This window comes from Catharus ustulatus, chromosome 2 (assembly GCF_009819885.2).
Source record: "Catharus ustulatus isolate bCatUst1 chromosome 2, bCatUst1.pri.v2, whole genome shotgun sequence".
NCBI lineage: Eukaryota > Metazoa > Chordata > Aves > Passeriformes > Turdidae > Catharus > Catharus ustulatus.
In genome coordinates, this window is record NC_046222.1 from 119777972 (window position 1) to 119848746 (window position 70775).

Sequence of the window (70775 nt, forward strand, 5' to 3'; positions counted from 1 at the left end):
TTTAAAAGACCTTGTAACTAGCTAGATTCACCTCCATTTTTCTCACTTTTAGCTGGTAGCTAGCAGTGTTGCAGAACTCCCTGTACTTTAGACAACATTTAATAAACAACCAAGTCCAAATGAGAAATTAATCTCCTTTATGTTTTAATCCTGACTGAGTGAGGGCAGAAGAGAATGAAGACAAGCCACTGGTTAGGTGGTGCACTTAACCCATTACACACTAATACATTAAAGATGACCAGTCTTTTAAGTGGCTTTGCTGATTTTCTTGTATCATACAGAGATATCAGTCGGACCTGTGAGTCACTGCCCTCCCTGCTGACCACAGAGGAGCCTGGCATCACCTTCAGAGCTCAGAGCAAAGTCATCCCTCACCACACCTGCCTCTCTTGGCTGACAAGTGTGTGCTGGGCTGAGATGTAGCCAAGCCACAGTCCTCTCAGCACTGCACTGGCATCCTGCTTCCCCTGATTACGAAAAGGTTGTGGTGACATTTGGTGTTTTTATCTTTTTCTGGAGCTGCAGTTGTAGCCATCCATCTCCTGAGCTCGAGTCCTGTGCCCTTGCTCCTTAAAGAGCTCCTGTCTTGGCCCTGGGACATTTGACTTTCAGTGTAAAATTGCAGCACTGTCAGAAAACTGAGAGCTCAAGTGACTCCACCAGAGCTGGAAAGTCAGAATGAATCATTGCAGCTGCACAGCTGAGATAACAAAATCTCTACAGCCACAGATAAAGGTGCCTGTCAGACTCCTCTAAGCCCCAGAACCAGGAATGTTGGATGGGATCCTCTGCATGCCCCAATGGCTAATGGCATGCAGGGAGATGTCACACAGGAGTGACATCATGAGGAGTGAAAATGCAAACATTTTTAGTCATGCTCTGAGAAAAACGTTTTCATTTTTCCCTTTCATTGAAAGAAACATTGTACTTTCCTGGAGGCAGTTATCTGATAACCAGAAAGGAAAAGCAGGAGAAAAACAGTGGAAAGGCATGTTCATGTTTGTACATAAAACTTCAGGGCTACATTCCCTTAATTAAATAAATCATTTGGAGAAGAGCTGCAGAAACCTTTCAGGTGACCCAATGGGAAGTGGGGGGTCATCATTAATAAATCCAGCATAAATCCAGCACAAACCAGCACAAAGCAAATCTGTTGTGCTGCAAGTGCCACTTTGGGAAGGGTTCAGAGTAAAAGTTGCTCATGTCACAGTTTTGTCACCAGTGCAGCAACACAGGGCATCTTTCTTTGCCCCAGGAACAGTAAAGCAATCAGTTCATTTTCCTTTAAAAAGGAATAATTTAGACCATTTTGCAATATGCATCGCTTGAGAATTGCTGGATGAGGAGCTGGTGTGATAGAAAATGGACTCCCTCTGTAGAAAAGGTAAATAAAGAGTCAGTGTGGTATTTGCTCTCACAGAACAGATGGAGTGAACAGGAAACACAGTGGCTTTAGCTAGAGCTGGTCCCCTCTTTGCCTCTTTGGGTAGGAGTTGACTTTTTTTCAGTCCCAATTTTTCTGTTGTCTGAAAATATCCAAGTGACTAAAGAAGAAAAAAAAAGGGAATTCTTGCTGGATGTAGTTCGGTCTTAAAAATAAAGCATTGTTTACTTCAGTGCCTCTTGGAGTGGAATTTATAAGCAGATAGTTATATACATATTTATTAAACATTTGTACACTCAGTAAAGGTTAGAAGGTACTTTCCTCACCACCACCACAAGTGTTATTTCTCACTTTATAAGTTCATAAAGTTCATTCTTCTCAGTCATCAAAATAAAAACAAAATCCAGACACCAAACTCAGAAGTGTTTTTCTGTGCTTTGACAACTCAGAGTGGGCATTTCCCACCCTCTGTGTGTCTTCTGGATGAATAATTTTGGACTGTGATGAACCATAACGTGCCTTTGGCTCCTTTTTGACATGTGCAAAGGCAGAGATGACCTTTTAATCTTCCATGATAGTATTTCTCCAGTTAAATGCTGCGTTTGCTCCGTGAGTTAATGTTCTCACTGGTGGGTTGACCATCTGCCATTTGTTCTCCTCTTTCTGTTCTTCACAGAAACACATGCCCAGGGAAGGGATCTGGGAAGGAAGTTACCATCAGGGTCATTGCTTTGACATGAAGGGGAGGCTTTGCTCCAGAAAAGAGCAGCCCCTGATATTCTGTCACTTCTGAGATGAAATAAAACCAGGCTGGAAAGCTGAGGGGTGAAAGCTGAACTTGTGTAACCACTCCACATTGATACCTGGGCAGCCTGTTCCCATGCCTCATCCTCCCCCACAGAAAGAATTTCCTCCTAGTGTCCAATCTAAACCTGCTCTCTGTCACTTTGAAGTCATTGCCCCTTGTCCTGTAACTCCAGCCTCTTGTAAAGTTTCTCTCCATCTTTCTTGCAGGTCCCTTCAGGTACTGGAAGGCTGCAGTTAGGTCACCTCAAAGCCTTTTTTTTTTCCAGTAGGAAAGGAAGGAGACTGGTTCCAACTGGAGAGGTTTACCAATGTGCCTCTTGTCTGTAGATGTTACATGGCATTGACTTTCCAGATGAAAATCTTCCTCAAAGACTTAGCAGCCAGTCACAGACAAAGCCCCCAGAATAAAATCCTTGTCCTTACCCTCAGTGCTTTGCTAAAACTGTGTGAGATCCCCTTTGGAATGAGAGAGCTGCTGCCATTGGTGTTGGCATGCTGTTACACACACCTTATTAAAAATATAATGAAACAACCCCAAGGGCTTTCTGATGGAATAAAATGCTCTTACCTTCTTCACCATCTGGGCAAAGTCTCTGCTGTGTGTGTTGGGGAGCCCTGTGAGTGCCCTGGTGAGAGGTGCCAAGGAGGAGCCGTGGCCCACGATGAGGATGACACCTGGCACACCAGGAAAAGGAAAGAGCTGGTAAGGGAGCTGCAGCACTGCCACATTCCCCAGCAGCTGATGGGGATGGGGTGGCTTTGGGGCTGTTCATCTTTGCAGACCTTTTTGATAATGTGGCAGAGTGTGTTGTGATGGACAGAAAATATCTGCAGTGTTGAGCATGCCAGCTACTGAGAGAAGGAATTTGTGAAGGAATGAGAAACAAGCTTTCCAGGAAAGTGTATTATCTTTTGCTGAGCTACATCCCAATGTAGAAAGACCAATGAAAGCATATACTTGAGCAACTTAGTACTCTACTGGCTCAGTTTTATTTTACTTTTTCCATTTCTATCCCATAAATTGCATGCATGTTACTTCAGTGTAGCCCAAGACAAGCACTGACTTTACCTTAAGCTCTGTGCAGTGCCAACAGCTCATATTAAATGTGTTTCTGTTGGCAAATCTCTGCCAGCTCCTGTTACTGCAAGTGTCTGACAGAACATTCAAAGACCTGAAACCTCTACCTTTGCTGGGGCAGGCACTGATGATCTGTTTTATAACCACAGAGCTTCTGCTGACATAGTCTTCATAACTTTCTGATGGCACCAGAGAAGAGAGTGGGAAGTTACCCCTGCCAATAAAATCACAAATGTATGTTAATCTAGATGAATACACTCTTAGCAACATTGAATGACTACACCAGAGAAAAGGCACTTGGTTAAAAGGTTTATCTACTGACTTGGCTGACACACTGCTTGTCTGAAGCATTAGCTTCTCTCTGAGTAATTTCCATTAAATCTCATGCCTAAGTCTCATAGCTCATAAAGCACCAGATGCAGCAAAAAGCAGGATTCAATAAAACTTGTAGTTCACAGTGGAGATTATTTAAAGCGGGATTTATGCCTAAGAAAAGCTTTGAGCAATTCTGCCAGCAAGGACCACTGCCCAGACATGAGCTGCAGTGCTGCCTGGGTCTTCCAATCCTGAGCACAAACAAAGGAGAGACACTAATGATGCTTGCAAGATTTGCAATGCTTGCAAGATTTGGTCCATCAGCATTAATCTCCTCAATAAACCAAGTAAATAAAAATCTGCAATGAACGAGGCTTATCTGCATTGCTGGTCAAATGGGTAGTAAAGAGTTTCACTGCTAGAGTTTAAAAAAAAAAAGGGTATTTCCAGGGACCATAATCACAATGCATCACTCCAAATTATCTGAGCACCTCTGCTGAGACCAGGCATTCTTCCTTCTTTTATATACCAGGGTTTTTCAGGCACCCAAAAACCCCTAAGAGCCAGACCTTCACACTGCTGTGAGTCCTCAGAGAACACCTCTGTTCTGGTGGGGCTTGGGTGATGGACAGCATTTGCAGTGGTTGCATTTGGTAAAACCAGACCCTGCTGTCCAACCAGCTCAACAGCAGAGTGAACCTTGCCAATGGATTTTGTTTTGATGCTTAATGTTATATCTGGTTTTTACTGATACCCTTTGCTGATGGCTCTTCAAGTGGTCTCAAATGCTCATTTACAACACCTGGAACCCAAGGACTTTTTTTTAAACCCTGCAAATGATGGGAAGAAAAGGGCATTCTATGTACAAGTTTGTAATTCATCCACCCTATTTTTGCCTGGATCTGAGTGAGCTGTGAGGGGCCTAAACACTCTAATTAATATTACCTTAGAGATTCCCCTCTGAAACCTCCCACTGCTGTGCATTTGCACAGTTTCTTTTGAGGCAAGTGATTTTGTATCAAAAAACCCCTGGAGAACAGTCTGTTAGTGAAACACCAGAAAGACCTGTGCTCCAAAAAAATGAAGGATTTTGGAGACTTTATGCAGTCTCAAAAAAAGATAAATCCTTGGCTGTAAGGAATGTCTTAGGAATGAGATGTTTCCTTTCTCCCTTTCTTGAATAGGTGGGAAATCCCAGAGACAGCTGAGTAATTTCCTGGATCTGGCTGTGCACTGCAAACACCGAGCAGCCTGGTTGGTGAACGAGATGAGGAGCTAGATTGAATTGGAGGTTTATCATTTCCTGCCGGGCTGTGGTTTGCAAGTGCTCAGAAAAGGCATCGACCCTCACCTCACGAAGTTATGAGGGCTCCAAAAAGTCCTTGCATTAATCTTTGAGCAACCTAAAATGATACCAGAAACATCAATTAAAGTGAAATGCTCTTATCTTGCCTGTCCCCAAGACCTCTTGCTGCTGCCCTGCAGACCCTCAGCCAAGGGCTGACTGACCTTATATAAAGTGACATTTCTCTGTCACTGAAAATCAGGTTATTCTTCGCATTTCTGAAGTGTTTTCACATGAACCAAAGGTAAAGCAAAGCTCCTGGCACCTGAAATTAATGCCCATAAAGTCAAGGCAACACCAGAGGAGAGCTGGTCCCATGCACAAGATGTTTGTGCTAGTGCACCCATGTGCTGGTGACAGCACATCTTATTTTATATCCTATTTTGATCTGAATTTGATCAGAATCACCCCATCTTTGCAGTGTTTGCAATGACACATGAAAGAAGAAGATATCTCAGAGAAAAACCCCACAGCTTTATCAGCCAGACACAGAGCAGTACCTGTAACTTGTATCTATGTCATAAGATGCCTCCATCAGCTCTGCCACAGTCATGAAGGTGGGGATTGCTCTGCTTGCTTCCCACTTGGTCCACTCAAACAGTCCTGGTTCCACCCTGATTCTGACTCTTGGATTTAATTTAAGCCCTGCAAGAACAAGAAATTGATGTTAGGAGAAAGGTGCACTCAAATTGCCACGCTCAGGCTATAATTCTGCCTTGTTTTCTGTTGTACTTTCATTAATGAAAATTAAATCTTTATTAACAACCAATTGGTTAAAGGAAGCCACCATTATATTCTTGTTAGACTAACGTAAAGAGACTGCAAGTTATAATTATCATTATCATAATATTTGAAGCTCTCTTGTGATGCTCTGCTAGAAGGAAAAAACTCAATTTTGCAATGTTGCAATATGAATAAACTTCAGACAGGAAATGTTTTTAGCATTTTTATGTAGCATTTTGCTCAGTATTCTCAAGAGAGGTTACTGAGTGGCAGTGAATGCATTTTTATATAAACATGGTTCTGAACTGTGAACTTGCTGAAAGGGACAGGAGATGAAAAAAGAAGAGAGGGAGAGGAAAGGAATGGAAAGATGTTCTGCAACATGAAGGATTCAAATAGTTTGGCTTGCAAAAGGAAGCATGGAAGCAGTGTTTCCTGATTCACATGCAGATCCTTCACAGCTCTGGAAACATCTGATATTTGGGTCAAAACATTTTCTAGAAGAGGTGGCACTGGTGATTTGATGGACAGCTACTAATGTTGAACTCAAGCAGATAAGAAACACCTCTGTTTCATATAACATTAGGTTCCATTTTAACCATCAAGGACTAGTGTTTATGTGCTCACATCCCACAGGCTGTACACACACCAGCAGGTTTGCTGCTGCCTGCACTACCAGCAGTCAAAACCACCTCTCCTTCCCTGCCTAAAGAAAACCACAGGCAACCACAAAGTCGTGCACCTTCCTAATAGCTCGTGTCAGAGGCTGAGCAGAAGTTTGGTGAAGCTGTTTCCAGCGTGGCAGAAGCAGCTGGCAGGTTTGGTGCCTTACCCTGCAGTATGTGCTGAGCTGTCTGCACACAGCACAGGGCAGGGGACGAGTACACGTGGCTGACTGTCACCTCCTGGTCCAGCAGAGCTTCCCCTGGATGGCAACACCAAAGGATGAGATGAGAAACGACTACAAACCACCTTCTGCAAAAAAACAGCTGAGAGCTTAGCAGTTTCATCAACATGGGGTACACTGACAGTCCCTTTCTGTTGCATTTTTTTGCTGGTTTAGCTCATTAGAAAGCTCATTCTGGTGGAAACATCAATTCTAAAATGAGTGTTGGAAAGATAATTGCAGAAGATTCACCCCAAACCTGCAAACAGCAGTGAGGCATTTGGCTGTCCCCATATATCTGAGCAACCAGAGACAAGCATTTGCAGCAGACCAGCACTGTCCCAGTCGTGCACCTTGCTCAGGGAGCACAACCAGCTTCATGTGGTGAGTGAATTGAGTCAGCCTAACCCACAGCCATCCTCCTGCAGTGAGGTGACCATTCTGCTGACCGTGGAGCTGCTTCCTCTGGCCAGCCCCTTCCCTCCTCACTGTCCACTCAGGGACAGCTGCACAAGACATCCATCCCTTGCAGGCAGGGCACAGGTGATGTTCTGGCTTCTTCCTTTCCACTTTCTCTGCCAGGAACTGGCAGAGGGGGTCTCAAAGAAAAATAACCAGCTGTGTTCTCTATTTTAGTATTTAAGATCTTGCAGCAGTTGCCCACAGAGAATTGTGGCCACAGTGAGTGCTGGTAGGAAATTTTTCTGCTGCAAAGCCAGCATGAGCTTTGGCAGATGATGACAGCCTGCTTCCCAAACCCTTACATTTGCAGGGGGATAATATCCAGCTTACCTATAAGCCTTGACTGGAAAATACCACAGCAAGATAAAGGAGGATCATTTTCAAACTGCTTCGTGCTGTCTTTCCTCCTCGGCAGGGAGGAGGGGAAGTTCAGATCTGCTCTGTAGTATTTCCCTGAAACAAGGCAGGACATTTTGCTGTTGGCACAAGGGAGGCAGCAGCTCTGTTATGTTTGTTTTACAGACAGTGTCTCACTGATGAAAAACAGCCAGTGCTATTACCTTAAAGGGGTCATGTTTTAAGGTCACAACACTGCCTTGGGAAATCCTCTGTCCCAACAGAATAGCTCCCCTTCTTCAAGCTCAGAAGGAGCAAATGGGGAGGAGGAAAGAACAGGAAACCAGGAGAATTTGGCATTGTGGGACTCAAAAGAAACAAAAATCCCCTCCCTATTTATATTCTTTTACAGTTGCCAAAAGGATTGAAAAAAACACATCTCCACTGAATCAAAATGACACCAATGCATTGATTATGCAGCTATGAGGCACCACTCTCCTTATCTGGTGTGAATTCCATGCACTAAACATGGGGAATCTCCAGCATAGCAAGGCAGAATTTCAGCATAAAGCTCTCACTTGTGAACTCCCACCTCTTGTTCCCCTCCTCCCTCCTGACACACATTGCCCTGTTTTGAGTCAATTTTCTTCACCTGAAAGATTTTTTTTTTCTTTTTTTTTTCTTTTTTTTTGAGAGAAAGAGGAAATTCAGGTTTTAATTTAGGTCAGTGCTGATATTTCATTTCCACCACAGGTTCCCCAGGTGGGACTAGTGACATAGAGTGACTCTGATCAACAGCCCATGATTCTGACTCAGGCACAGAAAGGTGGAGGGGGCTGACAATCTCCACCTTCCATAATGAGAGGCGATGAGTGTGCTGCTGTGATTTGTTGATGTACCAGCGAGACACACTTCCATCAGCAGCACAAGGGCTTTGTTTACCTGCAGAATTTAGTGAGCATAAACATGAAGGACTTCAGGACATTGTGACCTGGTTATGTGCAGGTTGAAGCAGTGCCTGACTTGCACTGTTACCACTCTGTTGTGCCAGTGTTGACATTTACACACAGATTGAATCTCTCCTACTCAGTTACTGGGGTTAATTGGGTTTGGTCCTGCTTTCTGAACATCCTCCTGTTACCTTACTCACCATCTGCAGTCAGGCACTGCTGAAGCCAAGATTTTCCAAAGACCTGATCCACTCTTTCCCCGTGGTGCATCACCAGCACCCCTCTCCACAGGGCAGCGCTCTGGGAAAAGGGAGGTTCAGAAGGATGTTTGTTGGGATGGATAGGATTTGACAGGAAGGTCACACACATGTATGTATAACAGAAAGATTTTTGAATGTAGAATCTGAAGAAGGAATAGAAATAATAGCAAGTTTTGACATAAAAGAATTGAAGGCAAAGGGCAAGTGAGTTAGAAGAGGCTTTTATGACTCTGAGCAAAGGATAAATCCACCTCAAACAAATGATGTTTTTACCAAGCAAAAAAATTGTCACAGGCAAACAAGAAAACCAATTTTGCAAGTAGAGAAAAAAAAATCTCAGAATTTTCCACTGCAAGAAAACTGCAAAAAACCTTCTAGCTTAAACAGTAACATGCTAACTTTTTGTGATTGGAAAATAGTAACAGGAATATAGTAATGTTGGTAGTTGTGATAGACTGTAGGTAATAGTAAAGGCAGTGATTGGTTGTCATGTAATAAAATGCACAGCAAATAAAGAAATACAATGCTTTGTAACATGAATGGAACAGAGCTTCAGGACACAGAGCTTGCCTATAGCCAACAGCTCTAGGCTCACCCACGACCCACAACTGCTGGAACCTCATCTATGCAATAAACAGCATCTTAAGAACTGTCTGAAGTCTCCATCTCTCCATCCAGCTCGTACAGATGTTACCTATAACCTGCAGGAAAAGTCAGGATTCCTGCAGAAGAGATAGTATAATAATAGATGCTTGTCTTTAGGACAGTGATAAGCCTGACTGGTTCTCCACTGAAGGCAAATAAAAGAGAATTATAAAATCATGAATGCTGGAAAAGATCTTTGGGGTTATTGAGTCCAACCTTTGACTGATCAGCACATTTTCAACTCAGCCATAGCCCTGAGTGCCACACCCAGTTGTTTCTTGTACACTTCCAGGGTTGGTGACTTGACACCTCCCTGGAAAGGCTGTTCAATGCTTGACCATCCTTTCAGTGGAAAAATTCTTCCTGCTATCCAGCCTGAACTTCCCCTGTTGTGGTTTAAGGACACTCCCTCTTGTCCTGTCAAAGTCACACCCCTGACCCTCACAGGCTACAGGTTCTAATTCTGTGTTAGCACCAGTGAAAGACAGTGCTGGTGACAGATCTTTTCATCTCAGTGTGGGAAGGAATCATAACTTTAATTTTTATCATATGGTTGATATAAACAAAACCCAGAAAATTAGCTAAGATCTGACTGTTAATGCCCTTCTCTACACCAGGACTAACACCAGGCTTCTCCTTCTTTTCCTAGTGAAAATACCACTTCTACATTTTCATAACTGTGTGACCAAATCAACAGTGAACCCAGATCTCCTACAAGGCCACTTTTTTACTTAGACTGCATGGAATTACAAATAAATTTGAAGTAATTTGGGGTTAGTATACAATGCACATTAAATACAAATGAGAAGAAGATAAACAGGTCAAAGGTTTTACAACTTTAAAACAGTGTTACTGCTGTAGCACTGAGCTAAATGCTCTGCATCTTCAGCAACAGAGAAGACAACTCTTAAGAAGTGGTTTGAGGTTGATATTAAATTCTGTTAACTACTTGCACTTCTGCCATGAAACACCCAGCAACTGCCACAAGAGCAGAGTATAAACCCAAGGTTTTGTGCTCTTCTCCTTGAAAGGAACCCAGAGGCCAGGGAAACTCTAGACTGGAGATATGCCCATCTCCAAAACACATTTCTGACCCGGATAAGAGAAGCCAAGAGCCAGAGGAAGGATGTGTGACTTGTTCAGAAAGTTTTTACATGGTGTCCTGGAGGCCCCAGGGTGGGAGTTCCCTCGAGGTGCCCTCAGTTTCTCTGATGTGAGCACAAACCAGCTCAGGGTTATTGCCCAGCACAGCAGGAGGAGAGGCTGTGGGGCCAGCAAGCTAAAGGGTTTCTGAGGAATGTCTGTGCTAAAAATGCATTTTGCCATCTCTGACAGAGCCAAAGAGGCAATGCAGGTGCAAATGTGCTGTAGGAAAAAAAAACAGAGTCCTTATTTGTTTTGCTCTTCCTACCAGAGGACCAGTGGACATGGGAAAAATTGATTTTGAACCTGGGTGAAAAATGTGATCCTACAGTGCTGTTAACCACTCCAGCTAGCTGTTCTGTGCACTGACCTGCACTAGCTACATATCTAAACATAAAGAAGAAAATGGAACATTTAAATGTGATCTGGGGCCATGGAAGCCTCCAAGATGACATCCATGAAATCTGGACATGAAAGCAGCCATGAACAATGAGCCTAATTCAGATTTAGTCACTCTGCCTGAAGCCACATGGAAATCAGGGGAGGTTGTGCCTGTGTCTCACCTGTCTCCATACCCACTGAGGCACTTGAGCAGAGAACTCATGTGTTGTGCTATTATGGAAGACAAGTGTGATATACATCATATACATGACAAAAAAAACGTGTGAGCTATTATAAATTACAGTTTGAGTGTGTATGTATATATAAATGTGCAAGATAAATAAAACAGAGTGTACAAATGTGCAATAAAACATGAAAATATGAGGGAGGGAAAGGAAGATACTAACAAATTTACTAAATGCCATTAATTAATAGAATATCTGATAAAGCATGTAGAAAAGATAAGAAATAGTAAAAAACAATTACCTGGAGAGAAAGAACATTGGTTACACTCCTTGACACACTGACATTATGGGCTTCCCCATTCAGCTTTACATTGGGGTCCTTTTCAGTTCTGGTGAAGGATCTTGAAGCTGTGTCAAAAACATATTCCCTGTACAAAAAGCAGAAGCAACACACACACAGAAACATACAGGCACACACACAAATAGAAGAGACTTTTGAGTCATGATGTTGTTTACAGGATCAGCAAGTCAGGATTCGTGTTCTATTCAATACTTTTTGCATATTTGCAATCCCCCTCATCACTTTGCTGTTCATTTAGAATATGCCCCATAAAAATGAGGTTAAACTATTAGGAACTGATGGTGTACATTGGGTGTAACCCTGCTAAAGTGGGAGCTTCAAGAAGGTGGCCTCCTCCCTTTCTCTGAGACATCAAGAAATGCACCAAAATTTCCCATCTTAGAAAAATCAGCTCTAATCTGCAAGTAGCATCAGCTGTGCTGCAGGATGTCAGCTGCAGAGTGAGGTGCAGGAAGCCAGACAGGTGCCTTCTGATGCAGGGCACATCAACAAGATAAGGGTGGTGCCAAGGTGGTGGAGCAGCCTTTGTGTGGTTTCATTTCAAGCCAACTTTACAAGCCCTCGAAATTAGAAAAAAAAAGAAGAGAGCAGAGAGCCAGGCTGAAAGGCTGAGCCTGCCCTGGTAGAATGTGCTCTTTCAAAATTCATTAGGGTGTTCAGGTTCTTCAAGAGTGAGCAGGGGTCATCCCTGGAGCAGCTGAACTTATGAACTCTGGCTGTCTGCAGGTGTGTGTCCTGTCTCTTTTCTCTCACACATCTCAGCATCCCATCCCCTCCTGCCCACAAATCCCAGCAAGGAGGAGATTTCAGCCCTGTGAAATCCCGAGTTACCTGTGCCTGACCCAGGTGTCTGCCTCGTGGGCTCTCTCGGTGTAGTTCTCGGGGAGGAAGCCCCTGCAGCCGGTGCGGTGCGAGGTGCCGATCACCCAGCCCTCGCTCACGTCGCTCTGCTGCCCGGGGTCCACGTAGATCAGGTCCCCAGCATTGATCATGAGCTCGTCAATGTGCTGGGGTTTGTACTGGAACAGGGCCCTGAGCCTCTGTGGGGACACACAGCAGGGTCAGGATGCTCCCCGTGCTGCTCTGCTCAGGGGATGGTTGTTCTCTCTTCTGGACACAGAACCAGCTCTGCTTTCCACTCTGCAACCTCCTCTTTGGTGGCATTTTGGCAGAGGAGAAGGAAGACGCTACCACACTTACAGTGTGTGTAAAAACAGGAGCTTGGCTGTCACAAAAATACAGTAATTTCACTGCTATGAGGCGCACCCTTTTGACTAAAATTTTGATCAAAACCCAGAAGTGAGCCTTATAATCCGGTGTGCCTTATATATGGACAAAGTTGGGAAATTTGCCAACCCAAAGTGAGAGCCGCGAGAGCCGCACCTGCCGACGCTGGGGGTGGGTGGGAGTGCCGGGGCCCGCGGCACGGGGAGGGTGCTCGGGGCTGCATGTAAAGGCTCCACCAATCTGTGAAAAATGTTTGCAAATTGAGCACCTGCCAGTAAACCCCGCGATCGCACGATTCCGTTACTAATTCGTTACTTTGTTGCACGTGGATCCTCGCTGCAAAAAAAAAAGCGCGCCTTATAGTCCGGTGTGCGTTATATATGGACAAAGTTTGGAAATTTGCCAACACCTGGAAGTCCGCCTTATAGTCATGAAATTACTGTACTCTTTTCTCCCTGTATCTGGTACAGACTTTCTTGAAAGCAAGCATAGTTCTGACCTGTTTTTGTGGTTGCTTGCAGCTCTCCTGAGTGTGACTAAAATCCAATATGAGACTTGAGACAGAGTGATTTACTGATCTGACAAAAAGCTGTTGAACATTCTCAAATTTAAATTTGGAAATGAGAACGGAAAGAATATCCACTGGTTTCAACAAAGAGTCTGCTAAACAGAAAATCATCAGTGAGTACTGACCCCTGCTCACTGCTGCAGTTTTCATCATAGCTGAACAATCAAGAAAACTAATTTTGCTGAAGGGAATTTTGCTGCAAAACTGTAAACTGACAAATCCTAGAAAATATTAAAGGGTCATGATTTCCTGTCTTTTATTTTCTCACGTCATGGTAAGATTAGGCTTTTTCCCACTGGGGTTTGGAAATAGATTTTGAGACATGCAGGTCAAGCAACCTACCAAAATAAAGGTATTATGTACTGATTCAGGAGTGCAGTCTTTGAACCCAAAATGACACTGGAAACAGCCATGCTCTTTGAAGCCCTGTGCTGAGCAGGCAGAGATTTTCTTAAGGATGGAAAAAGTAAGATGACTGTAGCAAAGAAAATTAAAGGCTCAGAAAATGAAATAAATCTGGTTCCAGTACCTGGTAATGCACAAAACGCATGTCCCGAGAATAGAGAGCAGCCACCCACACGCAGGGCTCCCCCGGGTTAATGCATTTGGCCAGTTGCTCCAAAGTCTTCTGATGGTGAGGATAAAACCTGTGAGCCAAGGTGAGGTGGAACTGCTTCAAGGAGGGCTTCACGTGGCAGTCTAGGGATGAAAAATCACAGCACAACATAGAAACAAAGGTTGTTTAAAGCTCCTCTTGTTTTATCCTACACAATTTGCATGGTGCAGGAAATATAAATAGTGGCAGAGTAGATCTACTGAATAATGGTTTTTGAAGGGTGTAATGGTTTTAACCAGGCTAAAATCATTCACAAATGTGGGCTGGATTTGCTTTCTGGCTTCATCTGTGAGAAAAATAAATTATCATGGTTTGATTTCCTCTCCCAGCCTGAGATGTATTGAACTCATTTCTCCCAGACAAGGCTGTGGTGGGGCTGTGCCCCTTCAGTCTCCACTGGTGATGAAATTTCCTTTGGAAAAGGTATTAGGCTCTATTCCTAGGGATGCAGCCAGGGCATCCAGCTGGGCCACAGCACCATGAGGGTGGAGATCTGGGGAGTGTCATATCCCTGCCCATCCTGGATATCCTCAGCAATCACCTGCCAAATTATACACAGCATCATTTCAGCTTCTAGGCAAAAGTGCTGTGTCTTCAAAGATTAAAATATGCTCCCTTGGCGAGTCTGCTTGCAAATCTGTAGGTGAAGAGGGTGTTTGCTGGCAGGAAAACTCCATCTAAGCTTCCCTGGAGACAAAGGGAATGTCTGTGGCTACACATTTGTGCTACAACCCACCCATTTCCCTCTGGGGCTGGTCCTACCTGCCAGGGCTGAAGCCTCTGATGAGAATGCCACAGCAAACTCTTTGAGGATGTTTGCCTGGCTGTCATCAATGAAGAAGCCAAGGTAGCTGGGAGATGCATGTAGTGTTAGGGAAATGGATGGTGGAAAGCTCTGGGAAAAGCTGTCACCGACTCGCTTTAAGATGTCATACAACAACTCCACTTTCTGGTCTTCACACTGAAAGAAAACAGAGGAGGAGGCTTTAGCCACTAGCTCACAGCCAGTGCTGCAGCCTGTGTCACACAGCACTGCCAGAAAACTGTGGGGCTATAAACTTCCTGAGAAACACAAAACACCTAGGAATTTGCCTGAAATCCATAAAACCCAGCAGTATTTGCAATTGGATCAGCACAGTGTCCAGGGTCTGTAGCAGGAGATGGAGCCTTCAACTCAAGGTGTATCTAGCCTGGGTAGGAAAAAGCCAAAATATTTTACCATCTGTCAGGTGTGCAGTAACCAGTCTGAAATGAGACAGGGATCATGATTTCTCTCTTCAATTCTAAGCAGGAATTTGTGTTAATGTTATCCTACATCCTTTACTGAGATGTGCAAGGTGAGGGTTGCAATGCCTCTTCCAGACACGCCTTTAAAGTTGATGTCTCCCAAGAGCATGGCATTCATTATTAATTAATGATTTTTGTTCTGGATAATTTTATTTAATGGTCACAGAGCACCACTCAGTATTTTTCAACAAAATAATCTTATTTTTGCTGCCTCTTTTTGGCATGGTTGCAATGGCCCACCCTTAGGGGGAAGCAAGCACTCAATGGTTTAACATAAAAGAACGATGAACAAAGTAATTTTTGTCCAGCTTCCCTTGGCCAAGCCTGTTTTAGCACATCCCAGATACAGGTGATGTTCATGTGTTGCACCATCAACGTGCTAGAACTGGATTCCAGGAAGTCCAGAGTTTCCAGTCCAGTGCTTCACAAAAGATTTCACAAAATCTTCATCTTCAATAAAAAGAGTAAAATCTGGGACATGCCCCCATAGCTGCTGATGTGGCTCTCTAGAGCAGGCAGAGCTTTTCCTGAGATTCCCACAGGCTTGTACCAAAGCTGTCTGCACCCTGTGATAACCCTGTCCCTGCTCCACTGCTGCCCTGCCTGGGAAGGTTCATCATCCTAAATCCAGGCAGCAATGGACACGTGGAGCCTGACAGCAGCTGCACTGCACAGGGCTGCTCTAGATGGATCAGCCACCCCAAAAAACCCACTCAGGCATTGACTGCCACTCAAACATTAAGCATAATCAGACATTAATCATCACTCAGACATTAATCATCACTTAGTCTCATAATCTGAAGGTTGTGAGTTCGATCCTCACACAGGGCACCACTATATATCACTTTTATCTCTTTTTTTCTTCTCTGCCAGAGTTGGGATTAAAAGCTCAAGAGATGGAATTTCGTGTTTGGACTCAGATGTTTATTAATTCTTATCTATGTTACAGTGAGTGCTACAGAACTTCCAGCTAACAAACTAAAAATGGTGAAATGGTGATGCATCTCCCTCTCTACAAGGTCTTTTAAACCTAAACTAACAAAAATTAAGAACTAACACCTAAATTATTTTTACTTTTGACCCAATAACCAACCACCTGTGACCTGCAGTGTGGCATTTTCTATGCAATTAAACAAGATCCCACCTAGACCCATGAAGAGGAAGGTGAAGAAGGAAACAAAACCACCCCAAAACCTCCATCTTGCCTTCCACATATTACTATATTCTAAAACATCAAATTCCAAATTTTCCACCATGTGATACTACACACTTCTATTCAAACTGCACACCAGTGATTCTAGTTCTATCACTCAATTTTGGAAGTCTTCTCCAAGACCTCAGGTCAAAAACAGTGTTTTCCTGAGGGTCAGTGCCTGACAGCACAGAAAGTTCAAAAATCTCCATTTCCAGGGTTCCAACACTCATTCAGACATTAATCATCACTCAGACACTGAGCATTGCTCAGATATTGAGTGCCACTCAGACTTTGAGCTTCACTCAGGCATTAAGCATCACTCAGGCACTGAGCAGCACTCAGACATTAATCATCACTCAGATATTAAACATCACTCAAACATTGAGCATTACTCAGATATTGAGGATCTCTCAAACATTAATCATCACTCAGACTTTGAGCAGCACTCAGATATCAATCATCACTCAGACATTAAGTATCACTCAAACATGAACCATCACTGAGACACTGAGCATCACTCAGGCACTGAGCATCACTTAAACATTAATCATCACTCAGATATCAATCATCACTCAGACATTAAGCATAACTCAATCGTGAACCATTGCTGAAACACTGAGCATCACTCAGGCATTAAGAATCACTCAGGCACTGAGCATCACTCAAACATTAATCATCACTCAGATATTAATCATCACTCAGATATTAATCATCACTCAGACAATTGAGGATCATTTAGACACTGAGCATCACTCAAACATGAACCATCACTCAGGCACTGAGCATCACTCAGACACTGAGCATCACTCAAACATTAATCATCACTCAGACTTTGAGCATCACTCAGACATTGAGCATCACTCAAATATTAATCATCACTCAAACATTAATCACCACTCAGACATTGAGCATCATTCAGACTTTGAGCATCACTCAGGCACTGAGCATCACTCAAACATTAATCATCACTCAGACATTGAGCATCATGCATAGACTTTGAGCATCACTCAGGCATTGAGCATCACTCAGACATTGAGCATCACTCAACACTGAGCACCATGCCTGGACCTGGGTCATGTCATTCGATCACCAACAAGTTCAGGTGTCAGACAACAGCAGGTGGCCCAGTTTCCCCAAATATCACCCAGCTGAAACCCGACCCTTGCACTCTCCTTGCCTCACCGGGAAGAAGTCACAGAGGGTGACGTGGGGGAAAACCTCGTGGGCTCTGTTCTTCCCGCACTGGCGCTTGCTCTCCTTCCAGAACTCCTGCAGGCGGCTGTGCAGGCGGCCCGTGGGGCACAGATAAAGGGCATATTCCTGAGGGATTGGGTCATCCAGGGAGGGGTCATTGCAGTGGGAATGCAGCCTGAAATCGAGAGCACAGAACCGACAGTGAGTGTGTGCACCCCTGGCTCTTGTTTCTTGAAAGCCTCCATAGCAGAGATCACAAAAGGCAATGCAATTTTATTGTTTTCTCTCAAATGAAAAGCTGAACTAAAAGCTCATTTTTTCTCTCTGCAGCACAAAATAATGGAGAAATTTTTTTTCTGCTTATTTTTGAGTACTTTACATTTATCATGTACCTTTACTTCCATCAGTATCTGAAAATTAATGAAAACAAAAAGTACCTTTCTAGGGGTTTTCCCCCCCCTTTTTCATAACTGTAAATAAAGAACTAGAGGAGGAAAAAGGCAATGGGTGGAACATGTTGAAGAATGACAAAAAGATTAAAAAGCCACTCAAAACCAGCCTTTTTATTCAGCCCTAAGAAAAGCAAGCAAGACAAATGAGAAATGCACAAGGAAAGTTCAGAAACTCATATGCCATGTGATGATATTGTTCACCACATCTTTCACAGGCTGTATGTTTGTCTTTGCAGCTGTTGGATTGGGAATGGTTGTTGGGAAGTGTGGCAGCATCTTTGAAAAAAAATTATTTGGAAAGAACATGACATTCTCAAATGCTTCCTCTGGCTTTGCACAAAAGAAAAGAAAATAGACGAAAAAAATAAATAAGCAACTGAACCAAGGAAATTTTAAAAAGAAAGAAAAAGTAAAACAAAACCCAAAAGAAAGTGCAAGGAAAGACTCTATTTAATATGAAGGTGAATTAAAACAACAACAAAAAAATCAATTGTCAGCACATGAATGACATATTGTGAGAGTCTTGGTAGAGAGGAGAAAACTTTGTGGTGTTCACAATTGAGAAATGATTTTAATTGTAATAATTCCTCCCTCTGACCATCAGCCTTTCACCTTACTTTGTGCTGGGCCTGTCTGTTCCCCTTCAGCTGTCATGGGTTTACAAATTTTTTCCCTGTTTCCTTGTCCCTTTGTCTCAGGAGGCTTAAAGCTGAGGAGGATTTTCTGACCAGACCAGCTGGTCCTGTGAACTGACTCACTGGTAAAAGTAGAAGTATCTGCTTGTTTTTAATTTACCTAGACCTTCTGCAAGTTACCTTGTGTCCCAGAATAAGTACAAATACAAATATTTCTCTCTCTGTGAAATATTTACAAATATTTCAAAATCTGTTATAAATACAATTATTTTCATTTGGACACAAATTTTAAAAAAAAATCGAATTCAGTTTTGGGGTTTTTGTTGTTGTTGTTGTGGTGGTGGTATTATTTTTTTTAATGGCAGCTAACTTCAAATTCAGTGACAGGATGAGCACATCAATAAGGATTTTTAGGCAGGTTAAATGTGAAGGCACACCTTAGAAATCACAGGTACTTACCATTTTGCTGCATCTTCTGTTGTCTTTTGTCCAGTAGCAACCAAGGCTTTTTGCCTAGAAAAAGCACAAAATTAGTTCCTCAGAATACCAGAAAGAAAAGTTTTATAAAGTAAAGGCATTTAGTGACTGTAGTCATCAAGTCTATTTTCCAACATAGGCAGGACTTTTAGCAAGGCTTTTCCTAGCAAATGTTATTGCTCTTGAAGCCTTCCAGATAGCTTTTTTTTCTCACTGCAAGTCTTTAATTCCTTGAAGATTGGTAACCTGTCCTCCCCACAAATGCCTTTGTGTTCTGGAGGTGTTTCCTTGGCAGCCTTTCTGACTGCATGGATTTCCTTGGGGTTAGATAAACCATCCATCCAAGCACTGTAAGAGCTGGGTTTTCTTGGTTCATAGCAAAACTGTTCTGATTCAAGTTGCCAGGGCCAAGCCCATTAAAACTGGGCAAAATATGCTTATATTGGGGTGTGAAATATGGGTTGAGGATCCCTCAGAGCCAGCAGAGAGCCAGGGACAAAACCTCTCCTTTGATTCACATCTCCTTTTCTCACTAGCTCTTTCCAAAAGCCAGCTTTGTGTTTCACATGAGCAAATCTTTGTGCCTAAATACTGGGTGATGGGGGAAGGATTCCAGTGTTCAAGCAGCAGCTGCACTCATGAACCCCATTTCCACCCCTGAACTGCACCTACAAACTCCTCAGGAGAAACAGGAAGGGGAAGTAGAGACAGAGGGCACTGGGAAAAAAACTACTGAATTTCTTGGCATCTGCTGATGTCTTTCCTTCTCTTTTGAGGCCACCCTTTCTGGCCACTGGCTCTTGAGGACATTGAGCTGTGTTGCCTCCTCCCATTTTTGTTCTTCATCCATCCCTGTGACACCTGAACACACATCAGCATTGAGCTGCAGGACTCAGGCTCACCCTTAGGCTCCCTCCCAGTGTAAAAACGACAGGGGGAGTTTTCTTCAGTGTAAAAACTACACTGGGGCTTGTTAATAACATTTATATTTAAACATTGCTGGATCTTTAATGGGGCTCAGCAGGGATGAGGACAAATGTGAGCCTTTACACTCTAACTTCTTCTCTTCTCTCTTCTCTTCTCTTCTCTTCTCTTCTCTTCTCTTCTCTTCTCTTCTCTTCTCTTCTCTTCTCTTCTCTTCTCTTCTCTTCTCTTCTCTTCTCTTCTCTTCTCTTCTCTTCTCTTCTCTTCTCTTCTCTTCTCTTCTCTTCTCTTCTCTTCTCTTCTCTTCTCTTCTCTTCTCTTCTCTTCTCTTCTCTTCTCTTCTCTTCTCTTCTCTTCTCTTCTCTTCTCTTCTCTTCTCTTCTCTTCTCCTGTGCCTGGTGGAAGTGTGAGTGGCAGTGATGCCAGGGTTCATCACCACTCATTGCACAACCAAGGGAGTGTTTCACCACTTCTTGCCACTCTGCTCCTCCCACCTGGGAGCAAGCTCTGTGCAAGCAGCTCTGAAGCTAAAACAGAGCTTGGCTTCAACTTTTCTCCACATTGAGCCTTCAAAATTGAGAGCTGAGGCCATCAGCTGCCATCCTGCTCAGTCCCATCTCCTTCTCCTCTTGTGCTCCTCTCCAGACCTGTCCCCATTTTTGTCTCATCATGAGTTGGCTGTAGGATGATTTCCAGCAAGGTTTAGAGAGCCCTTAGCACTAGGGGTGATGAGGCTGTGACTAATCCTGCACTTCCACGATGAGAAGTGAAAATTGAAAAATAATGCAAACAGTAAGTTCTGCATGTACCAATTTCTCTCAGACAGAGAGAAGAATAAACCATTGAGAATCTGTAATGAAAGTAGACTAAAAATAAATCTACAGTCATAATAGGATGGCTCTTCCCTAAAACAGGAACTGCTGGCATGATTTCTTGTGGAAATTTTCTGATCTTAGTCTAGACATGACCCTCACATATTTGAGTTTCATTCATTGGGGAAATGCTGCTTTGGCCTGTTGGTTCTACGTGATGAAAGATTTTGTAATACTTACACCCCACCTCATATTTCTCAGGCAAGGACATGTCAAAAGAAACCTTTCAGTACTTTCATTCATGGTTTAATGGAGGGACAACAGAGACAGATAAAAGGATTTTTTAAAACGCAATCAAAATTTTGAAGGTCTTAAGGTCAGTAATAGGATTTTTTTTTTTAATTGCTCTTAGATATTTTGTTATCTTACATCAATTTGGGCAGTATTTCTGCTGCTGCTTCCTAATTTTGAACTGGGAAGCACAAAGTCATCTCAGAAGTAGCAGAAACTGTTTTGAAGGGAATTGGAAGAGCATTGCATAAAGCAGAAAAAATTCAGAAAGTCACCATCACTTTGGGCTGAGTTGGAGTATTAATAGAGAAATGATGAGCCATGTTTTCAGCCCACAGCTAAAATCCCACTGGGATCACTGGGAGAAAGGGACTCAGTTCCCTTGTGAGCTGTGCCCATCGTGTCTGACACTGATTGCTACCACAGCCATTCCCAAAAAACAACACAGCACTTACAAATGGATCCTCTTCCACTCGCCTAATTTCCAGTCAAAAGGCAGAGAGATGTTGCTCTTCTTTCTAAAATATTTTTATGAAGGGTTCTTTGATATTTAAATAATAATTTTATTTTTTTTTGAGCAGTTTGAACAAAATGTTCCCTACTTGCCATCCAGAAATTGGAAAATCCTCCCCAAAACTTGCCTGTCCAACAGGAGTGATGTTTGGGGGAGGAGTGACTGGTGCTTTTCTTTTGCATTAACTTGTTTTTCTGCCACCAGTTACTCTCTCATCCATTGGAGCTGCCAAGAACAGTGCCTCATTCTTTACTATGACATTTTCTAGACACGACATGATTTTTGGAACAAGACCCTGATTCAAGACAGGAAGAAAAATTGACAGACTTAGAGGGCATCTTAAGGAAAAAAACCCGTTTCCAGTGACACCATCCAGCAGGAGATTTTTGCCAGGCCTAAAGAAACTTTTGGCTAGGAATTACATCCATGTTTAATTCCTTTGTAATAAGAGTAATAAGCAGAAAAAAAATTAAAGACTATGTATCCCAAGAGCAAACTATGGTCAACTTCTCAACTCATTGAGAAGCCTCTTGAAACTCAGGATGTGGGAGGGTGAGCATCTTTAGATTTACGCAGTATTTTAAAATATTGGATATTGAGCAGGTTGGTTTTGCTATGTGGGCAATACACATGGAACTCAGAGCAAGACAGGTCTGATCCCTGAACGGGACCATCACCCCCAGGAGTAGCACAATCTTCTGATCCAAAATACCCTGCCTGTATGGGGATTTATGGCAAACACCCGAAATCTGAAATAAACCCGCCAGTGCAAAGGCGGCTGAGCGCTACTCACGCGATATGAGCCGGGAATCCTTTGGCCAGGAGAGGCTCGAGCAGGGCAGAGGTGCTCCTGCCCCGGTGCTTGTTGGACACCTTTGCATACACCTGTGCCTCTGCCATCCCCTCTGTCCTCCCTCCGCGTGTGCTCCGCGCTGCAGGAACCGGGGGAGGGCGCGAAGGAGGGAGGGACGGAGTCAGAAAATGAAACAGAGAGAGAGGCGGATAAAATAAAATTTAAAAAAACAAAAAACAAAACCAAAACCTCACACCCCCTGTGATCTTTTCTGACAAAAGCTGACATCCTGTTTTCACAGAATCTGCGCCTCTGAATTTTTGTGGCAGGGCGGCTGAAAAAGCAAAACTTTTCTCCCTGGCAGAGCAGGATGAGGAGCCCAAAGGTAACACCAGAGTCAGGGTGGGCTTGCTGAAGGGGCTCAGGTGGAATCTTTCAGCTTTTCACTTTAAAGTGTCTCCTGAAAACCAAGAAATCCACCTGAGCTGTGTTGGATCACAGAACCCTGGGGTCTTTGAGCTTTCTGACACTGACCCCTTGGAGAACACTGCTTGTGTCCTGAGGCCTTGGAGAAGGCTCCAAATTTGAGTGATGGAGTTAAAATCACAGGTGTGTAGTTAAATAGAAGTGTGTGATTTCATATGGTGAAGGGTTTGGAATTTGAGGTTTTTATAGTTTAGTAATAGGTATGGGACAAGATGGAAGTTCTTGGGCATTGCCTCTTTCTTCTTCCTTCTTCTTCATGGTTTCAGGCAGTAGTTTTTGGTTGGACAGTTAGTGCTGCACTGAGGGTCACAGGAGTTTGATTATTGGGTCAAAACTATAAATAATATAGGTGTTAATTCTCTATTGGACTGTTTAGCTTTAAAAGACCTTGTAGCAGCTGGATTCTCCTCCATTTTCCTTACTTTCAGCTGGTAGCTGGAAGTGTTGCTGAACTTTCTGCACTTTAGATAAGATTTAATAAACAACCAAGCCTGAACATGAGAAAAATCCATTTCCTTCATGTATTTTAATTCTGGCTCTGAGTGAAGGCACAAGAAACTCCAGACAAGCCGCTAATTGAGTGGTGCAAACATCACTGTTACAGAGCTGCAACTGCACCAGGGGGGAACAAGTGGGGCTGCCCTGCAGCATGTAGGAAATTTAGTCTGCAGGCCAAAACTTTCCTTTTGGGCTCAGTTTTCAAGTCCTCCTGCCCATGTCATATGTGGCTCCTGCTTTGGTCTTCTCAGTAAAGGCAATGAGCAACCAAACTGTAGAAGATTAAACCCAATGTCCCATCTAGCCCTGAGGCTGAGCTTGGAGCAGCCAAGGAAGCTGGAAGGAGAACTTGTCCTTTCAGTGGTGCCAGTCCCACTGTGGGAGCCTCTGCAGAGCTGCCCTGGCTGGTGCCCAGCCTTCCCAGCACAGCCAGAGTGGGTGAGCTGGTTGGAGACAGATTTTTCTGTGCTCATTGCAGGTATCAGTGTTCCCTCACCCATGGACTGAAAGGGTCACCTGAAATGAGCCCTTGTGTTTTCCCCACGTTGGCTGAAGTTCCCCCTGGGACACCTGGCCAGCCTGAGCTGTTCTCCTGCCATTTGGAGAGCCATCAGAACTATCTGCAGCCTGGTGGGGAGAGTGTGCCCATTTCCAGGGAAGGCTGCTGGAGGAGTGACACAGGAGATGATGAAGGATTCCTGATGTCATGGCTTAAGTTAACAGGATCACAATGTGGTGTTCTCTCCTTTGAAGTGCCAGTCTCCATCGTGCACAGAAATGGGACTGAAGAGCTTCTCTCATCTCAGCCATATTCCAGGGACTTGGGTTTTATCATGGAAAACTTCCATTTCATCCCTGGCCTCTCAGGAGCCTTGTTTCACTTGCACCCCTGTGGCTTTTTGCATCATCCTTCCTTCTCCTTCTTCTCTCCACTCCTCTCTCCATCAGGAATCTCTCTTCTAAGTGAAAACAACCCAGCCAAATTATTACTACTCTTGAGCATTCCTTGCAGCTGAACATACATTTCTATTTTCTAAATCAGACTACAACTGAGTTGGTCCTTCAGCAACATGAGATGCTCTTTTTCAAAAACCCCTGTGCAGGCACATGGCAAAGGCTAAACCAAGCCAAGGAGGAGCAAGGGGAGTCCCTGAGCTTTGTGTGCTGGAGAGATGAAACCCTGGGGCTGCTGCTCTCTGCCACCCACAGCTCTAGGGGTTCAGGGTTTTGCCAGAGGATGAGCAAGCCTGTGGGAAGGAGGTTGAAAGGATAAAGAGGGCAATCTCCCCCAATGGATTACAGCTGTGATGATTACTGAGCAGTGGAAACAGCCTTGCCTGCCCAATGAGGATGGGGGTTAGAAGAGTAAGTTCAAGAGTAAGTTGTGCTTGTAGTTGGAGACTGAGACCCAGAATTTGCTGCAGTTTGGGATGGGGTGTGCTGGCTGTGCTGTGAGCAGGAAGGGACATGTGGTTGTGCAAGGGACAGGCAAGGTAAGAAGATGCTGTGTGAGGGACAGACAGGTGGGCAGGAAAGGGACAGGCTGGGGTTTAGCCAGTTATGTAAATGGAAGAAGGAAACTTGTAGAGAGGAGAGAAGGAATCAGTGCCGTGTGGAGCTGCCTGTAAGAAAAGGAGTCAGAGTTGCCTCAGAGAAGGCATGAAGAGTTTTTAATAAAGGACTGGTAGTGATGCTAGTCCAGTCCATCTCGACATAATTACTACACGAGCACTCTTGTGATGTTCCTGGGGCTCCTTTGCTAGGGGATTACAGGGAGGTTTGCAATCCCACCACGTTGCCTGGTGTTCTTAGGCTAATTAAACAGCGTGCTGAATTTTTCTCTCCCCTTTCTGTCGCCATGCCATCCGGGGCCACCCGATACCCTCTCCAGGTTGGGTTACACGGGCTGTGCCCGCGATGCCGCGGCCGCCTGGAAACCCTCCCCGAGCAGAGCGGCTCAGCAAACTCCGAGCTTCCTCTGGGCTGCTTTCGATGATGAAGAAGGAAAACAGCTTTGCTTTTAACTATGACTTCTCAGGAAGAGGTGAGTGAAGCTTTGGGAGCATGTGATAGCTTCTGAACAAGCGAAATGCCAGCATCTGGCTTGCATGTAATCTAATTCACAATGCTGTTTTGTTTCCTGATGGGCAAATTATGCACCAGCTAGAAGGCTTTTTGGTTTGAATATTTAACAATCATGCTGGCAGATTGTCTATGAAGTTTAATTTATGTTCATTGAAATGTAGGTGAAATTTTACCAAATAGAATAGCATAAGCTTTATTGCTGAAAGGTGAAAAAGTACTCCAGGTTATATTCCATTATAGATATGATGTCACAGATAAAACGTGTATTCTTTGCCTAAAATGTGTCACTGTAAGCATTTTCTGGGACTGACTCTGCAAACATGCTGCTTTTACAGCTTACCAGCTCCACTGTCTTTAACAAACCTGAACCTATTTCACACCACTGAGTTAAAAAAATCTGAGTCCTTTTGCCACTGTGCAGAACCAGAGTCAGAAAATAGCATTTCAAATCTATTTGCCCCAAATTCTAATGTAGCTAACTTCAGTTTTTTTCCCTAGTAAGTCATCAAAAGCTTACCTGGAGTAAAATTCCCCTGGGTGAGGATCCTGTCAGGTGCTGTGCTGCTGTCCTATGCATTTTAGTCTTTCTCTTGTTTCCTATTGCAGTGTAGAGCAGGGGATGGATTCACACCTCCAGTGTGAGTTATTAAAAGTAGCTCCAGTGCTTAGACAAATCTAAACAAAAACTAACCTCAGTAGCTGCTGGTAAATTAATTATAGGTGCTTCTCTCATGAAAATTAAGTATGTAACAATGTATTGTGTCCAGCTCTGAGGCTCCCAGCACAGGAAGGACGTGGACCTTGCTGGAGTGAGTCCAGGAAGGTGCTCAGAGGGATGGAGCGCCTCTGCTATGAGGAAAGGCTGAGAGAGTTGGTGTTTTTCATCCTGGAGAAAAGACCTCTTCTCTCTCCAGAGAGACCCTGTTGTGGCCTTCTGGTGCCCAAGGGTAAACAAGGAAGAAAGTCTTCCCTGTGAGGGTGGGCAGGGCTGGCACAGGGTGCCCAGAGCAGCTGTGGCTGCCCCTGGATCCCTGGAATGTTCAGTTCCAGGTTGGACACTGGGGCTGGAGCAGCCTGGGACAGTGGGAGGTGTCCCTGCCATGGCAGGGGTGGCACTGGATGATCTTTAAGGTCCCTTCCAACCCAAACCATTCTGTGACTCTATGACAACATTATAATGATCATTTTCTTTTTTTCTTCTTTTTTCTTCTCCTGTTGAGTCAGGTTCAAGAGACAAATCCCACTACTGGAAGTCTTGAAATCATCTCTGTTACAGAAGATGAACCGCCAGTACCACAAATCCAGTTTACCTTCAAAAGGTTTTTCTTCATCCCACAAGCAAGAGTGGACCCAAGTGCAGATGGATCTGGTAGGGACAATCCACAGCCCTTTGCAATCCCCATGGCCACTGTGTGCCAAAGCAGTCACACTGGGGAGGGAGAAACTCGACCTTCCTCCCCCAGGTGTGAGGTTTGTCAGCTCAGTGATGTGATGACATCTTGTGTTGACTTGCACACCCAAGCATTTCTCACAGCCAGATTATTCACACAGAAGCAAAACGTTTCCCCACGCTTTTCAGACACGTTTTTGAATGGTTTGTTTGAAATTCTGCCAACCTGGAGATTGGTCCATTAAGAAACCTGAATATACAGTGCAGCAGACTTGGAGGGTTAGCATGTCTGTTTGCTGCTTCCCATCGGTTTCAAAATAGCCATGGGCTCCAACAGAGGCAGGCTGTTCTTCCAGAATGAAAATAGAGCAATTTAATTTTCCAGTCCATTAGCTGCTACAGCTGTCTAAGGTTTTTGGCATGCCAGACTCCAACTCCATTGCCAAAACCAGTTACTCAGCTGCTGCTGCTGAGAGTCTGAGGAAGCTGGGTTTTACCAGAGTCTGTAAACCCTTGGAGAGACACTCCTTATCCTTGCCTGATTGTATCTGCCAATCTCAATTATAAAGCCTGAGGAACAGGGAAGTGGAGAGCTGGAGGAACTAAAATTAAAGACAAGGTTCTGCCAGTTCCTGAGTGCACTCATGACCTGGCTGTGTTTGCCATTTCCCCACAGTTTGCCCTTTGTAGATCAGAATACGTTTGAGACAAGTGAGCTGCTCGTTATTTTCAGCAGAATCTCTTGTTTTCTTCCAGACTGGCAATACCACTAAGTAGAGGTCAGCTCTGGAAGTCAGTGGTTGGTAAACAGGTCCAGCTCATGAAATGTATTCTGCAATAATTGCTAATGTATATTTTAACTTCAGATGCATCTTTTTATACTTGAAAACTCAAGACTGAACCTCGAGCCATCACTCAGTTCTCTTCTTGTCTTTATAGCAAAACTTTGAACAGATCACTTTTTCACAGTTTTTGAGACTAGTTAGAGGATTCTGCTTTATTTTTTTTGCAAATTTAGCTTTCAATAATTTTCAGTTAATCTTGCTTCCAAGTCCAAAGAGACCAGTGACTTTCCTTCTTGTCTTGGACTTCTATTTGTGAGCTGCACATAAGTTGGATACACAGACAGAACAGGTCTGGATTTCATTTTTTACCCCAGGACTCAATTTTTCAGCAGAGGTGCTCATAAGCTTGAAAAGCTCCCAGTGTGATGCAGCTCATGAAAATGGAAATTTGGAGCTCACATTGTTGATTGCACTGAGGACAGGCCAGGTGCTCAATTCAGACCCTCCCAAGGGTTTTGGGGCTGAGAGCAGCAGCAGCCCCAAAGCACTTGGAGCCTTCTCATTCCCTGAGAAAGCAAATCCAAATCCCCTCAGGTGAAGTCAGCTCAAAAAATACATCCAGGGGTTAATTGATGACATCTAGTTTAATGTTGGATCAATCTCTTTGCCAGCTCAGCTGGTTTAACCTCACAGAAGCTTTCTCTGTTTGTTTTCCAGGAGATATTGAACCACCTTCAATGTGCCATGCTCTTGTCTCTCTAAAATACTTCCCATATATCTGTGGTTTATTCCTTGCAGTAATCCTAGCAGTTGCCATTGGCCTGGGTGGTGAGTACCATTAGTTATTTATGAAGTTCTCACTTAACCATTGAAATGCTTAATTTTTCATGAGCCTTTTACTGAGAATGGAATTAAACTGCTACTGTGGCTTGTTTGTGGAAGTAAAAAATCTTGTTGCTGTGATGGCTTTAAATTTTATTTAAACCTAGGGATAAGATAGGTCTGGCACTCCTGAGAGGATTGATATAATATTTACAACACTGGGGAACCTGCAGCTCCAGGACACCTTTCTCTAGCAAAGTTTTGTCAGCTCCTCTTAAGCAATGAGCTGAGTTTAGAAACAGGGGGTAAAAAAAAATCCCTGTGGGTAACCCACATTGTATTTTTGTCTTGTAATTCACTTCTCTGACTTTACTTTCAAAGAATTAAAGAACCTTCCCCTATCAAAAACAGCTTCTACAAAAGAAAATAAAATGCAGAATGAGTTTAGTTGTGGCTGGGAAGTGTGACCTGCCCAGGTAAATACGTTGATGTGTCCCCACAGCTGGAACAGGGGGATCAGCTTGTGAGAAGCTGGGACATCCCTCGGGAAGAGAGAGCACTGGGTGTGCTTCCTAAAGGGTCTCCCTAATTTTCTGCTCAGGCAGGAACTCACCCTTGAGTGAAACTCAAACTGTGCAGAGGGAGTCAGCACACACAGCAAGGCTGGCTCCTCCTACGAGCCATTACTAATAAATGAGTTTTAGCAGCACAGTGCAGAAACCTCCAGGTTGTATTTCAAAAGTTCCTGGAATACACGATCTGGCTTTTCTTTAGCAAGGCTGAAATCTGGGCAGATGATGTTAAATTAAAATCCAAGTGTGTTTTCATTGCCCTGTTTTCTTCCACTCCTTTCAGTCCAGTACAACTGCATTGGGAAGTTTCGCTGTCGATCGTCCTTCAAGTGTATCCAGAAATCAGCCAGGTGCAATGGTGTCTTCAACTGTAAAGAAGGGGAGGATGAGTACAGATGTGGTAATTTAATTTTGATTTTAAATCCCTCCTGCTGTAGAATTGGCAAGTTATCAAGGAATGCTTGTTGTAAAGAGTTTGGGTGAGACAAGAAAGACAGAGAACAATGGAATGTTTAAATCACCACGTCAGAGGAACAATCTCTGAGGTACTGATTTACAGTTTATGAAAAATCAAACTGATTTTAGAGAAATGTGATGATTGCTGAATATTGTTACTGCCATTTTTGATAATTTTCTCCATTAGAAGCCCAGATGCTTTTTGACTGCTCACATTTCCTCTGCCTGCAAGGTGTAACCCCACTGCCTTATGGTGTGAATACAGAGCTCTGAATTCACTGGCACAGCCTTGTGCTGTGTCAGTTTTGAAGATTGTAAAAGCCTGGTGTTATCTTAAAGGATGTGGGAATGGGAGAAATCAGCCTTTAGTGCATTCAGTGCTGCTTCATGTGTGAAATGTGTAACTTCTTTCTGAATCTCTCTCTGTGGTGCTTTTTGGGATGTTTAAAACAGGGATGTTTTAAATGGTGCTTCCCTGTGCTGTGGAAAGTGAATGTGGTGCTCACAGCCAGTGGAGGGGAAGGACCCTAATATTAATAAAGAGAATAACTGGGTTTTAGCTCAGTGCACTTGTAATCCTGGCTCCTGCACCTCCAGGTGAAGAGGCAGCACAGCTTTCCATCTGTGCAAAGGAGCAATGACAAGAACCACGAGCCTTGGGCCCCAGCTAACCTTGCACAATGTGTTCAGCACTTGGAGAGTTTTCCTCAGGGAAAACCTGTATTAGAGTTGACATTCCCATGAACAAAGATATTTTTTTTTCCCTGGCTCAGAGTACCTTAGTTCTCTTCTTTAATGGAAGAGGGATGCAAAATATATAAATAAATCATTAAAAGCACAGAAAAATTCTGTCAAAGACTCCAAATGGTAAAAAAGGCAATTACCAAAACTCAGAACCAGAAAACACAGACATCACAGTGGTCAGTGGTGCCTTGGCACTTCTGTGTGCCTGATGTTCATCCTCACAGCTCACTGAGGTTTCTCTTGTCCTGAATCTCAAAGTCAGGCTGAGTGGGAGGAGGGCAGTGCTGCAAGTGTTCACCTTTGGGTCCTGGAGAACCGTCTGCTCCGACGACTGGAGGGCAGAGTACGGGAACACCACCTGCAAACACCTGGGCTTCTCCAGGTATGGACACCAGCTTCCCTTGGCATTTTGAACAAATGCTCAAGTTTTCCATCTTTCTAATGAAGCCTAGTTTGTGCCTTAAAAATTACTCAATCCACTTCTGTGAGATGATGGGGAAACTAGTTCTGAGTATTTGTATGTGGCAGATATCCTTTTATTACTGCTATAAATCCTGCATGATGGCTAAATATAAAGGCTTGGCTAAATCTTCCCTGTGTGATGTGGGTGCCCAAATTTGTCACTCTAGTAGCCTGTCAGAGAGGCTAAAAACATATGAGCATTTTCCACTTTTTACTTCCCCTGTAGGTAAATTGTGTACACAATTCATGTCATGATATCTGACAGGATCTAGGGTCTGCCCCATAATTAGAGAAGAACATGGCAAGGCAGTTCTTGCTGGATTGACCCCATTCCTGAAGAGGCACTGTTTCTTTCACAAACTTTCACAAAATTGAGAAAGATTTGAAGCTGTGATTTGGCACGATGCTCTGTTATTTCTTACCATGGCATCATTCTGATGTTGTAGTCAGCAGTATAAAGCTTCTTTAAATAAATTCTTGTTGCCTTTAGGATAAAATACATCTCAATTTTTCAACAAAGAAGAGAAGAAAAAAATTAAAAATTATTCATCCTCCCTGCTGCAAAACCTAAATCTAGAAAAAGGAGACAATAAGCTTCTTAGTGCCTCAGGAAATGCGCCAACCACTTACAATGAAAAGCTTCATTGTAATACTACAATTAAAATTTACTTTCTCTGCCAGTTAAATGCATTTCAGCGTGTGTGGCTTCCACACATGATTATGTCAAAAATACATGCACGTGGTAAGGAGCATGGGGGGAGGACAGAATTGCTTTTATCCAATGCCAGAATCTGATTATTGTGGTTTTTCATTAGCAGAACTGGTGAATTATTTAAGCAGATTGCTGCAGTGCTGTCTGGGGAAGCTGTGTTTATGGTTTATTTGCAGTTACGTGAGTTCAGGTGACCTGCCCGTGGCTGCAGTTGAAAAACAGTTCCAAAAACATTTCGTGTCCCTCGGCCACTGGTTCTCAGCTGACCAAGTGACATCCCTGCACAATGCCACCAACCTCAGGTATGCTCAACTGTTCAGGAAGAGCAATCACTAGAAGGGGAATTATTGATATTGATTATTGATGCTTTTTTCCAGGCATGTAGTACTTTGTAGGTGTTTGGACCGAAGCTCAGCACCAGTTTTGCTGGAATATGAGCTGAGTCTGATCCAAGACCCATTAAAACCATCAAAGGCTTTCAAATGAGCAGTTTGAAATGGCTGTTTGTCCCATGATGCCATTTTTGCAAATGGATAGGCACCAGGCACTGCTGTTTTTCCATTATGGAGCAGTTTGTTCCAGTTTGCAGATCCTTACACATTTCCCAGTGGGTTTATGAGCCCTTTGTGGTCCATTTATTCCTCCTGACGAATTTCTTAGTTATCTTCTAGTGAGAAGGGAGCAATGGATCCAAGGAGATTCAGACCTGCTGATGAGCCTTCCCTCATGGAAGAGTGAACCCCTCTTGAGCAGGGCAAGATATGGTCTGCAGCCTCCTGATGGCCAAGCTCCCAAATTCAGGATTTCAGTTAAAGACTCTGATTAGATTGGATGAGTTTGTGCATTTGTATATCTTTCAATATAAGAGTTACAGTAATTTCACGATTATAAGCCGCACCATTTTGACTAAAATTTTGGTCCGAACCCAAAGTGCGGCTTATAATCAGGTGCGGATTATATATGGACAAAGAATGAAAAGTTGCTGTTTTAGTTTGGAGGACAGGTGTCTGCTGAGAAAGGCAGGAGCTCCTCTTTGAAATGGAGAATGTAAACCACCTCCCTCCAAATTATTATAATTTTGAAATCAAGGGGCTCTCAGGCAAAGATATGGGAATTAGGAATAACAGTTCTTTACTAGGGAAATTAAAATAGAAATACAGCACTACAAAGAAACAAACCCCAAACCCTGACACAGTCAGAGTACAACCTGACACCCGTCAGGCAGGGTGTTGGCAGCAGTCCCATCCCATGGTGGCTGCATCCTCCTGCAGTGACAGATGTGGCTCAGTTGGAGCAGTGCTCCTGTACAAGGTGCAGTTTCCCTCCGGAGCTCCAGTGGGGATGTGGAGAAATCCGGTTTTCCTCTGGAGTGCAGTGGAGAAAGGGGCTCCCTTAGTGTCCCAAAACCTCTGTTTTTATCTTGGTAAGAAATGTTGGGCTCTTCCCCCTGGCTGGAGCAACTCCCAATGGGATGCAGTAATTTTATCAGTGCCACAGTGGGACTCAATGGCCATGAGCAGAAAATGACTGGCTGGAGGAAGGATGGGCTGTGAAAAGATAAAGAACAATGCCCTGCCTGGTTTCAATGGATGGCCCATTAGCAGAATATCTCCCAGGGAGATCAGGATCACTGCCCCCACCCTCAACAGATGGTGATAGAACAGATACCTTTTATCACACCCTGTATTGTAACCCAAGACAATTGCCGGCACCCGGACGTGCAGCTTATAATCAGGTGCGGCTTATAACCATGAAATTACTGTACTTGTATCTATGTGCACAGGAAAATGTTATAATATTGGAAAAACCCAAGGTATTTGTGAATTGGAGCTAATGCTGCTCTCTTCTCATCTCAGGGAGGAATGCACTTCTGGCAATGTGATCATCTTAAAGTGCTTGGGTAAGAATCAGAAAAAGTGAAATTTTCATTCTTTATGCACTGTGTGGCAAGAGTGGGGAGCAACTGTGTACTCAGGGCATGTTATACTATCAGTTTATCACACCAGAGGAAAACTGTGGTTTTTATGTAAAATTTGAAAGAATGGTAGAAAGTGAAAAGAGGCTGGGAGGGCAGATTGGGAGCATCAGATAGCAGGAGCATTTCAGTGAGAATCCCAGTAGGAAGTGTGTATTTGAGGGCTGTGTGCTGAGTCCATGGACTCACACTCTAATTCCAAGTCTTTGGCATCTTGGCGTGAAAAGGGAAATTCTGCCCTAATTGAATTTTCATCCCATGCCTTTCCATGCCACCTAGTTTTCAGACTGGAATAAAAAAAATCAAAATACAACACCACGAGGGAAGTGCTTGAGCCAGGCTGTGTGGGACCCTGAGGATGCAGGAGGGCAGAGCAGGGGGGATTTCCAGGGAAGGGAGAGACATGGACCCCACAGCCCCCAGACCACGAGTGACTGCAGGGATGAGGGGATGGGGCCATGGGGATGGGGCCATGGGGATGCTCCAGCTGCAGAGACATCCCACCTCAGCAGGGCTGGGAGAAGAGGGGAGGGAAATGACCCAAAGCAGGGCTGTGTTTCCTCTCTGGACCATAACTTTTGCTTCCTGGCAGTGTGTGGGACTCGGGCCAGCTACGGGCCGCGGATCGTGGGGGGCAACGCGTCGTCCCCCCGGCAGTGGCCCTGGCAGGTGAGCCTGCAGTTCCAGGGCCACCACCTGTGTGGGGGCTCGGTCATCACCCCCCTCTGGATCCTCACAGCTGCCCACTGCGTCTACGAGTGAGTGCCCAAACCCTCCTGCTCAGGGGATGCTCTGCTGGCTCTTGAAAACAACCTGCAGGCTGCACTGCCTCATCCATGAGTGATGCCTGGGGGTTTAGCTTTGGTTTTTAATGTGTCTGTAATCCTGAAGTTCTTTAGTCTATAACTCTAAACTCCATACAGAGTGTTGGCTGCTGCTTTCCCATCTTGGTCAGACAACACAATTTCCTCTCCAGGCTGGGAATCAAGGACACCTCACTGTCTTGAGCCCCAAGAAATCTAAACAAAAGTGAGTTTGGGGGGCAGAAAAATTGGGGTAAATGACTTCATTATCTAAGGCTATAATTGGAAGATTAACCCCCAATATGCAAATGGACCAAACTTATAAAAGTGTGAAAACCTGTGACCCATCACTCATTTTGGGTGTAACCCTGGGGGGCTTCATCTGCCCTAAATGTACCTGAAGGCCTTTCAGTAAATAGAACTGCTTTTTATTCCCTTAATGTTGTCTGGCCTCTGTTCTTAGGTAGTCCTCAAAAGGCATCATAACATTTAAGCTACTCCTCTCTCTCTTTGCATGGGTTTAATTGAAAAAAGCTTCCCCAAGAAGTGGTCCAAACCCAGGGCCCCAGTTTCCAGATGTTCTGGCCACTCCCACCACCTTGGGAAAACATCTTTAAACATTTTAAGTGCTAGATTTTAGGCATCCCAACCTGCAGTTTCTGTAAATTCCACGTACAGAATTTGTACTTGGCTTCTCTGATCCACTGGAGTTCCAAAATGAATGACAGGATTCTTTTCAAGTTGCCAGGATCAATCAGTGATCATTAGTCTCTTGTACTGTGCTTTGTGCCCTTTGCCACTCACTGCTCCTTTTTGCGCTGTTGAAGAGGTCTTTGAGCTGTAAATAGATGCTAAATAGTTATTTAAACTCTTCTTTCTGTAATTGCAAACATAATTATAATAAGCTGTCTGGTTTGGCAGTCTTGTTTGATGCTGATAATGCAGGAGCACTTCTTGCTCTTACAAACTCCAGGCCACTTTCACCAAAGACATTTAGACAGCTAAAATGGGAATTTTCTGACCACTTTTATGCACCTACAACATGGATTCTTCTTCTGAGTAAGTTCTTGTAGGATGTTTTTATACCCAGTAGAGAGATGGGACAGACAAACCCCACTCCTAATTCCTATTTTAGAGCCCTATGTTGCCATATAAATAACTGCTCAGGAATTCAGCATTTTAGAACCTTTGTCCTTGACTTTTTTCCCACCAACCCAGGTGGTTGTGGTGTGTTTAAAGGGGATGGCAACACAGCCCACATCCCTGGAGCCTTTTTCCAGGGGTGTGAGGCCAAAAGGAGAGGAGCTGCTCATTGCTGGAGGCTGAAGGATGTGCCAGCTCTTGAACTGGGGCAGAAACACCTTCCAGGAGGGAAGCTTCTCCTTGAAAATGCCACGAGTGCTGCTGAGCTCTGGCTGATGCAGGTGTGCCAGCTCTGGGGTCTCACAGGAGCACAGACAGCTGGGCTGGTGAAAAACTCTCCTCTTTGTACCAAGATAATTGCACTGATAATGTACCAGTGACCCAGTGTCTTACTAAGATTAGTCACTTCTATATTATTAAAAATTAGATGCAAAACACAGCCATTATAAATAGAGAGGGAAGCAGGCTGTACTGGAGTTAGAGCTTTGTAGTCCATGAACTCAGGGAACAATTAGAAAAACCTGAGGGTTTTCCTGGAGGTTTGACATCTCTCCCTCTTTTGTTCCAGCCTGTACTTGCCGAGCTCCTGGAGTGTTCAGGTCGGTTTTGTGACCCAGCAGGACACCCAGGTTCACCCACATTCCGTGGAAAAAATCATTTACCATCGGAATTACAAACCCAAGACGATGGGGAATGACATAGCACTGATGAAACTGGCAGCACCTCTTGCTCTCAATGGTAATTTATCTCTGTGAGCTCTCACTTGATTTTCTCACCTTCCCAGCTAAAACACAACGCCAGCAGAAACCCTCCAGCCTCAGTGGGAGCACCTCCTGTGTACTCCATATCCAGGCATGGACAGCAACAACGTGCTGCAAAATGTTCCCAGTCCACTCTGGTATTGATTTACTGCAGCCATTTATTAATAGGCAAACATTAACTTTATTCTTTCTAAATGTTCTTCCTATCTAAAATAAACACTCTGCCTCATTCTGCTTGGAGGTCACAAAGATTTCTATCATATCCTTTCTGTGAGTACTGGGGGATCCAGAGGTGTGCAAAGCTGAAAATCAAGCTTGAATTTCAAAGAGAAGAGAAGGCAATTTGGATATAATGATGTTTTAAATTAAAACTACTTTTATTTTCTTGATAGGATGGTACCTGCAGTTGACACAATGAGTTGAAATTATATGTATTAATATTTTATGAATTGAAATGCTCACCTGCCAATAACTCCTAATCACTGTGAGCTGACTGCAAAAGGGAGCTGCTGCTTTTTGGCACATCTGGAGAGTTTTCTAAATAAATTCTCTTGTAATGGTTTAAAACTTCACTTTTAATGAAAGTTAGGCTTGATTTTGTTCTATTTGTTCTCTCAGCTGCTGCTGATTTCTTCTGCTCATGAATGGCTTTGTGGAGCTGGGAGGAGCAGTAGTGGCTGAGCACAACCCCCTGTGTTCCAGCCTGGAGCTGGGATCGCTGCACTGTGGAGAACAGAACCACTGGGCACTTCCCAGCTGTATTTTGTATTTTCCCTTCCTTTTCTCAGCACCCATTTGTCCCTGCAAGCATCAAGCACTGATTTTATCACATGCAGTTCCATATCCCAGGGCACAGAGACACAGAAACTCTGTGAGCTGATGGGTGGGAAGCAGAGACCCCTCCCAGAACCTTTTTGCCTTTTCAGGGATGTGCACAGCCAGCTCCTTGTCTCACCCCAGCAGCCCCCAGGTCTCTGATCTGCCCTGAATGAGCTGCATTTCTTGTTTGCTCCTTCTTCAGTTTATTGACCTGCTGAGACCTCCTTGTGTTGCTTCATACCCAGAACTAAATGGGGCTGCTGTGGGTTTTGTCTCAAACACTCAGTGTTGGCTACAAGACAAAAAACCTGCAGAAAACTTCCAGGCTATTTATGTGGGGAGTGGGTGGTGTTCATCACAAGTTCACTGCAAGCCAAATCTTCAAGTTTTTCCGAGACATATAATTTTTTTTTTTGCTAAATTTTGATTCTCTTCTCTCTCCCTTCTTCTTCTTTTATTTATTTAATTTTTTTTTAATAGGTCACATTGAACCAATCTGTCTGCCCAATTTTGGTGAACATTTCCCAGCAGGAAAAATGTGTTGGGTATCAGGATGGGGAGCAACTGTGGAAGGAGGTATTTTAAATTGTCTGCTGGTGATTTCACTTCATGTACACATCTTATATACAGTAAATACAAGATTTGGTTGGGGCTCTGTTTAACATTAAATCTTCTGGAATATGATGGTTTTTTTACAGAAAGCAAATGCGTGTTTTAAGGCAGGTTGGGTGCTTTAGAAATTGGATAAAACAACATCAAAAAAGAAAAGGGATTTTTTAATTTTTTTTTACCATGACTCATGGGTCATGTTAATCAATAATATAAACTGAACCACCTTCATGTGAAAACGGGTGAATTGCCAGGTAATTGTTTTTTATCACTCTTCATTCGTGTCACTGAACGTGTTCATGTTGTTCAGAGAGCAAGAACAGAACGTTACCTGACCCACAGATAACAGCCAAAGGAGGGGAGAAAATGAAAGCAAGGTTTGCCACATAAAAAAAAATAAAAAAACCCCTAAACTGATAATAGGCAGTGTGCAAATACTTCCATTTGTAGAAAGGATCCATTCAGGCTCTGAATGAAATAAAATAAATATTTATAAAGTAAATCAGGTGTTTGCAGATGATCTGTTGACTAACAGAACAGGTGATAAATTCAGAATGTGTTTTTGGCACTAGTATTGAACACAGTGCTCAGAAAGTTTTTAATTCATTGGTGTCATTAATTGTCTAGTTTGAAGTGGAAACACACAATGTCCAGATTTTATTGTTATTTTATACAGTGTGATAATCCACATCTCTACAGGAAGGATAATTGCTGTGTTCTGTAAGTGAGGAGACATAAAATTGTCTTCTTCATGTTTCTTTCATCCTTCCTTGCCAATTCTTTGTATATAAAACATTCTGTTTATAAATGTTGATTATTTCCAAGGACAGGAAGGTTTTTTTCTATTTTTTTTTCTGTTTTTTTGACAGGTGACACATCAGACACCATGAATTATGCAGGTGTTCCTCTGATTTCCAATGCAATTTGCAATCACAGGGATGTCTATGGTGGGATCATAACTTCTTCAATGCTTTGTGCTGGTTTCCTAAAGGGAGGAGTGGACACCTGCCAGGTATGGAAGTTTCCAAACTGCAACTGTGCTCATTGGAAATGGAAAAACATGAGTGATAAGTTATCAGAAGGCACTCCCAGGCTTTTCTTGGGCAAACATTTGGGTTTGTGCCATTTATTCTGCTTACCACGATTATCAATCACTGACCATGTGCATTCACATGCTACAATTTCCTTTTTATACTTCTTCTCTGGACCTTATCTGATACTTCTGAAGCCAAATTTGCTTAAGACACATTTTGCTGTGTGTGCTGCAGCACAGTGCCATCCTTTCTCTGCCTTGGCTACAAGCTCTGCACTGCACTGAGTTGCACTTCCCTGCACTGTGAGCAGCTCCAGAGACCTGCAAGGAGCAGAAAGCCCGTGGTGAAAAGCTGCCAGAGAGGGCTGGGGAGGAATTCCTGGTGGGAGATGTCCCTGTTCCAAGCAGGGAGCTTGGATCTACACAGACTTCAACGTCCTTTCCAACCCAAACCTCTCTGATTCTGTGAACTTCAAGATTTGCTCCATCCCAATCACACCTGGAGCAAAAAAAAAGCAAAGACAGTGGATGCCTAGATCTGCATTTCATCCCTTTTTTGCACATAACCCCCCCCACAAAAAGCACTGGGAAACCTGCCCAAGCACACAGCTCCACGTCACAGGAGGAGCCCTGCTCACCAGTGGGACAGCCTTGTTCCAAATTCTCTTTTTTCCAGTTGTTGTGCTGGCTCTGGTTCTCATAGGGCTGGAAACTGCCCCAGCAAAATGAAATGGGGAGTTCTCAGTACTTAATGTGAGTCCACTGAGTTGAATCTGCATAGCAAAGTGTTTGGGAACGGCTGGAAAAGCAGGCAGGGAAGGAGGTGAGATGTGTTTGGTGTTGCCATCTCAAAAGCCAAGAGCCAGGGAAAGAAAAATAGGGTCTCAAAAATGTCTCAAAAGTCTCCAAGTCCTGCTGTAATGTGCTTTTTCCAGGACCCAGAACACAGCAGAAACAAGAGATTTTGAATTGTTGGACTGCATCTCTCCTCCTACCTCCCCAAACAGACATTTCCCTCTTTTTCTGGGACACTGACATTTGTTTTAATTGTTTTTCCCTCAGGGAGATAGTGGGGGGCCTTTAGCCTGTGAAGATATGAGTATCTGGAAGCTGGTGGGGACCACGAGCTTTGGAGTGGGCTGTGCAGAGAAGAACAAGCCAGGAGTGTACAGCAGAACCACCTCCTTCCTGGACTGGATCCACGAGCAGATGGAGGTCTGGCTTTGCCCTGTTCCTCCACCCTGGTTGGCACTGGGTCCTCCTGTGCCACAGGGGGTTTGTCAGAGCTGAAATTCCAGGGGGTGTTTGGGGATTGGGTGCAGGGTTTAGTGTGGAAAGGTTGGAGGGCACATCCATAGGGGTAGAGAGGAGAGGACAGCACATCCACAGGGGTGGGAATCACAGGGGAGGGGACTGGAGGGAGCAGGGAGGTGTGGAAGGGCTGAGTCAGGAGATGGGATCAGGGAAAGGGATCCTAGGGGACTGTGTGTGCAGTTCTGGTGCCCCCAGTGCAGGAAGGACATGGAGCTGCTGGGAGAGGTCACACAGTTCCTGGAGGACTGGCTGGGAAAGTTGTGGCTGTTCTGGAGAAGAGGTTGTGTGGGGAGCTCAGAGCACTTCCAGAGCCTGAGGGGGCTGCAGGGAAGCTGGAGAAGGATTCTGTCAGGAACTGTAGGGACAGGACAAGGAGTGATGGGCACAAACTGAAAGAGGGGAAATTTAGGTTACATGGGCAGAAATTCTTTACTATGAGGGTGGTGCCCTGGCACAGGTTGTCCAGGGAGGTTGTGGATGCCCCAGGGATGGACCAGCAAGGTTGGATAAGGCCTGGAGCAGCCTGGGATAGTGGGAGCTGTGCCTGGCCATGGCAGGAGAGGTTGGGATGAGCTGATCTGAGAGGTGCCTTCCAACCCTTGGCACTCTATGATTGTGTGCCTTGATTTGAGGCTGCTGCAGAGAAACCTGGGGAGTGGAAGCTGAATGGACCAAAGAAATTGCAGAGGGAACACAGTGTTGGCTGGAAAGAGAGGAGAACAGAGACAGGGAAGTGAGGGGACACTGCAGCCACCCTCACTGAGCCAAGGGTGGCCCAGTCACAGGAGAGCAGCTCTGCTGCTGTCAGCACCTCTCCAGGGCTGGGCTCAGCCAGCTGAGCACAGACAAGCACTGTGCTCCAGCTGGGACTCCCAGCAGGGCTCCATTGCCTCACCAGGGTCATCCAGAGTCATTTCAGAGCTCTCAGGCTGTCCTGCCTGGCTCACAGGTGTTCCTGCAGAAGGTGAAGGGATGGCTCAGATACCCTACAGAGGCTCTAAGACACCTCAGGTGGCACTAGACAGGAGAAGTGCAAGGCAGGTGAACCCTCTTTCAATGCCCTGGAGAGATTCTGGACAGGTGGAGAGCTGTGCACAGGCTTTAAGTGAGATTTTGTTGTCTTTGTGGCAAAGGCACCCCAAGCCCCAGCCTTGCCCTCGCAGACACAGCTGCTGTTCCAACACCCAGCTTGCTGCAATGGGAGAGTGCAGGGACAGAGTGATGCCATTCCAGCAGTCCAGGAGACTTCTTCCTCAAACCAAACTGCAAATATCAAACGTTCACAGACAAGCAAATGCCCAAAATAAGGTGATGTGTGCAATTTCAGCTCAGCCCACGTCGGAATACTGTATTACACACACTGTTTTCACAACTTATATTGCACATGAAGATTTATGCTATCACAAGCCTAGCTGTCACTCAAAGAAAACAGGAAAACAGGATATTTCTGAATCTTCAAGACCTGCGATGTTACTTTATTTTCTTCCCCCTGAATATATCATTGTGATTTATTTGCATATATAAACATTTCAGATGAAGAACTCGTATCACCATGAAATCACAGATCTCCATTATAAAGTGATCAAGGGAGAACAAAAGTACAGCAAAATCTTTGTTGAGCCAAATGCTAAAATATTGGAATTTTTCAGAGGGACATCCTTAGATGTAAAGATTAATTCCTCAGTTCATCCCCTTAGAAATGATTTTCAGGTGCAGCATGGAAACATGAACACTTTTTCATGGACTCTGAAGCAAACCAAGAGAAAATAGAACAAGTGTGCCTTTGGAAGTGGGGCCCAGGGAATGGCTGGTACCTGGCAGGGCTGTACTGAGGCACAGCCCAGGTCAAACTGGAGCAGAGAAGCTTTGGGGTGACCTAACTGCAGCCTCCCAGTGCCTGAGGGAGCCTGCAGGAAGATGGAGAGAGACTATTAACAAGAGCCTGGGGTGACAGTGACAGGACAAGGGGAATGGCTTCAAACCAACCAAGAGTAGGTTTAAATTAGATGTTAGGAAGAAATTGTTTTGTGGGATGGTGGGCAGGGCTGGCACAGGGTGCCCAGAGCAGCTGTGGCTGCCCCTGGATCCCTGGAATGTTCAGTTCCAGGTTGGACATTGGGGCTGGAGCAGCCTGGGACAGTGGGAGCTGTCCCTGCCATGGCAGTGGTGGCACTGGATGATCTTTAAGGTCCCTTCCACCCCAAACCATTCCATGCTTCTGTGATCCTGCTGTGTCCAGCAGCCCCTCAGTTCCCTTGGTGTGCAGTGGGAAAACCCTTTCAGAGCTCAAGGGGTGCCACACCAGCATTTACAACAGATGCATGAATTTTTTTTCTCCTCCAGAGAGAAGAACTGCAGACCTGAGGAGAGTGGCTGTGCTCCGGGCTCCTGAAAACCCACATCACCCTCCAGCCCTGCAGAAGGACCCGGCCTGTTCCTCACCTGCTCTGGGCTCTGGACCTTCCCAGAGCACCTTTCACCAATTCTTTCTGTTACTGGCAGCTGCACTTGATGGAGGCTGTTGCACATTCAGTCTGTTTTGGGTGGAAGAAGCAGATGGGTGATGGATCATCAGCATGTTTACTCTTAGCTAAAAAATTTTTCATGGAGAAAAGAAAGCTAAGACTGATAACCCTGAATGCTGTCACGATAAAGTTTTGCAGAGAAAGACTAGACAGGTTGCTCACTGTTACTTTAGTACTTACCAAGAACCAGACTACAAATATACCATTTTTCCTGAAAATATTCATATAGGTCCACAGGAGGTCCATGCTCTGTTGCACAGGCAGCAGCAGCTTCCTTTGAATGCAAAAGCAAGCAGGAAGCAGAAGATTGGCACTTTTGACAAGTATGTGCAAGTCTTAGAACAAATAATCTCTGAATTCAAATGTATTATCGTGTCACTGGGAACAAAGTTCCTAAAAAACCGAATTCTTAGGTGTTTTCCTGCAGTAAATAGCTCTGAAATGAGCAACAGGTTGTAACTTGACTGGAAAATTCAGAGATTAATGAAGTTCAGTGGAAGAGGAGCTTCTTTATGCCCTGCTTTTCCTCCTTTCCTCTCAGATCCCACACTCTTTGTGCCTCCTAGTGACATCAGTGTGTGGATGGACAAAAGGACAAAATATCAGAAATGTTGCTGTGGTTTCCCAATTTCCATTTTAATACAACACTCTCAGCTATTTTTTTGGGCTGGAAAATGCCTGATTGTTTGACACTTGCCCTTTGTAAAATTCCCAGGGTGAAAGTTGTCAATTTTAGAATTGATCGCTGGGGATGGTGTGGGCTGAATAATGGATAATATTGTCAGAGCTTTCCAATATCAGCCAAAATTGATCTTATCATCTGACCAGGTGCTGGTGATCTGCTTGAGATGTGGGTTTGGATGCAGTCTGTGTGCTTCTAAATCAGTATTTGCATCACCACTGCTGCAAGAAAGCGCTGGCAGAACCAGAACTTAATTTTTGCTGCAATGTATCAGGTGAAAGCTGAGAGAAAACAGCAAACCCACAGGAACTGTCCACCTCCACTTTGTTCTGTGGATACAGACCTTGATATCACAGGACACTGCCCCAAAATTTTCACCCTGCCTGAAGAAACTGCAGCTCAATGGAAACAGCAATTCCCAAGCCTGCATGTTGTTAAAAAGAAGAGGGAATCATTATTGCAAAGCTGACACCAAAACTGGAATTAATTTCAACTGACAAGCATGACAGAACTACAGCAAAGTATGTCGAACCCTTGTGTAGATGAGACATTTTCAGAAGAGTTTTCATGTTCATTGCTAGTTCTGATGACATTTTCACAGCCCAGCATGGCTGATATTTTAATATCAGCAGCAGAATGGAGGTGAGGGTGCTGCTCTTGGAAATGACAGTGTTGTTATTTCATATTTCTCAAAGGATCCCTGAAAATTCCTTTTGAACTCTTCTGTTTCTATAAAAGACTGTATGATAAGTATCCATTGTGGTTTGCTTTTGTATTAAAGAGAAATCCAGTGTAAAATGTGGAAAGCTACTGAAATCTTCCCAACCAGAAGCCACATTGACCCCCCAGACCAATGACAGGCACATCTGGGTAAACCCAGCCCAATGAGCCTGCAACTCTTCCTTCAGTCCTCATTCTGATTTCTGTCAGACCCCTTGCTGTGCTGTCTTACAGGCAGGATACAGAATCACAGAATCATGGAATGGTTTGGTTTGCAAGGCACCTTCTGTCATCCAGCTCCAACACCCTTGCCACAGGAAAGAGTCACTCCTAACAGCTGGATTTTCCTCCCTCTCCATATGCCACTAACATTCATGCCAGAGAATTTAAAATACAGTAATTATAAGTAATTATAAGCCGCACCATTTTGACTAAAATTTTGGTCCAAACCCAAAGTGCGGCTTATAATCAGGTGCGGCTTATATATGGACAAAGAACAAAAAGTGGTTGTTTTAGTTTGGAAGACAGGTGTCTGCTGAGAAAGGCAGGAGCTTCTCTTTGAAATGGAGAATGTAAACCCCCTCCCTCCAAATTATTATAATTTTGAAATCAAGGGGCTCTCAGGCAAAGATATGGGAATTAGGAATAACAGTTCTTTACTAGGGAAATTAAAATAGAAATACAGTACTACAAAGAAACAAACCCCAAACCCTGACACAGTCAGAGTACAACCTGACACCCGTCAGGCAGGGTGTTGGCAGCAGTCCCATTCCATGGTGGCTGCATCCTCCTGCAGTGACAGATGTGGCTCAGTTGGAGCAGTGCTCCTGTACAAGGTGCAGTTTCCCTCCGGAGCTCCAGTGGGGATGTGGAGAAATCCGGTTTTCCTCTGGAGTCCAGTGGAGAAAGGGGCTCCCTTAGTGTCCCAAAACCTCTGTTTTTATCTTGGTAAGAAATGTTGGGCTCTTCCCCCTGGCTGGAGCAACTCCCAATGGGATGCAGTAATTTTATCAGTGCCACAGTGGGACTCAATGGCCATGAGCAGAAAATGACTGGCTGGAGGAAGGATGGGTTGTGAAAAGATAAAGAACAATGCCCTGCCTGGTTTCAATGGATGGCCCATTAGCAGAATATCTCCCAGGGAGATCAGGATCACTGCCCCCACCCTCAACAGATGGTGATAGAACAGATACCTTTTATCACACTCTGTATTGTAACATGCGGCTTAAAATTGTGAAATTACTATAATTTTTTTAAGACAGGTTACCAAACCTTTCCTTTTCCTTGGGATTTCTACTCTTAATTCAACAAAAATAACTTTCAACACCACATGTGCAGGTACAGAGGGCTGCCAAGGCAGGTGGGGCTGAAGGCAGCTCTGGTTTAACTAATCCTGATTAGGGGTTTATGGCAAACACCTTGGGAGTGTTTAAGACCTTTATATTAGGGGAGTGTATATTTGCAACATTATTAAAGAGGCTGATGAAACGGCCTTTGGTTTGTGAACTCACATCATTGGTGTGACAGAGGGTTAAATTACAACCTCAGTATCCCTTAGAAACACCTGAGCTTGTAGGCACAGCCTTGCAGCAACCTGTCACAGGCTGTCAGGAAATTAATGCAATGTTCTTCACAAGCTGGACTTTACAGGAAACGTCCAGCACGTGAAGAAAAATTCCTTTGCCATTCATCATCTGTTCCTGTCACCATGACAGCTCAGTCAGGAACCTGAGACAAAGCTGGGAAGTTTGGATGATCCACAAGTGACTTTTATTCAATGTGCAGTTTTTCCCAGACATTCTGAGAAATATCACATGGGTGAATATCACTCTCATTTGGCCAATCCAATTTTTTTTTTTCACTTGTGATGTACAAATAAGCAGGAAGAGGCAGAGATAAGCATAAAAATGAGAGCCTAAGATTGGTGTCTGAGGAAGCCAAAGTGCCTTCTAGGAGGTGACATGCATTCAACTTGCTTTTGACATGCTTTTAACACATCCTGCACCAGATACATCCCAGCACGGAGGTGGGGATCTGCCCAGCTCTGCTCTTAGGGCAAGTAAGTCTGTAAATGCAAATTTAAGAGCAGTACATTAGGCTTAAAAAAAATTAAATCTGGCTCTTCACTCTTTAGAGTGTCTCCAATATCAAAACAAAGCAGGTTGAAAAGTTTCATTCTAAGTGCTGCACTGTGCATCCTGCTGGTTCTGGCTCCAGCCTAATTGGACCCCTGGAAGGTCCACACCCTCCAGCATCTCTGCGACTGTAGCACTGGTTTAAGATCTGCAGAGCTATTGTGTTTTATCTTCTTTTTCTGCCAGAGTAGGGATTAAAAGCTCAACACCGTATTTCTTGTTCAGACTCAGATATCTGTTTATTAATTCTTATCTATAATACAGTGAGTTCTACAGCACTTCCAGCTAACAAGCTAAAAATGGAGATGTATCTCACTGTCTACAAGGTGTTTTAAGGATAAACTGTCCAATTAAGAATGGACACCTAAATTATTTTTACTTTTAACCCAATAACCAACCCCCCGTGGCCTGCAATGTGGAATTTTCTACCCAATTACAAATACCACCCAAACCCATGAAGAAGAAGGACAAAACCTCTGCCCTAAAACCTCCATCTTGCTTTATACCTATTACTATGCTCTAAAACCCTAAATTCTAAATTTTCCACCATGTGACAGCACACTTCTATTCAAACCACACACCCATAATCCCAGTTCTATCATTCAATTTTTGAAGTCTTCTCCTCAGGTCAAAAGCAGTGTTGTCCTGGGGGTCAGTGACTGACTGCACAGAAAGGACAAAATTCTCAGTTTCCAGGGTAGTTTCCAACATAGGCAAATTTTATTTCTTCCAACAAAAAGCCCTGTGAGAAGCAGTATCAGAGCTGTGGGCACCCAGAGCCCCAGATTACACAGAGCACAGTAAGAAAGGAGCTTACCTGGTGTGTTTGACTTTAGGGAAGGTACAAGGAAGTGTTTCTTATCTGGACTGAAAGAGCACACTCGATCATTGCCTCTAATCTCTCTTTTGATGTGTTTAACACCAGCAGAGGCTTCCAGGTTTGTTTTGTTGCTTGTGTCACACGTTTTCTTGCTGGCGGAGCTCCAGCCCCAGCAGAGGACAGCAAGTTGTGGCCCCAGCATTGACATCAGGTTTATGAGTAAGTTTTTGAGTAGTTTGCATCATTTTTGGCAAGGGAGAGGTAAAAAAATGCACCAATCTTATGGGTTGTCAAAACACCACCAGACCAGTTTTTCCTGACCAAAAGAAAACTGACTCCATCACCAATTCATTTCCCTGAAGAGAGCTTTGATAGCTGCCAGTGTGAAATTGTAAAATGCAATGAGCAAGAGGAAAAAAGATTATTGATTTCCACATCTCCTAATGCTGGAGCCTGTTTTATTGACTCAAGGGAAAGGCAGGCACAGGGCTGGAGCCTGGCCCTGCCTCAGGCACCCACGTCAGAGCTCTGCTCTGCTCTGCTCTGCAGACAGAAATTGCTCCTCCTGGGGCTTCCAGGTGAGAGGGGAAGGCAGGGAGGGAGGGAAAAATGAGAAGGGAAAAGAGCAAGAATGCCTTGAAGCATCACAGCATGAAGCACTTAGAGGAAATAATTTGCTCTTAAAATCACCAGTAAATCATAATTCTTTCCTGCAGGTTTCCCACTGTTTCAAGGATATTTTGCATAGAGGGTCAAGAGGAAGGGAGGTTTAGATCCTTTAGACCCTTTCCATACAACTCCACATGCCATTTATTTGCCCATCTTTACTCTAAGCAGAAACAAATTTTACTGTTTACTCTGTCAGAAACAAATTTGAAATGCTCATACTCAAATGAAGCCTACAGCAGATGGCAGCATACAGCAAAATTTTGCCTCCATCCTCTGTTTCAAAAAAAAATAAATAAACACAGAACAATTCTCTCTGAGGCCAGAGAGATCTGTTGAGCAGTTTATTATCCACATCTCCAAATACCTGTCTATTCCCATTGGAGGCTGAATTTATAATTGGATATTAACAATGAAAAAGAACTTTCTCCTTAGAAACTACTTTGTCACTCACCAATGACAGAAAAAAAAAAGTTTATTTAGAGATTTAGCAACCTTCCTTATTATTAGCACTTTTACTAGGACTAGGATGGGATCACATCTTACAAGCCTCAGGGCAAAAATAAGACCATCATATAAAAATATTTCTCCAGAGATACCCAGTGCTAGACACTGACAGATAACTGGATTTTAATAAACCCTTAAAGCTGGTAGGGAACTTCTCCAGAAACAAAATACTTCATTGCCCCATGGCTGTAATGAAGAGGGAAGAGAAAGGTGACACCTATTTGAGATTTCGTTCACCTCCTCCTTTCCTTCTCCCTGCAGAAGGAGGAGAAGATGTCCCTGGCAGCTGAGAGCTCTGTGTCCCTGCCCCTCCCTGGCTCTGCAGCCCCACATCCACCCACCCCACGGTAATCCCTGAATTTATGGCTCCTCCTCTGCAATACCCCAATTCTCTCTGCCTCTCCTTGCCTCACAATCCCTTTGCTTTCTCCACAAATTTTGTGTCCCCAAATGCCCATGGCATTGGCCACCAGACCACCAGCCCAGCAGCTGCTGCCAAGCCAACCTGCACATCCCTGCTTTTCCCTCAGTGGGAACAGCCACAAATCTGCACAAAACCTGTCAGATGTTGCTATCGCTGTTCCAGGAGTTTCTCCTGCAGTTTCTCTCTCAAATTCTGCCCAGCAGGTTCAGGAGTGTTGAGGTTTAGCTCCAGTCCCACGCAGCTGCCTCATTCCCCTCCCTGCCACAGCGGGGAGGAGAATCAGAAAGAAAAGGTGAAACCTGTGGGTTGAGACAAGAACAGTTTAATAACTGAAAAGAAAAATATTAATAAAAACCACAACAACAATGAAAGGGAGAGAGGGGGAGAAATTAAACCCAAGTGATGCCCAGTGCTCACCACCCACTGATTAAAGCCCAGCCCAGCCCAGCCCCTCACAGACAGCTTTCCCCAGTTTCATGGAGTATGAGGTTCCACAGCATGGGATATCCCTTTGGCTGCTTCACATCACCTGTGTGCTGTCCCTGGTGGCTCCTTGTGCAGCTCCTCACTGGCACAGGGGGATCAGAAGTCCTTGGTTTAAGGTGATCACCACTTAGCAACAACCAAAACATCCAGCCAAAACATGTGTGTTACCAACATTATTCTCCTGCTAAACCCAAAACACAGCACTGTACCAGCTACTAGAGGAAAATTAACTCTATCCCAGCCAAAACCAGGGCATGGAGGGACTGAGGATTGGGAAAGGGAGGAGGGCAGATGTGCTCCCTGCTTGCACAAAACAGGCAGAACCCAAGGTGTAAGACAACTTGAAGCCTTCATTCCCTTCCAAAGGCAGCACCTTCTCCTCCTCCTCAGCTCCTCACCCCTCTGGGGTGGAGCCTCTTGTCCCACCCTGTGTCCCTGTCACAGTCCCAGTCTGTCCTTGGCATCCTTGCCCTGTCCCTGCACTGGGACAGGTTTTGGCAGCAGATCCTGGTGCCCTGCTGCAGTGATGTCTGGCACCAGGCACTGCTCCTTCCCAGGGAACCACAGCCCCACTGCCACCTCATCCCTCATTCTGGTGGGACTGAGCCTCCTGCTGTGTGCAGAAAAAGGAGGAAAGCAGAGAAAGGAATGAAGATTCCAACTCAGATAGGCTTGAAAATAAACAAAAGCCAGCAAAGCAAAAATGGAAAAAATGCTTTGGAGAAGTTAAAGAATTTTATATGTGTGGTTTCCATCCAGGACCCTCTGCTCCCCCCTTTCACAGTCCAGGAGCACCCAAAAAGTGTTTTTGGTGGAGATTGGGCTCCACAGAGAAACTCAAGCCCTGTTTCCCCACCAGACCCTCTCTGCAGTGGCTGCAGAGGCAGAGCACACCTCTCTGCCTCAGGGGCTGTGAGGACTCAGAGCTGCTGCCCTCCCTGCCAGCAGCAGATGGAGCAAACTGGGAGCATCCCAGTCCATGTGCTGACAAATGCCAGGTCTTTCCCTCTGGCAGCCCTGCCTGTGCAGTGCCAGATGTGCTGCACCTGTGCTGCTCTGGGATCAGCCCTTCCCAGCTTTCTCAGTCCACAGTCATTTTAAACAAAGCCAGGACCATCCTGGACCATGCAGCCAAACGATTTTTTGTTTTCAAGTAGAGATGCTCCTTTATTATGTGACTTCCCTTTTCTGTTCACCCATGTATATGCATGGACACGTGTTCATATTTATAAAGGTTTTTTTTGTTTGGCAGCTGCTGTGCTGGCCAGCAACAGCTCTGGTCACTGGCAGATTGAGGCTGAAAATTCAGAAATGCTGCTTCAGGTGATTAATTAATTCCCTTCCCATTGCAAATACTGACTCTGGGACCCAAAATTCCTGGTCCCTGCCTGAGATATGGATTTGCTAGGGAGGAGGGTGATGACTGCTGTTCCTGACAGTCCTCTGAGTGCTGCCAGCATCCCTTTGTGGGACACCAGGGATGCCACTGTGAGACCTGTCCTGACACAGGGGACTTGCCACTCATGAGAATCACACAAATATCACACACAGCTCAAGTGTGAGGACTGCAGCAGGGCAGGGACAGAGCCTGAGCCATCCTAGAGACAGGGGAGCTGCTGGGGAGAGCTCCCAGCCCACAGGGCATCCTTCCCCCCAGGGAGGGCTCCTGCAGTCCTGCAAGGGCTGCCTTTCCCAAGGACTGCCTTTTCCCAAAGCTGTCCTTCCCCAAAAGCTGTCCTTTCCCAAAAGCTGTCCTTTCCCAAAAGCTGCCTTTTCCCAAAGGCTGTCCTATCCTAAAAGCTCCTTTCCCCAAAAGCTGTCCTTTCCTCAAAAGCTGTCCTATCCCAAAAGCTGTCCTATCCCAAAAGCTGTCCTATCCCAAAAGCTGTCCTATCCCAAAAGCTGTCCTATCCCAAAAGCTCCTTTCCCAAAGTTGCCCTTTCCCAAAAGCTGCCCTTTCCCAGAGCTGTCCTTTCCCCAAAGCTGCCTTTCCCCAAAGCTGCCCTTTCCCAAAAGCTCCTTTCCCAAAGCTGCCTTTTCCCCAAAGCTGTCCTTTCCCCAAAAGCTGCCCTTTCCCAAAAGCTGTCCTATCCCAAAGCTGCCTTTTCCCAAAGCTGCCCTTTCCCAAAGCTGTCCTTTCCCCAAAGCTGCCCTTTCCCAAAAGCTGTCCTTTTCCAAAGCTGTCCTATCCCAAAAACTCCTTTTCCCAAAGCTGTCCTTTCCCAAAAGCTGTCCTATCCCAAAGCTGCCTTTCCAAAAGCTGTCCTTTCCCAAGGGCTGCCTGCTCCCAGCTGGTGCCTGCCTGGGGTAACCCCTCCACCCCAAACTTGGCAGGCAGCAGTGTCACCTTTTGTACCCCACTGACGTCACCAGCCCTGCAATGTTGACTGAGCCCTAATCATTCCCTATGGATAGCAATTACTGCAATGAGTGTAACATTTAATGACCTCTCTTTAGGCTCTGTGGAAGTTCTCTGGAAGCAGCAGAAACCACAGGCACACACAGGATGGGGCTGCTGCCAGGTTTTTTTACCAAGGATGGTTTTGCAGCAGGAAGAGCTGCAGCTCCACCAGATCCATAATCTCAATTTCCACAGTGCTACAGCCTCTGCACATTATCCAGCAAGGCAGGGAGAGCCTGGAATGGAAGGACTGCACCACTGCTCTGCCTTTACCTGAAAGCACAGGTACCAAATCTACCAAACACTGGTAAAAGAAAGGAGGAATATTAACAAGCCCCTCTGCAAATCCTGTCTCATTCGGGTCTGCACATACTTGCTCCACTAAAGAAAAAAAACAATTTCTTACTTTTTCCCCCATCACTTGCAGCCCCCGTTCAATTTGTCTCTTGGACTCTTGGCTCCCCATCACTTGCATAATTTAAGAAGCAAATAGAAAATATTGCTGCACACACATAAAAAAAGCATTGATCTGGTGATTCACTGTATTGAAGATATCTTATTCAGCAGCTGGCAGAACACACACTCAGTGATAAATGAGAGCCAGGCTGGTGAGAATGTCCAGCTTGATGGCTGAGCTTCCCTTTGCCCAGGATCAGCCACTGGCCTGCTTTAAATGTGCTAAAAACACGTTAATCTGAAGTTACTTTAAAAATTCAAACAGTAAAAAAAGCTCCACAATTAAAATCTGTGTGTTTGAGTAAACACAACCAATGTAAAATAAAAGCCTCGAAAGGGATTCTTTTCCTTTGGATACATGTCCTACCTAGAGCCTGCAGATTATCCTGAGTCCACCTCCCTGGCCGTGTGGCAGCAGTGACCCAGAGACAAAACTCAGGAGTTTCTCTATCAGCATCCAGGAGCTGTAAAATCCAGATCTGAAATTATCCTGGGCTGCTACATAGCACTTCATAGGGAGCTTGCTTCACCATCAAGAAATACTAAACATAACATGAATACTATGCCTATAGCTGTACAGTTGTGTGCAGAGGTAAAACATGGCTCAGTACAGGATCATGATGGACACAGCAAATCTGAGCATTGTTCCTCAGAAAAGGAGGAAGGGTAAGGGTTGGGATAACAATGATTTGTGTTTCTCTGAGCTGTGGTAGCACAGATCTGCTCTCCCAGCTGTGCTGCTTTCTGAGCAGATCAAAAATAACATTTTTCTGAATCAGATCAGGAATTATTGCAGCTTCTTTCTTTCTTGAGTTGGTGAAAAGCTGGTTTCATTTTGGACTGAAAACATTCAGCAGCTCAAAGGGAGCAGCCCCATTGTACCAGCAGAGAGTAAAGCTGTGTTGCTGCTTTCAAATTCTGTATTTCTCTCACTCTGTTGTATATGCGACACCAGGAAAAATAAAGTGGTGTTGAGAAAATACCTCAAGGACTGTGCTACAAAAGACAGAATCAATTTTCATTCTCCAATATAAACTAACTCAAAAATAAGTCAATATTCAGAAGGGGAAAGAGAATTTCTAATGTCTAGTTAGTCTGCTAATAGTGTAAGATTTATTTAAATAAGTTTTTATGGCATAAAACTTATTTAAATAAGTTTTTTATTATAGTCCATGCTGTACACAGCTCAGAAAGATTTTTAACTGCTCCTGGAAAAGGAGGAGTAGGAGAAGAAGAGTTTGGGCATACTCTGTGACATGGGATGAAAGGATTTGTGCTGGAGCTGTTTGTGCACAGCTTTGGGATGGAGGGAAAAGCCCTGGTGAGCCACCCTGCTGAGCCAACCCACCATCCCTGTCCCTCTGCAGCTGAGGGTGCAACCCCCACAGAGGGATGCAGAGCTCAGCTGGCTCTTCAGATGCTGTTTATTGTATCCAGAGGGTGCAGCAATTCAGGGGTCATGAGTGACAAGAGCCCAGACCACAGCTCTCAGCCTCAGCTGTTGGCTCCTCTGAAGCCACTCTAGATCTGGTTAAAAAGCATTATGTACAGTAATTTCATGATTATAAGCCGCACCATTTTGACTCAGTTTTGGTCCAAACCCAAAGTGCAGCTTATAATCAGGTGTGGCTTATATATAGACAAAGAATGAAAAGTTGCTGTTTTAGTTTGTAGAACAGGTGTCTGCTGAGAAAGGCAGGAACTTCTCTTTGAAATGGAGAATGTAAACCCCCTCCCTCCAAATTATTATAATTTTGAAATCAAGGGGCTTTCAGGCAAAGATATGGGAATTAGGAATAACAGTTCTTTATTAGGGAAATTAAAATAGAAATACAGTACTACAAAGAAACAAACCCCAAACCCTGACACAGTCAGAGTACAACCTGACACCCGTCAGGCAGGGTGTTGGCAGCAGTCCCATTCCATGGTGGCTGCATCCTCCTGCAGTGACAGATGTGGCTCAGCTGGAGCAGTGCTCCTGTACAAGGTGCAGTTTCCCTCCGGAGCTCCAGTGGGGATGTGGAGAAATCCGGTTTTCCTCTGGAGTCCAGTGGAGAAAGGGGCTCCCTTAGTGTCCCAAAACCTCTGTTTTTATCTTGGTAAGAAATGTTGGGCTCTTCCCCCTGGCTGGAGCAACTCCCAATGGGATGCAGTAATTTTATCAGTGCCACAGTGGGACTCAATGGCCATGAGCAGAAAATGACTGGCTGGAGGAAGGATGGGCTGTGAAAAGATAAAGAACAATGCCCTGCCTGGTTTCAATGGATGGCCCATTAGAAGAATATCTCCCACGGAGATAAGGACCTCAACAGATGGTGATAGAACAGATACCTTTTATCACACTCTGTATTGTAACATGTGGCTTATAATCAGGTGTGGCTTATGTATGGACAAAGAATGAAAAGTTGCTGACACCCGGAAATGCGGCTTATAATTGTGAAATTACTTACTTTGCTGAACATCTTAATACATAACAACCAATCAATACTTTTACTATTACCTATAGCCTATCATAACTACTATCATTACCATATTCATGTTACTATTTTCCAATTACAAAAAGTTAGTATGTTACTGTTTAAGCTAGAAGTTGTATTTCAGTTTTCTTGCAGTGGAAAATTCTGACATCTTTTTTCTACTTGGGCCATCAGCAGTCTTGTTTGCCTGTGGAATCTTTTTGGTAAAAACATCTTCTGTTTGAGGTGGGTTTATCCTTTGCTGCGAGCCATAAAATCCCCTTCCAACTCACTTTTTGCCCTCTTAGTTATCCAGTAAGACTGGCTCAGCAATTCTTTTATATCAAAACTTGCTTTCATTTCTATTCCTTCTTCAGATTCTACATTCATACAGATCTTCTTGTTATACATACATATCTGTGAGACTTTCTTGTCCCAATATGAGGGGTTTTCCTTGAGCCTTTTGCTTGTCATGTGGACCATCCTTTGTCACACTGAGTGTCCTTTGTCACACTGACCATCCCTCGTCACACTGACTGTCCTTTGTCACGCTGACCATCCCTGGCACTGCTCACAGTCTCCTGGCATCACTCACACCACACCAAGGCCATTTCCTGTGTTAACACCTTGGAATAGCTGGTGTTCCCAGCTTCCAGCACTGCCTGTTTCCGCAGGGAAAGGCAGTGTCACCCCCTCAGAGGCCACACCAGCCTGCACAACGACGTTTTAGCTGCAGATATAAATGGAGAAAAAAATCCACATTAAATTGTAAAGACTAACATATTTTGCTTCTGACAGCAGGCCAGGACCATAACCTACCTCACTAAGCAGCCCCTTGCCCAGAGGATTGACCTGTGCTGGGTTTATTTATAGTGGAAGGCAGTGCAGCCCTGAGCTGTGGCTAGCTCAGGTTCAGGGCTGGCTACCCAGCAGTGGCAGCAAGGGAGCTGTGGCCCTGACATGAATAGAGGGGCCAAGGAGAGGCTGACACCAGGACCCTGTGACAGGGCAGGGGGTTGGAACCAGGTGGTCTTTAAGGTCCTTTCCCACCCAAACCAGTCTGTGAGTCTGTGGTGCCCATTCTTCCAGGGTTGTGCCATGGGAAGAGGCATCTGGGAATACTGGGGAGGCAAATGCCACTGTGTGCTGACACAGAGATCTCCTGAGCATGACTGTGGGGGACAAGAACAAGGGCTAGGAGCAGCTCAGGGTAATCCTGGTGCTGGCCCAAGCCAAAGGGAAACAACTCTATCTCAAGGGCATTGGGTACACAAATTAACCAGAAAAAAATCGATTCCTTTCTCCTGCAGCAAGCTCAGGCTGGTGCTCAGATGCTGGTGGAGGGAGGGAGGGGAGGGGGAAACACAACCCCTCAGAACCCCTGGATTATGGGAATCTTTTAAACAAGCAGCATTGGCACAGGAATGTCACAGAGAGGTTCAGGGATGGATTGGGATGCTCCCACCGGGGTGTTGGGTGCCCCAAAGCAAATTGGCCAGGTCCTGTGTGGTGCTGCCCAGCTCCCAGGAGTGCTGCAGATGCCATGGGCTGGCACTAAGGGTGCAGAAAAACAAACTGAGCCCTAAAGGAGAGCACTCAGGGACTTGGGCATACTCAAACATGCTCGATTTGTAAAGGAAAAATAAAGACCTCTATCTCCAGTAATTAGTCCCTTCAGATTTCCTGTGCCAATATTGCTGTAGAAGAGGAAAGCTGGATGGAAACATGGAGTTTGCAATTTTTAGCCCTTGCCATGCAGCCCTCAGGGCTGGCTCCAGAGGTGCAGCTCCTTCAGGTCAGGGATGGCCCCAGATCCAGGACAGGGTCCAGCCATGGCTGGGGCAGCTTCTGCCCTCCCTGTGCCCAATTAAAGCTGAACTCCTGCTGCTCTATCCCTGGACTCGTGGTTTCAGGGAAACTGGAGCAAAAAGTGCTGGGCAGTGACTTCCTCCCTCCCCACCTCCTGCAGGGATCTCACATTGCAGATGGGATTTACTCCCATGACTTCAACTCTGAATAATTAACCACACCCCACAGCATGTGCAAGACAATTTTTTGGACTCCATGATCTCAGAGCTCTTTTCCAACCTAGTCAATTCGTGATTTCAAAGCCAGTTTTGCTAACTTTTAGGTCCAGGATGCTTGTTCTGGAGGACTGGAGGGGAAAGACAACATCTAGTTTAGCTGGATAGTGCTGAAATCTGCTTTCATCCCGCTGCTTTCCTGAGGAGAGGGATTGCCAACTCTCTCCTGTGAGGAAAATGAGGCAGGCAAGAGCTTGGAGCAAAAGCTGGCTCCCCAAACCAGGGAAAGAGGCAGATGCAGCAATTCCAGCCTTGTTCCTCAGGAGCAAACACTGACCCAGCAGGAATGGAGGGGCTCAGGACAGCCCTGCTGCCTCCTGGGGTGTGAAAAAGGGAATGCCCACTTCATTGCATTTTCCTGGAATCAGATTGAAATCCAGCAGCCCAAGCAGCAGCATTAGGATGTTTTTGCTGGGCTGTTTTCCCTGGTGACCATGAACAGTCACATCAAAGCCATCAGGGGCCCACACTGAGCTTCAGGTGACCTGTGCTCAGAGGGGAAACCTTCAGGGCAGGCAGGAACCTGGAGCTGTTAAAGCAAGAATTCACTATGGCATGAGTATTTTTAAAAAATTTTAAAATGTCTAAAAAGGTAAAAGGATGCTAAGAGAAAATTATCTCCTTCTCCTAAATCTCACCCTGCTTTGAGCTCTGTCATGAGGGAGGGATGAGTTTGAGACAGGAATGGCCCAGACTTTGGTGCAGCACAGGATTTAAGGCACACCTGCTTTGTAGAGGTCTCTAGGCACAAAATCTGTTTGATTTACCCAACTAAAAAGAGGAAGAAAGAGAGGAAGAGAGATTATTTAAGTGTTCATTTTCTCTCCATCAGTCCCACAGATAGATGACTCACATTTTTATATGCTAGAGGAACATAAATTAAACAGATAGAGCCCACAAAGCCATTTGTCCTCACCCTGTCCCCATTCACACATTTTGCTGTGACCATGGCACAGGAATTGGTCTTTCCAAGGATACAAGTGAACTTGGTTTTCTTTCTTTCTATTCCAAGGTGCAGTGAATGAGGTCAGGACAGTCCCAGAAAGTCCTGTTGGCACTAGGATGACCCACCTAATGTGAATAGGAACCAAATGTTCACACCAGGCTGGAGCCCTGACCCTGGTGACATCTAAAACAAATGAATTTCACCTTCCCATGTCCAGACAGGCTCCTTCAAAAAGGAGAAAGCCTCATTGCCAAGGTTGGCCTTCAGAGAACTTCCCAGCTGTCCTCTCACCCAAAATCTGTTTGGGAGCCATTTCCCAGGAGCATTTCAGCTGAGGGAATCTCCTCATTTCCCACCCTCTGCAGGTCTGTGCTCCCCAAAGGCCAGGAACAGGGATCACTTGCTTTGAACATTGCAAATCTGGGAGAGCAACGTGACACCAAAGCATTCACCAAATTTGGCCTTGCAGTAGCAATCATTTCATTACATCATGCAGTTACAATGGCCAAGTTTAGTTCCAGCATGGGGAGAAAACCTCTGCCTGAGAATTCCTGACGAGTGTGTTCACTCCCAAAACTGGTAGGGAACGTTCTAATCAAAGTTTATATAAAACTGCTCTTAGGAATAAGCAAACAAAGCATTTACTAAATAAGTTACTCTGAATAGATCCCAGCACAAACAGCAGGGCTTGTAGAGGTAGCAACAAATAATTTAAATTATTGGTAGGACTTTTTTTCTTACTGCTAATGCAATTTCATTAAAAATCTTAAAGGGGCAAAGGGCAAAATTTACTTTAAGATTTAATTCCGTGGCTAGAGGAGAGAATGAGGGGAAAAGCCTCAATCCTGAAACCTTCAGGTGAGAGCAGCTGGCTGAGGCTCCCAGCTTCCAAGGCTTCCTTCTGACTCACATAATTCCCCTCTCAGCTTCTCCCCTTGCAGGTGGCCCTTCTTAGTGCAAACAATTAAATGGGCATTAGGTGAAAGTGGCTGCTCCTGTAAATGAGGAGGACATGGGGCAGGCAGGGAGGGGTGCCTGGTTCTTCAAAAATCAGCCCCCTTTTTTTACAGGGGCCTCATGTTCTCCACATTTCCAAACCTCTCCTTTGTTATCGAGGAGATGAATAAAGAGGTTTTAAACCACTCCAAAGTCCAACCAGGCTGGGGCTAAAACCCAGAACAGAGGAACAGCGGGTTCCAGCTACCAGAAACTCATAGTTCAGTTTATAAGCAATTAAAGCCCTGGAAGGGACCACAGTGGCTCATCTGCTCCCACCTCCCTGCCCAAGCAGGGGCACCCCAGAGCCCAGGATTGTGTCCAGATGGTTCTGGAATATCCCCAGTGAGAGACCCTTGGCTGCAAAGTGCTGTGTGCCTGTGCTCTGCTCTGCTGGCCAGCTCAGAATTTAGCACAGTGGCTTTCTAAAGGTGCAGGAGGGGGCATTTTCCACCAATTCAGCATTTTCAGTGGGGCAGGGCTGGCTTTCCTTTATTTACCTGCCTGGCATGAACATGCTGGGCAAGAGCCTGTTCCAGCTTTGGGCAAACTGGTTTTACTTTGGGAGAAAAGCAGAGTTTGTTCTGTGGCTGGTGAAGTGAGAAATGCTGTGAACTCCCCTGAATCCATCAGGTTTGCATGAGGTCCATCAATGGCAAAGCCAGCTCTCAGCACGTTTTTCCTCACAGATGCTGGTGTTGCTGCCCTTCCAGAAGCCTCTGGCTTTTTCCACAGTCCCTGGGTCTCAGCAGCAGGTTTTTAGGGCTGACACCAGCCTGTCCCCAGCCCTGTCCCTTCCCCAGCCTCCCTGCACACCACCACAGTGCCCAGTTCTTTTTCTCCCCCAGTTCCTTTTCCTCTCCATCCTTCCTTGCAGTCCCTTCATCATTAGCTCCCCCAGGACCATCAGCAGCATATCTGTCTGACACAGGCAGCTCCACTGCTATAAATTCTCCACAGCCCATTGAATAAAGACCTTTTAATTAGGTTTTGAGAATTTTCCCATTAGCTGAGAGGCATTGAGAATTCAGGTCTCATTTATGAAAAGCAAAATATATTAGAGAGGGAAGCTGCTTGGTTTACTGCAGTATTAGCATTTCCCCTCTGTATTTATGGGCATGGATTAATTGCTGTTTTGCTACTGTGGACAGAAATATGTTTGACAATTTACTTTATTGTGCTACAAATGACAGATTTAAAGCAGTGATCCAACGTGAGAGCCCTCCTGGGCTCCTGCATTGTCTGTGTGACATAGAGAGAAAATGTGAACAAAATCATGCATCATCAAAATTTGATTGCTCTGCTGTTTGCACCAAACCAGCTTCATGTTCTCCCTATCAAAGGGGTTTTCTGGCTTCAGCTCTTCATATGAGAGTGGGAAGATTGAGCCAGTGCCACATCCTTGGAAGGACAGAGCTGTGCTGCCTTGGACCCTGGACACACTTGCCCACAATGAGAGGTCCAGTGTCCCCTTCACGTGTCCTCCCAGCCTCTGGGCATTCCAGCTCAGGGAATTCATCAACCAAGTGTGGTATTTTTGGTGTTTTTAAAAGCCCAGATGGATTTTTCCCTGCCAGGAACTGTTTGTTGAGGTGACCAGGACCCCAAAACACCAGGTTGGGAAGAGCTGGCACAGCCCTGCTTTGCCAATGCAATCCTTGCAGGCATCAAGTTTCTGCTTCAATCTTCTCATCCTGACAAAACTTTGTGCTGGAGAGATCCCAGCCAGCTCTAACAGCTGTATTTTGATCCTGCTGGGTGCATTTGATCCAGTTCTTGCTCCTCAGCTACAGATCAGGGTCGTATCACTTTTTGTGGGGTTATTCCAGGTAAGCAGGGCACAGCAAGGGCAGCCTCAGGTGCCCTCTCCTCTGTCCTGGCATCCTTCATCCCAGCTGGAAACCTCCAAGTGCTCCTCTGGGCTGAGCTCTGGCTTCTGCAATGCTCTCACCTGCAGTAACTTTTTATTTAAAAAAACCAAAGGAAAATAAGAACATTCCTGTTAAGATTTTCCTTTTCTCCTTTTCTGATTCTTGCCAGAACTTTACAGTTCACTTTGTCTGCCCAGTCTCTTTAAAATCTTTAAAGTGAAGATTTCAAAGGAATTTCATGGCTAGCCATTTTTTTCCTTTTTCTGTTGAAATTTCTACTTCTTTTCTTTCTTTCTACTTTTTTCTATCATTATTTTGTTAAATCCCTTGAAGAACTGAACTGAATAGAGACACAGTTTTCCCCTGAAGTAGCTCTCCCACCAATCATCAGATATCAACCCTTGCTAACATTGGAGCTTAATATTTCTCCCTCTATTTTTAACCACATTTAATTGGTGCAGAAGGAAAACTTCCCGGCCAATATTTCCTCCCTTCACAGTCATCAATGAAAAGAGCAATAAGTGAAACTTGCTAAAAACAGCAATAATCTTGATTCCACTCTGCCAACTCTGTAGGTAATTTTTGCTATCAGCTCAGCTGAGGCAGCTCAGGTCACTTGCTAACCTCAATTCTTTTACAGACCTGTCACTCTGTACATCCCTCTCAGCCTTTCCACTCCTCACCATCAGCTGGAAACAGCAATTTAGGCAATGTCTTCACTGCCCACTTTTGAAACCACTGGGGCAAAACTTCTCTGAAATGACCTTTTCCTCCCACACAAGGTCTTAGGCTCACTTATTATTTCCTGGGTCTCCTGCTTCTCCTATTTCAGGCATTTCTCATTTGTATTTATCTCTTTAGCTATTTGTGTCAGAAATAACCTTGCAGCCCTTTGCCTGCATTGCTTGGTTTCCAAAGTTTTGATCACTGTTCCCATAGTAGCAAATGAGAGCCAGGGATCCTTTTTTTTTTATAACATCTCATGTGCCCCAAATAATATTCAGTCCTTGACATGTGAGGTGAAACCCAGAGCTCTCAGTCTGCTCTAAGAAACTGCCAGAAAACTAAAGGGGTAACATTTCCTTTTAGCTTGCAGGGTGAATGGCTGCTGACCCCTGCCTGCTCCAGGTTACACTGCTAATTGCTCTGACATTAATGAATTAATTTGTTAAAATTATGCAATATGGACAATACAGATCAGCTGTTCCATCAGTGTTTGGGGATGCTGGGTGATCTCAGTGACCCCCTGTGCCTGGGTGCAGGTGAGAGGTGTTGGCTCTCTTGCAGGTGATGCTCTTTCATTGCAGTTATGTTGGAACCCTGAAGCCTGGGAATTTTGAATTTTCTGTGCTTTCTGGCAGTGACCCCCAGGAGAACACTGCTTTGGACTTGAGACCTTGGAGAAGCTTCCAGATTTGAGTGATGGAGTTGGAATCATTGGTGTGTAGTTTAGGTAGAAGTGTGTAATATCACATGGTGAAGGGTTTAGAATTTGGGGTTTTGGAATACAGTAATAGGTATGGGACAAGCTGGAGGTTCTTGGGCATTGGCTCTTCTTCCTTCTCGTTCCTTCTTCAAGATTTCAGGTAATAGTTTTTGGTTGGATAGAAGGTATTGCAATGCAGGTCACAGGTGTTTGGTAATTGGGTCAAAAGTATAAATAACATAGATGTTACCTTTTAATTGGATAGATAGGCCTTAAAAGACCTTGTAACGAGTAGGATGCAGCTTCATTTTGTCATTTTTAACTTGACAGCTAGAAGTGCTGTGGAACTCACTGTACTTTAGATAAGAATTAATAAACAACCGAGTCCAAACATGAAAATCTGTCTCTTGTGCTTCAAGCCTGACTCTGACTGAAGGCAGAGGAAAAAAGAAGATAAACACTAATATGTGGTGCCATCAATATGTGAGAATCCCTCCTTCCCACCAGTCACTGTGGAAGGGAACAGACCCAAAAAACCTTCTCCAGAGTGGTGCCAGATTTGGGTCTTCCTTCTGGGAATCACAACCAATCCACAGGTGTGGATTTGCTTCTGGTTTTGGTGAGTTTTGGAATGACCTGCAAAGCTCCACCCATCACAGCATTTTCCATTCTCCAAACCAGGACATTTTTACCAGATTCAGTATTAAAGCCAAACTAAGTTATCTTGGTTTTGAGCTTGAAACTTTCACTAGATGGCTTGAAAAGATGTCCCTGAGAAATTATGAAAATCAAAAAATGCAATGGTAAAATCATGGGATGGGCCAGACTGAACTAATCCCTCCCTCAGTTCTCTGAGCCAGTTACAGGTGCTCACAGGAAAACTTAACAAGGAGCAAAAATAATCCAGTCATACACCACATTATTCTCATTTCCACTCCTGCTCCATCATTTTAGTGAATGCTTTCTGGTTGTTTTATTCTGAGAAATTATGAGTAACATTTGCTCAAGTCCAGCCAGCCACAGGCAGTGATGCTTTCACAAAAATACCCTTCCAACCTCCAAGGATTTGCAGCTTAGACATTTCCTGAGATACATGCGCAGTTTGGAGATTTAGCAGCCCCAAACAGTTTTTTCTTCAAATGAATTCATCCAGTTTCTTCTCAGACTTGTGGAAAGCTGTAGCATCCACAGCTGAATTGCATCACATCCCTGTGCTGGGTGATGAACCATCTTCCTTATGTGCTTCTAACTTACCACTGAGACTTTTATGTTAGATGAGACCATGAGCTGTGCCTCCTGTGACCTGTATGGATTTGGAGAGACCTGGTGTACATAAATACATACATATTCCTGATGTGGATGCTGCCCCACACTGCCATCCCCACCATGGGACCCTTTACAGGCTGCAGATTGAGAACACAGCATGAAAGAGTAAACTTTGTAAATCTGTGATTCTCTATTCCTTGCCTAAGAATTGTTAGTCTGTCATTTGCTTTTCTCACGGTTGCTAAGCACTGAGCTGGTGTTTTCACAAAACTGTCTGTTATCCTCCATCTGCTCCTGTCATCCTCACACTGAGCTCACAGTAACATCACAATCAGCTCAGGGTCCTTTATTGTAACTGGAAAGGTGGGATTGTTCCTTTCCCAGCTGTGCATCACTCCCTATTTCCAGACATGATGCCTCACATGCCATCCAACCCTGCTCTCATTCCATTTCTGCACAATCAATCCACTGGAGCAACTGCCTCATATTTTTACTGCCACGGAAATTCTGTGTCACCGACAGATTTTACCCTCTCACCTGCTCTTTCAGCTGCTTTGTGAGCCTGTTCAGCTGCAAAGGTCCCAGCAGAACTCTCTGCAGGAACCCTCTTGTGACCTCTCCCCACAGTGAAAACCATCCTGCCCTCTTCTTGTTGCCCTGCTTTAATCCAGAAGAAATTTCCCCCATCTGTCCTGTGACAACTGTGACAACTACAGTAATTTCACAATTATAAGCCGCACCATTTTGACTAAAATTTTGGTCCAAACCTGAAGTGCGGCTTATAATCAGGTGCGTCTTACATATGGACAAAGAACGAAAAGTTGCTGTTTTAGTTTGGAGGACAGGTGTCTGCTGAAAAAGGCAGGAGCTTCTCTTTAAAATGGAGAATGTAAATCCTCTCCCTCCAAATTATTATAATTTTGAAATCAAGGGGCTCTCAGGCAAAGATATGGGAATTAGGAATAACAGTTCTTTGCTAGGGAAATTAAAATAGAAATACAGCACTACAAAGAACAAACCCCAAACCCTGACACAGTCAGAGTACAGCCTGACACCCGTCAGGCAGGGTGTTGGCAGCAGTCCCATCCCATGGTGGCTGCATCCTCCTGCAGTGACTGATGTGGCTCAGTTGGAGCAGTGCTCCTGTACAAGGTGCAGTTTCCCTGCGGAGCTCCAGTGGGGATGTGGAGAAATCCGGTTTTCCTCTGGAGTCCAGTGGAGAAAGGGGCTCCCTTAGTGTCCCAAACCCTCTGTTTTTATCTTGGTAAGAAATGTTGGGCTCTTCCCCCTGGCTGGAGCAGCTCCCAATGGGATGCAGTAATTTTATCAGTGCCACAGTGGGACTCAGTGGCCATGAGCAGAAAATGACTGGCTGGAGGAAGGATGGGCTGTGAAAAGATAAAGAACAATGCCCTGCCTGGCTTCAATGGATGGCCCATTAGCAGAATATCTCCCGTGGAGATCAGGATCACTGCCCCCACCCTCAACAGATGGTGATAGAACAGATACCTTTTATCACACTCTGTATTGTAACGTGCAGCTTATAATCAGGTGCGGTTTATGTATGGACAAAGAACAAAAAGTTGCTGGCACCCGGAAGTGCGGCTTATACTCAGTGCGGCTTATAATCGTGAAATTACTGTAAGTTTCTAAGACCCCTACACTGTTCAAAACATTTTTCCATAGCTCATTGCTCTCATGAGCCAGAGGGTTTTTTTTCTCAGCATCTTCCCTAATTACACTGTCTCCTTTTTAACTCAGGGCAGCCAGAACGTCACAAAGGGACTGGGCCATCCCAGAATTATGTTTTCTCCTTTGTACTCCTTTCCTAATAACTGCTGAAAGCAATTTTCCTTTTCTTCACTTTGAAAATTCAGCTGGCACATCCACAGTGATGGGGAGCTGTGAGTGACAGTAGATAATTTGCAGCCCATCTTGGTGATTATATACTTAGGTTACTTTTCCTCTGTGCATTTCACTTTTTATTTCATTTACCATTTATCACCCAGTCAATCTTGTAAGATATTTCCACAACTGTTCAGCTAGCTGCATTTTTTTAAAAATATGAAAAATAATTCTGAATCATCAGCATATTCATCACTTTATTATTCACCAAGCTTTCCTGATCATTTATGAGTATATTGAGCAAAAATCCTCTCCTCTCCCTTATGATTGCTGACCTTTGTCTCCTATCTGAAAAGAAGTTATTTGTTTACCTCTTTATGAATTTACTTTCCTGCAGTATTGTTTTCCCAATTTTCTTTATTTTTCTTGGAAAAGAAAAAAGGTATTTTTTTCTTCTAGCAGCTTCCTTTACTCTCTCATTTAATTTTTCTGGGTCTATATGTGTGCCTGAGGACATCCTTTTCATATTTTTGTTCGGTGGTAAATATTTACTGAGTTTTTCATATCGTGCCTTTCAATAGAACCCTGCTGTTTGTCAACATTTCACACATTTTACTCTTCCTTTAAGCTCGATTTCATAAGTCTTCTTGATTTGTTTTTCCCTTTTTAGACAGTAATAGGTCAGGAAGAAAACGAAATGCATATTTCCCTGCTTTGCTGGCTCCAGCCAGTGTGTCCTCTTCTCCACAGGCTGGTCCCCACCTCATTTCAGGATGACAAGGATTTTCTGGGGTTATTTTGGTGCTCACTAAAAATGATGGCAGTGCTGAGATCATGGACTGCTTGGAGATCCCAGCAGCATTAGGGAAAATTACTGGCTCAGATCTGTATTTCTAACTGAGCTTTGCAGTCACAATCAAACCATTTTGTAGTGTATTGGATGCTGAAATTCAGGCTTTTAGATCTGACTCAGCTCTGAGTTACACATTTGATTAACTCCAGTAATTAAATCTTTCTTTTCACCTTGGGCAAGGATATTTGCCACAGAAATGTGACAGAAGTCCTCTTCCAGCACTGTCTGTGGTTTGTAGAAATTATATACCCTTTGATAAAATTACCCTGAAGGAAGTTTGAATTCACAAAGTTCAAGTTGATTTTGACAACTGCATTAACACATCTGTGCTAGGGATCTTTATCAAAGCCATGGATCTCAGGGGTTATTTTGTACTGTCCATTTTCAAAATTAAGATGTAGGGTTTTATCTGTTTGTTTTTTGACCCCTCAGTGTCATCTTGTAGACAGATATTGTCCTGGTTTGAGGAATTCACATGCCAGCTCGTACTTCTCTGTGCCTCTCAGCTGGAAGGAGCAAATTGCAGAAACCCCTCTCCTTTGCCACTGATTTTTTCTCTGTTGTGATGATTTATTTTAGAGAGCTCTCAAAACTTGGGATTTACTCTGTGGGCTCATAAGCAGTGATGTTGGCCCAGTGACAGATTTCTTCATGTCAGCATTCAAACCAACAGTTACCACGAAAGGAAATTCCCTTCTAAAATACTCCCTTTAGGATGAAAATCAAAATTGTTCTGTCTGCTGGTTATTTTAAGTGAAAAGAGATAGAAAAAAATACCCTTATCCTTAAAAAGTTCTGGATTAGGAGAATGGAGAGTTGCAGGTTGCCACCAAACCACAGCAAGATCCAGCACCAGCTGTGGTGATTTCTCCTCAGCAAGGAAATGAGAGCAGCAGAGTGCAGCTAAAAGGGACCAGGGGAGGGTGGACACAGTGATGCCTTAAGTTTTAGCTTTTATATTTTCCAGATTCTGCACTGCATTGGTGTGTAACTCTGAACTCCATATAAAGTGTTACAAGTTCTCCTCCCAGCTCAGTCACACAAATCCTTTTCCAGCCCCAGAACCAAGGACACGCTGCAGCTCCAGCCCCAAAAAGTGCAAACAGGGAATTGAGGAGAGAATCTGGGAGGGTGGGACTGCAGAGCCTGGAGCTGGAACTGGACAATGAACCCCAATATGGGAATGGACCAAAACTTATAAAAGTGTGAAACTTATAAAAGTATAACTGAGGTCGATCTTGGGTCCATCTCGGGTGCAGCCTTGTCCAGGCTCTTGCACTGCCCAAGGTGAATCCTTTGAAGGCCTTTTAATAATAAAATACCTTTTTCATTCCTTTAACATGGTCCATCCTCTGTTCCAGGGAGCCTCTCAAGGCATCGATGGACTCTGGGGAGAGGAAGGAACCCTCCCAGCCCCTTCTGGCCATGGGCACTTGCAGAGCCCGAGATCCTCCACAGAAACCAAAAGCTTTAGGTAGGCGCCGGCCTCACAGAAGGAAACACATTTACAGGGAAACCCCAGATAATTTTCAAGGCTTTGCTCTATAAACATATTAAAGATCTTTAAGTAATCCCCTGGCAGCAAGCAGGCAGCTCATTTCTTGCAGTGTGTTTGCTCTGAGATGCCAATCAAACGCTCTTTCCGCAGCGAGAGCTGGGGGGGAGATTTGCCTTTGTGCCCACAGCTGGGATCGGGCCCAAGAGGTGACAGCCAGCAGATAAGGGCTTAATTAATGTCCAGAAAGGAGCAGGAGTACAGACCTTATCTGCAGTTTCAGCTGACTCACACGATGGGCTGATAATCTACTGAGAATTCCATGGAGGTCCAAAAGCAGCGCGGTCCCCCTTGGGATCTCTGCTTTCCTCTGGTGCCCATTTCAGCCAAACTCACTGCCCATCTCCCTGGTGGGAAAACTGCCAAGGAATTCTCTGCACAGGCATCATGATGGGGCTTTGCACATAAGGGGAAAGCTGAATTTTAAAGTTTTTAGCTCGAGGTTTTCTCTAAGTGATGGAGGTAAGGAGTGTGATAGGAGCTGCTGAGTGATGGAGCACAGCCCTCTTCTGCCTGCAGCCTGGTGTCTTGTGCCATGGAGATCACAAAATATCTAATTTATGAGTTGTGGCTGTCAATGAGAAATGCCACCCATGTCTTAAATAGGGATAGATATAAATAGAGTCCATAAGGTATTGAATAAGTTAACCTTTAGGAAAAAAAACCCTGTTATTTTTTCCCTTGTAGAGCAAAATCCCTCCCACTTTGTTGGAAATACTTTTCAACAAATAAACTTCCTCCAAAGAAGCTGAAAGTTCTCCCTTTGAGCTTTGTAATGGAAAGATGGACGAAACAAATTCATGTATAATATTTAAAAGCAAGAAGACACAGTTCTGTCAAAGACCAAAAAAGTGCATTGAATCTCTTTATTTTGGTGATGAACAGGAAGGGTTACCTGGTGGTGTTCCCACAGGAAAAGTGATGCTGCAGAGCACCCAAGGTCCCACTGCTTCTCCCCCCTCCCTGGCATTTCTCTGATTGTCTGTAAGAGTTGACAAGTAGCTAGAAGCTAAGAAATGTTACAGTAAATGGTAGAAAATCACCCAAAAGGAATATTAAAACCTTCACCAGTCCAAGTCCCAAGGCCTGTTGTCCCAAAACAACCCAAAGGCTGCCTGGGAGAGACCAGGAGAAAAGCAATCAGGAAATTATTAGGTCAAGCATGGTGCTAGAGAAGTTTGGTTTTGGCATGCAGGTGGTCTTGGATGGGTTGGGAAGTGCTGTTCTGCTTTGGGGATCAAAAATTTTGGGGATCAGGCAGAGGGGGTGGGAACAGCCCCTCTTGTGGCATCCCTAGAACAGGACCTTGCACAAGGCAGCAGCTCCAGAATAAAACTGGGACACTCAGGACTGATGCCTGATGAGCACAGCAGCTGTGGGGCAGGCTGAGATCTCACAGAAACTCTCATTTCTTCTCTTGTGTCTCTATGCACTTGGGCTTTTGGAGTTTGTTTTTTGTCTTGTTTTTATTTTCCTCGTCTTACCTTCTTTGCCCAAATCCCCTTGTGAGCTTATGTGCTCAGTATTTCTCAGTCACACCTTCCACTTTCTGTGTTTATGTATTTTTTCAGGTGTTTAGTGGTCTCCTGAAACTTGGAGGTATCACAGGTCCAGCCCTTTTCCTTTTCCTGTTTCAGAGCAAGCAAAACCAAAACCTTAAGGCCAGGGAAAAATTGACACAGAAAAGATACTCTGGGTAGAAAATATATGTACATATTCTTCAGTAGTGACTGGAAAATAAAACTGCCCAGAGGTCTAAAATACTCTAAAGGCAGTGAAATCAGAGTACAATGAAGTCTGGCACTCAGAGGCACCCAGCAGCATCCATTTGATAGATTATGGGATCACGTAATAGACATGTATCTGTAGGTACGTAATAGATATGTGATCAATAGCTCAGGGAGCCCAGAAATTTATCTCTGGGATATCAAAATATGCATGGCAACACTTCCTAACCAAACAAAAGAAAACCCAACCTTCTGGGTGAAGCTTCAGATGGAACAATGTTATCAGACCTCGCTGGGCAAACACGAGGAGCGCATAAAACCCGCGAGTTCCAGGGAAAGCAGCACCTCTCCTCTTGCCAGAGCCATGGATCTGAAGGTGGTCTGTGCACTCTCCATCTCCCTCATCATAGCCCTCAGCACCCTGGCAGAGGGAGTTGCACCTCCAAGTAAGTACATCCTTGTGCTGTTGCCTTCCAGGTACGTGTGGGACCCTCATCCCACCGGCTGCAGCCAGACCCTGTCAGCTCTAACAGCAAATGGCTCTCTGGGCTGCTATTTCTGCCCCAAGTGGAGCCTGCTTTTTAATTGTTATCAGAGAGATGTATAGCAAAATGTGAAAGACTGCAGCTGAACTCTTGTGTTGGAGGAATAACCAGGAACCTGCTGCAAAGGCGCAGGAGGTTGCTAGAACAGGACCAGGGCTGGAACAGGAGCCAGCCTTGTCTAAATTTTCTTCTGACCCTTGGTTTATGCTGCTTTGCCACGTGAATACAGTTTTAAAGGAGTCTATCTGCCTCCTCATTTAAAAGCAAGTCATTTAGAGAGCTCCTGAAGTGGAAAGCAAGTAACTCAATGACAGCTGGAGGACAGCTCCAGAATTTCTTGGTTGTGGCTGACTGTGCAAATGACTTAAAATGTTAAAAGCTGCAGCTATTTGTCCATCATCCTGTATTTTATATTCACCTGTCAAGAATTAAAAGATTCTGTATCTTTACCTGTTGAATATCCACTGGATCCTTGAATCCTTTCCTCTTCACATGAGAGGGGCAAAGCTACAAACATTTAATATTTGAAGTTCTTGGGACTTCCCATTTGGTGTGCTGGGCTGGCTTAGCTGCAAGTGAGACCACAGACTCTCAAAGTGGGATGTACAGCCCTGACTAAAACTGGTAGAGGTTTAAAAGCAACTTTTAAACCACTCAGGTTGTGGTCTCAGCAGGGAATTGAAAAGAAGGAAAGCATCTAGGGAAAGAGCATTGTTCCCAGTGAGCATTTGGTGAACATCCCTCCATAACAAGTGACACCCTGTAACTTGCTCCTTCTGTCCTGAACAGCAAAATGCCAGTGTAAAATGGTTCCCAGGGAGAGGACAAACTGTGGCTACCCGGGGATCTCAGCATCAGAGTGCAAGAAAATTGGGTGCTGCTTCAACGCTTCAGTCCCCAGCGTCCCCTGGTGCTACAGTCCTAAACCAAAGAAAGGTAATTTCTCTGCCAGAAACACTGATTTACCTCCTGTTTGATCATCCAGAAATGTGCACAACCAGGGAATAGTTCTGCTTTTCTCCTTAGGCAACAAAAGTGGGCACAAACCTCTGTTAGGAGACCAGTGGTGGTAAAATGCAAAGTCAAGCCTTGTTTACCCATCAGACTTCTGCCTCATCCTCTTCACACAATGTATTTCCTCTTCCTTCATGTTTCTAGTTCTCAAACAGCCTGTGCTGATTAATTGAAGAGATTCCAGTGTAATTTGTGGTCTTGTCCATGGGTAGAGCAAGGGATACTCAGCACTTATTTAAGTGGGTTTGCTGTGCTTGTTTGACATCTGTCAGCATCCTGCTTCTATTTTTGACCACTATTTTCTCAGAGAGGATAACAGCTGCTCTCCTGGTCTTTCCAGGATTAGCTGTATATTTTACATAACTGTGTTAAGTAATGGAGTGTAATTAGCTGCATTAATTAACTCAGTGTAAGCTACATTTGCTGGGCTGACAGCATGACTCCTTCTTAGGAGAACTCCAGGGCAGTCTCAGCAGCTGCACAGGTGACATGAAAGGAAATGAGGGTGCAAAGGCAATGTTACCCAACAAAAGAACCTGATACAAATTGAGATTAGTCAACAGGGATCAGTAGGTAAAAATAGTTTTGCTTTTGAGCACTGTTTGCAATTCTTGTAAACCTTGAAAAACAAGCAGCAGCAACTTGGGGTGCCAT

General features: G+C 44.5%; 3 protein-coding genes across 3 annotated transcripts in view; 2 read left to right on the top strand and 1 right to left on the bottom strand.

The window, feature by feature from the left end:
* Window positions 1–1945: 1945 nt before the first annotated feature.
* UBASH3A (ubiquitin associated and SH3 domain containing A) lies at window positions 1946–22353 on the bottom strand. The gene is made up of 15 exons (XM_033052642.1): window positions 22247–22353; window positions 18895–18948; window positions 17337–17523; window positions 14435–14633; window positions 13586–13755; window positions 12093–12301; window positions 11202–11328; window positions 10705–10713; window positions 8487–8586; window positions 7331–7453; window positions 6485–6577; window positions 5430–5574; window positions 3377–3483; window positions 2760–2866; window positions 1946–2083 (listed from the first exon to the last, which is right to left on the bottom strand). The coding sequence occupies exons 1-15, from the start codon at window positions 22351–22353 to the stop codon at window positions 1946–1948; spliced, it is 1875 nt and encodes a 624-aa protein (XP_032908533.1).
* A 2903-nt stretch (window positions 22354–25256) lies between these two features.
* TMPRSS3 (transmembrane serine protease 3) lies at window positions 25257–42143 on the top strand. Its single transcript, XM_033052736.1, has 13 exons — window positions 25257–25274; window positions 26540–26684; window positions 28208–28318; window positions 29168–29284; window positions 30343–30466; window positions 31435–31560; window positions 33115–33158; window positions 33826–33991; window positions 35748–35917; window positions 37240–37335; window positions 38238–38380; window positions 39464–39616; window positions 42059–42143. The coding sequence occupies exons 1-13, from the start codon at window positions 25257–25259 to the stop codon at window positions 42077–42079; spliced, it is 1434 nt and encodes a 477-aa protein (XP_032908627.1). The 3' UTR covers window positions 42080–42143.
* Window positions 42144–68926: 26783 nt separating this feature from the next.
* Window positions 68927–70775, top strand: part of LOC116992295 (trefoil factor 1-like) — a 3222-nt gene continuing 1373 nt past the window's right edge. Inside the window, exons 1-2 of the mRNA XM_033051750.1 lie at window positions 68927–69008; window positions 69897–70043. Coding sequence (XP_032907641.1) covers window positions 68927–69008; window positions 69897–70043 — 229 coding nt within the window. The remainder of the gene's footprint in view (window positions 69009–69896; window positions 70044–70775) is intronic.

Bases quoted from the DNA above. Each gene is read 5' to 3' on its own strand.
- TMPRSS3 (XM_033052736.1), top strand. The intron at 29,285-30,342 runs GTAATTTAATTT...TGAATCTCAAAG, and splicing joins GGAGGATGAGTACAGATGTG to TCAGGCTGAGTGGGAGGAGG. The intron at 37,336-38,237 runs GTATTTTAAATT...TTTTTTTGACAG, and splicing joins GGGAGCAACTGTGGAAGGAG to GTGACACATCAGACACCATG.
- UBASH3A (XM_033052642.1), bottom strand. From the start codon at position 22,353: ATGGCAGAGGCACAGGTGTATGCAAAGGTGTCCAACAAGCACCGGGGC. The intron at 14,634-17,336 runs GTGAGGCAAGGA...GTTTTCTTTCAG, and splicing joins CCCTCTGTGACTTCTTCCCG to TGTGAAGACCAGAAAGTGGA. The intron at 6,578-7,330 runs GTAAGCTGGATA...GTTGCCATCCAG, and splicing joins TTTCCAGTCAAGGCTTATAG to GGGAAGCTCTGCTGGACCAG.